At 42.5% G+C, this 68,313-nt stretch overlaps 8 protein-coding genes across 11 annotated transcripts in view; 5 read left to right on the top strand and 3 right to left on the bottom strand.

The window, feature by feature from the left end:
- tm4sf5 (transmembrane 4 L six family member 5) overlaps positions 1-1,199 on the top strand; it is an 8,203-nt gene extending 7,004 nt beyond the window's left edge. The window contains exon 5 of the mRNA XM_086280921.1: positions 823-1,199. Within this exon, the coding sequence (XP_086137047.1) occupies positions 823-840 (18 nt within the window). The 3' untranslated portion in view covers positions 841-1,199. The remainder of the gene's footprint in view (positions 1-822) is intronic.
- Positions 1,200-10,680: 9,481 nt separating this feature from the next.
- Positions 10,681-17,283, top strand: LOC147335680 (uncharacterized protein C17orf114). The gene is made up of 3 exons (XM_086280910.1): positions 10,681-10,856; positions 15,807-15,902; positions 15,990-17,283. Exons 2-3 carry the CDS (start codon positions 15,818-15,820, stop codon positions 16,160-16,162), a joined length of 258 nt encoding a protein of 85 aa, XP_086137036.1. The 5' UTR covers positions 10,681-10,856; positions 15,807-15,817; the 3' UTR covers positions 16,163-17,283.
- A 755-nt stretch (positions 17,284-18,038) lies between these two features.
- On the bottom strand, positions 18,039-24,008 carry mettl3 (methyltransferase like 3). The gene is made up of 11 exons (XM_086280886.1): positions 23,082-24,008; positions 21,729-21,919; positions 21,172-21,636; positions 20,884-21,059; positions 20,061-20,274; positions 19,758-19,945; positions 18,947-18,985; positions 18,756-18,864; positions 18,525-18,590; positions 18,330-18,442; positions 18,039-18,248 (listed from the first exon to the last, which is right to left on the bottom strand). Exons 1-11 carry the CDS (start codon positions 23,182-23,184, stop codon positions 18,128-18,130), a joined length of 1,785 nt encoding a protein of 594 aa, XP_086137012.1. The 5' UTR covers positions 23,185-24,008; the 3' UTR covers positions 18,039-18,127.
- ttc5 (tetratricopeptide repeat domain 5) lies at positions 23,502-31,631 on the top strand. 2 transcript variants are annotated; one of them, XM_086280906.1, is made up of 10 exons: positions 23,502-23,601; positions 23,685-23,790; positions 25,571-25,703; positions 25,801-26,012; positions 28,555-28,705; positions 28,798-28,889; positions 29,010-29,213; positions 29,846-30,060; positions 30,175-30,319; positions 30,406-31,631. In XM_086280906.1, the coding sequence occupies exons 2-10, from the start codon at positions 23,728-23,730 to the stop codon at positions 30,523-30,525; spliced, it is 1,335 nt and encodes a 444-aa protein (XP_086137032.1). In that variant the 5' UTR covers positions 23,502-23,601; positions 23,685-23,727; the 3' UTR covers positions 30,526-31,631. The 2 variants fall into 2 exon arrangements, with proteins under 2 accessions (XP_086137032.1, XP_086137024.1); XM_086280898.1 differs by having other exon boundaries at positions 23,544-23,790.
- A 248-nt stretch (positions 31,632-31,879) lies between these two features.
- ccnb1ip1 (cyclin B1 interacting protein 1) lies at positions 31,880-36,778 on the bottom strand. The gene is made up of 5 exons (XM_086287525.1): positions 36,699-36,778; positions 35,569-35,867; positions 35,000-35,146; positions 34,636-34,822; positions 31,880-32,249 (listed from the first exon to the last, which is right to left on the bottom strand). The coding sequence occupies exons 2-5, from the start codon at positions 35,863-35,865 to the stop codon at positions 32,083-32,085; spliced, it is 798 nt and encodes a 265-aa protein (XP_086143651.1). The 5' UTR covers positions 35,866-35,867; positions 36,699-36,778; the 3' UTR covers positions 31,880-32,082.
- Positions 36,779-39,155: 2,377 nt separating this feature from the next.
- On the top strand, positions 39,156-45,253 carry LOC147335676 (uncharacterized). The gene is made up of 3 exons (XM_086280836.1): positions 39,156-39,528; positions 41,189-44,490; positions 44,582-45,253. Exons 1-3 carry the CDS (start codon positions 39,453-39,455, stop codon positions 44,792-44,794), a joined length of 3,591 nt encoding a protein of 1,196 aa, XP_086136962.1. The 5' UTR covers positions 39,156-39,452; the 3' UTR covers positions 44,795-45,253.
- Positions 45,254-48,392: 3,139 nt separating this feature from the next.
- Positions 48,393-57,452, top strand: slc7a7 (solute carrier family 7 member 7). Of its 2 annotated transcripts, XM_086280846.1 has the most exons (11): positions 48,393-48,764; positions 49,188-49,241; positions 50,117-50,741; positions 53,286-53,411; positions 53,678-53,822; positions 54,962-55,085; positions 55,169-55,272; positions 55,367-55,463; positions 55,563-55,712; positions 56,349-56,532; positions 56,638-57,452. In XM_086280846.1, the coding sequence occupies exons 3-11, from the start codon at positions 50,249-50,251 to the stop codon at positions 56,709-56,711; spliced, it is 1,497 nt and encodes a 498-aa protein (XP_086136972.1). In that variant the 5' UTR covers positions 48,393-48,764; positions 49,188-49,241; positions 50,117-50,248; the 3' UTR covers positions 56,712-57,452. The 2 variants fall into 2 exon arrangements, with proteins under 2 accessions (XP_086136972.1, XP_086136981.1); XM_086280855.1 differs by lacking the exon at positions 49,188-49,241.
- On the bottom strand, positions 57,329-63,413 carry oxa1l (OXA1L mitochondrial inner membrane protein). Of its 2 annotated transcripts, none has more exons than XM_086280869.1 (11): positions 63,286-63,413; positions 62,097-62,231; positions 61,494-61,589; positions 61,126-61,402; positions 60,824-60,967; positions 60,642-60,727; positions 59,916-60,080; positions 59,710-59,814; positions 59,461-59,623; positions 59,251-59,331; positions 57,329-57,566 (listed from the first exon to the last, which is right to left on the bottom strand). In XM_086280869.1, the coding sequence occupies exons 1-11, from the start codon at positions 63,394-63,396 to the stop codon at positions 57,442-57,444; spliced, it is 1,488 nt and encodes a 495-aa protein (XP_086136995.1). In that variant the 5' UTR covers positions 63,397-63,413; the 3' UTR covers positions 57,329-57,441. The 2 variants fall into 2 exon arrangements, with proteins under 2 accessions (XP_086136995.1, XP_086137003.1); XM_086280877.1 differs by having other exon boundaries at positions 57,335-57,566; positions 62,097-62,290; positions 63,286-63,404.
- Between the last annotated feature and the right edge of the window lie 4,900 nt (positions 63,414-68,313).

Raw genomic sequence — 68,313 nt, 5'->3', positions numbered from 1 at the left:
TCTTTTTACAGAGCAGTTTATGGCTGATGTACAAATTGAATGACTGATCGATTGATATGAGACATAATGTGCCATTTGTAGTTTTCAGTTGCTGTGAACAGGATCTTCATACTTTTGCGCAGAGCCGAGCTAATTTTATCTCTTGTTTGTCTTTAGTCGTTATGCAATCTGAAACCTCTGCTTGTTTGTGTTTGTAGTGCAAATTCACAAATAAGCACATTTTTCCAAAAGTGCAATGAGTGCATGTAACATAAAAATCCAAACTTGCACAAAGAAATCTAAAGCTAAAACACCAAACTCAACAATAAAAGGTTAGTTTAAACAAAAACCTTTAAGGTCATAAAAACATTCCCATGTCTCAGATATTTCAGATAACATTTTCCAATACCTTCCTCTTGATGCAGCAGCTAAAAGAATTACTAAAAATATACATGATGTAAAAGCAGTGACAGATTTCTTTCCATGAAGGTGCAATAAGTAAACCAGCAGCTTGACAGAAAACAAGGTCAAAATTCATAAACACCAACATGAACTGTACGAACGACAAGACAAATCCACACGCTAAAGATTAAGCTCACATTTAGCGCATGGTTAAACATCTACTGATGACCTGCGTCCTTCTACTTATCTTTAGACATTATATCCAAAGTATGCAGCAATGTGGAAACTTGTCCACAACGTCCACATTCACATGTGAACTGTATCATCAGATGTCTACATATTAACACGGTTCTCCAGTTTATTAACACCCCTGTTAGTCATTTGAGAGCCGGCGTCCTGTCCGATATGTCAACTGAACATGTGATGTTTGTCCTGCTGCAGGATGAAAGCGGACTGTAAGGGCGAAGAAGACAATCCTGCTGTGACCGGCCTCCAAAAGGGCCCCCACGCTTTTCTCCATTGGTGCCACTTCTGTGAAGAAGCTCATCGACTCGCTTTTCTTTCCTCTTTCCTGAATGTGTCAGAACCGAACTCCATTATTTTGTGAATTGCAATCTTCTTGTTTGTATCTCCCAACTTAATTCCTTTAACTGAAATAATTTATGAAATAAGGAGTAATTCCTGTGCTGAGGACTCAACGCAGGACGGATATGAATAAATAGTAAATAACTGTTTGATGTGGGCTTACACTGTATACCAGGCAAATGTGAAAATGTGATCAAAGCTTTAAAAAATAAAGGCAGCATATTTTTAAATTACGCTGGATTTGCTCTTCGTTACGCAGCAGCGCTCAACACTTCATCTAGAGGAGTGCTGCTTTACTAAGCCTCATTATCAGTAAGAGATTGTTTCAGAAAGGTGTCAGACCCCATGGTTGAGTACTTTTAAACCACGCCATCGCTATTACAAAGACTTTAAGACATTTCGTCTAACAACAACTTGTGCACGAGCCTATGGCACTACATTTATCACCAATCTGGTGGCTGTTGCCAATCTGAACTGTAATAATGGTTCCCTGCTATGATTATAACCCACAACCAAATTATGAGCTATTACACAGAACATACACAAGCCTTTAGACACCCTGTGTGTGGGGCATTGCTACAGCAGATACAGCTCTCACAGCAGCATTAACACATATTTCAGGACGCAAACATCTATATACGCACAGTAATATAAAGATGTTACTTGGACGTGCTGGTTGTGAATTCTGTGCCTGAGATGACCGTATCAGTAACATCCATCATCTGCAACATCATGCGGATCCAAATGAAGAATAAAAGGTGGATCAACCTCAACCTCAACCATCAACCTGTGTGTGAAATGGGCATCCACAGCAGCATCACATATAGATCACAGATCCACTGTAACCTGTTACTCATCATCTGACTCCAGCTCTGTGTCCATGACCGTGTGTTTGTTTTTTATACAAGTGTCAGTGGAAGTGTTGCTGTACCTGCATGTCCAACACCACAGCAGCTGTTGCCTTTGCCTGTCTCTACTGTATCCTCTGCACTTTTGTTACTATGAGCTATTTGTGCCAGATGTTTTCTTTAATCTCTTTGGCCTTTAAAATGTGCATCTAACCCCCCCCCCCCCCCCCCCAAAAAAAAACAACAACAACTACTTAAATGTGTTAAAGGTGCATATGTTTTTTCCCTCCAGAGTCAAATTCAGAGGGTAGTTATTTTATAAAACTGGAGAGTATTAGTTATGTGGCATCCTTCCCACACAGTGGCATCTCCCTCGCTTTACAGGGCTGAACTGTGACTCTGTCGAACATAAGAATCAGTTGCCAAAGACTCAAGTCTGGTCCAAAGAATAACTTTGGAAAATGTGAACAAAGGATAAATTTTAACTGTATTTTCACAGGTTTTACAGCACTTCTACCTTCCCCCGATGGCCATTCATACCTCACCAAAATAAAATTAACAGATAAACATTTAGAAGAAAGTTTCTCCTATTTATGATTTTTACAGGGTTCCCCATAAAAAACAAAAACAAAAAGAGGAAATGCTTTTAACTATCAAACATTTCCTGTTGTCTAATTTCAGGACAGTCAGAGTTCTGAGCTAACATGACTTTTACACATTTATTTCTTACAGCTTAAGCCCAAAGCAGCAATCTTTACGCTGACAGAGGATTTTCACTGGTCTGACCTGCTTAAGATCAAACTTGGCTGCATGTGGCCAATAATGAAAAATGAATCTTAACCTGCAGCCGATTTTACCCCAGTATTAAACCCTACTATTTGCTACAGACTTCTTTCTTATCTCCAAAAACTCAGTCATGCCCTCACAATGTGACTGCGCAGTAAACACACACACAGAGCTGTAACAGAAGTCTCTGCACTGTGTCACCAGTTAACTCTGATTATCCAGAAGAACTTGAACACATCAGAGTTAGCAACTCTGTAAATTACTCATCCTGTTCCTGTGTAGTGAGAGAGCCAGTTGTAACGAGATTATTTTGATTAGACACAAGGCCAAAGGTCAGAACGCCCCCTGTGGACACTGGGAACACTGCAGATGTACACAGTCTGCAGAAGGAGCGCCTGTTAGTGTAGGTGCAGGTTAAGCTCGTAATCTTTTGCTGCCTGGAGCAGCTTCGCGGTAATTGTTACCTAACTTTCAAGGTAAAAGCCTGTTGGGAGACTGCACCCAGGTAAATATAGACACGCTCTCTTAGGACATGCCAACCCAAAGCTGTATCTGTAAGGTAGGCTGAGCCCCTTTGGCAGCAGAGATAAATGAATTTAAACTGCTTTAGTGGCCTGGTTTCCTCAGTAATGATGTCTCTTTTCTTAGTTCCATCTCTGGGGAGATTTAGGTCCATGTGTGCCACAGATTGAATCATGACCCTGCTCCTTTGTTGCAAAACTCAAGCACAAAATTATTCTCAACGTGTTTTTGTCTTCACAAACCCCCCAGGACACGGAGGAGGAGTTACGTTGATCTGGCCAACGCTTTGAGCCAAATCTTAGCCGACTGAGTGTCCGGTGCTGTGCTGCTCTCTTGCATAATGTCAGCGCACAAAGTGTGACCGATTTTGGGATAAAAGAATGAGGGGAAGGGGAGAAGAGAGGAAGGGGCCCCTGCTCTCTGCCAGTTTTCATACAAATCGGAGCCCCAGTGAAAGAATCCAGAGAAGCAAAGAAAGATCCATTTAATGGCGTACGTGCACACATCTCTGAGGGGAAAAGAGGCAGGCTGGTCATTTGAGCATAAAATTCTTTTGTTTTGTTCGCCTCAGCTTGAGCCAGGAGGGAAACGGGACATCGAGGCAGATCTGGCCGTTCCCAGAAACATTGAATTAACCTGCTGTTTGTGCAGCTGTGTACTCTTCTCTCCTGCTTCTCCCGCTTGTTTCTTGGTGGAGAGCTCTTCAACACACCCACACACCGCAGCCTAATCTGAAAGTAGCACTCATCCTGCAGTCACTGGCCAAACACAAATTTCAGCTCAGACGCACGTACCTGATAACTCAGCGCTGTCCACCACCCGGTCATTATGGCAACCACTAATAGCAGAAGCAGAGCCACAAAGCAGACAGTGAGGCACATTCAGCGGCTCGCTCAGCATCTCCAAAATCAACACGTCTTAAAATCCAAATTTGAACTGTTTATTAATCAGAACAAACTCACTTTGTCAAGAACAATCACAATAAAAACTCACCCGTCAGGTATCCACACACGAAGACTTTTTGTCTGAGTCATGTTAGTTTCAAAGTGTCTGCAGATGCTGACACCCGTGTTAGTGGGAAGTGTGTTATTATGAGATGTGATAATGTGCATTAGCAACAAGACACAGTGTCACTTTGCCTGTTTGCACCATTGCTTCAAGGCAAACCTGACAGTCTGTGCTCCACTCTGCATGGAGGAGCTGTGATATTAACACTTTCAGTGCCAGATTATTATTTTCAATCTACCTGTGACTCATGAATCTCCAATCACTCAACATATCCCACAATACTTTTGCTCTATGAAAATATACAGTGAAGTTCAAAAGTATTGAGTCGCCCCCTCATTTCTTAATATTTTCTTCCCAGGAGCCAGACTTTCTTGTAATTCTTAACGTGCTCTTGAGCAATACGTCTCCAGGTTTCTGAAGGACTGTCACAGATTTCCTTTGGCTACTTTTTCACTCATTTTCAGTCCAGTCCTTGAACCAGACCAGAGGAATGTTTGTTTGTTTGTTTAAACCACTTCACGTTAACTTTTGAGTCACTCGGGCATTCAAACAGCACTTAACTCATGTGTCTACACACAACACAATGAAAAATACCAAAGATAACACAAAGTAGGATTTCTATCACCATCGAGGTGATTCTCAGAGAGTTATTAGCTGAATATAATACTGAATATCTCTGCACGGTGTTCGCTGTAACCCTAAAAAGGAAGGAAGAGGCAGCAAATGCAAGTCTTACAAATCAGGAACATTTGAATGTCTTTAAAGAAGCCTGGAGAACTATTCCTGAAGATTACATAAAAAAATGACACGAATGTTTGGCTCTGAGTTCAGACTGTGTTGGAGAATAAAGGTCATCTCTGACTTTTAAACTCATTATAATTGTACAAACTCAGTTTTGCCTTATTTACTGTGTTTCCACGTCTGTTTGCTCTTGTTTCAATAAATCATTGCACCTATTTCTCATTTTCCTAACAAAATATAAGTAACCTGTGGCTTGAGACAGAGCAGATTTTTTAATGCTGTCGCATGCTGTGAGAACACTGATTGCTGGATTTCTCCATCACTGCTGGGACGGTGTTAAATCAGCACTGACCCGTTCGATGAAGTGTCTGCAATTCATTTAGTTAATGAAATGTGTCGGCTGAGAAATAATCAGCCCGGAAAACCCATCAAATCATTTCAGTTGCCGTTCATCCCATTTGGTGCAGTTTCGTATGCTCTCATCACATCTTTTATAAATGCTCTACAGAATTAATTAACAGTTGCGATCCCATAAAGTTGGTTCTGTTCAACTGGACGTTTTGTTTTCAGTGGGAGAAAAGTTTTGTCAGCCTTCCAGACTGAACAAATGCTTCCGGCATGTCACTGCCTGGACGACTGAGCGTGGATCACGACGTAACAACTGTGATCTGTGTTGAATCTAACCCATGAGAGCCCAAACCCATTTTTACTGTCAGGAAAACTATGGGAGAGTCAATGTTGAAACTTTAACAGGAACTTTTTCTATCTTCCTTTGCTTTTGTAATCATGTTGAACAGGGAATCATCAGCTTTCAGACCCTTTAAACCTATTTAATATCAAAGTACACGCTCTTTAAGAGGCTGCAGAAGACAGCATGGTGCTCTTTGCCCTGCAGGAGAATTATCTACTCATTTGCATGCTGTGCAGGATACGCCTCCTTTACGACGTGAATGAGCTCACTATGTGAAACATGTGTACGTCTTGTTTACGTAGAAACAACAGCAGGAGATAAATAACTCAATGTACAGACCACAGAGAGGGGAGGGTGGGGGGCAGGAACCAGCCGCGAGTGACCTCAGCTAGTCAGCACCGGTTCCACAGACACACACACCAAAATGCTAGAAAATTAAACTGTGGGTGTGTGTGTCTGAGGGAGGGGACAACAAGAGGGGGTGAGGGGTAAGGGGAGGGAAGAGACGACTAGACTGGTTTAAACCTGCGATGACAGCATTTTAGTTAGTGTTCAAAATTCTCACAACAATCAGTGATGAAAACAAACACAGTGGCTTTGCACATCTTATCTGCCCTGGATTTGTCTGCAGAAAGACATTATCCTAGATGCTAATGTCATTATAGACACACTGACACACACAGCCTGTCCTCCTCCTCCAACAACTCTATTAAACCCCCATTCTCTGCTCCATGACCTCCTCTAACAGTATAATAGAAGGAGAAGTAGGGTAATACAAATCAACAACACAACCTGAAGTGAGGGTCAAGAGTAACTGACGTATAAGTACATTTATAGGTAATTTTGCAGCGCTTGTCCATAGATTGCAGTGACTAATGACATAGATATTGATCCTTCTATTATAAGCATGAAATTAAAAAAATATCTGCTTGTATTTTAAAGTTTTTGCTTTTTCCATTTGATACTTTGAACAGTACCTTTGAGACAAGACAACGCTCTCTAAGCCTTTTAAATTAAATACTTATCCAGTCATGCACAATTATGTGAAAAACTCTGTGCAGTTCTGTAAAAAACTAAGTGCACCCTACGACTCAGTAGTTTCCCTTGAACCACCTTTAGCACCCATGACTTGCAATAATCATTTTCTGTGTCACTTTATCACATTAAATGTCCCGCTTTTCTTTGCAGCATTGCTTCAGTTCACTGAGCTTATCAAGCATTTATACACGCACAGCTCTCTTAAGTTCCCACCGCAGCATTTGAGTCTGGACTTTGAGGCCTTGCAGCACCTCGATTCTTTTCTTTTTCAGTCATTCTGTTCCGTTGTCCTTGTGATCATTCACCTGTTGCATGAGCCAATTTAGGTCGAGGCTTAGCTGTCGACCTCACGTTTGACTCTAGTGTCGATTCAATGACTCCTGTGTTCGGATTTTACCAAACATGGTGCTGTGCATTATGCTCCAACATCTCCACTTTGGTCCCATCTGTCCAAAGGACATTGCTGCAGCAGTCTGGTGATTTTTCAGACGCCTTTCTTTCCAAGCTCCTTAGACTACGATGACCTGGATGACTGAAAAGCTTCACAGACATAGAGAGAAGACGCTTTCTTCTGACGGCGTATCCAAACAAACCATCGTTGTTCAGTACTTTTCTAATTGCACTGTCACAAACATGTAACATGCTAACTGAGGGCTGTAGAGTTCTTTTGCAGTTTCTCAGAGGACTGCATGCTTTGACTTTGAGATGTAATTGCTGGGACTTTTGCGCTTTTGCATTAACGCAAAATGCTTCAAACAAGAAAACTCTCCAAACTTTAGCTTTTATGGAAATAGTCAAACTTCCTGATGATAAATAGCAACACCTAGCTTACAAGTACCGTCTTGATTCCTTTGGAAGCAGGTTGGACTTAGTTTTTCACCAAACTGCGCTGATTCATGTGAAAACTTTGGTCTTCACACGACTTTACACTCTGGGGCAAAAAAAAAGGATAAAAAAAAAACAGGACATAACTGTATAATTCAAGCAAGCATGAATGTTTTTCTTATATTTTCACTCAACTAGAGAAAATACTGAATGACACTCATTGTTTTCCAGTAACAACAGCTTTATGTTTGCCTACTGGTGGTGGTCAGAGGGCCCGGTGGCGCCTGTGTCCGGCAGCCTCGCCTCTGTCAGTGCGCCCCAGGGCAGCTGTGGCTACAATGTAGCTTGCCATCGCCAGTGTGTGAATGTGTGTGTGAATGGGTGAATGACTGAATGTAGTGTAAAGCGCTTTGGGGTCCTATGGACTAGAAAAGCGCTATACAAATGCAGGCCATTTACCATTTACCATTTACCGACACTAGGGGTGCAAAATTAGGTTGACCAATGACACTTCTTTCTGTGAATAAGCTTCTTGTCAGTCATATGGTGAGGCATAATCTTATTTATCCTTCTTTTTGACTCTAAGGAGATCACCATTTACAAAATCAACATCCTGTTGTATACAGTAACACTTGAAATGACCCATTTAGCCCAGGAAAAAGGTTGCGCATCAAGAGAGCTGAAGTGCTGTTTTCCATAGTCGCCTGCACAACAGGATGCATCTCTGCAGCGTGAGGACTTTCCCCTTTGCTGATTAGAAGGCTTTTACGCACACTTCTGTCGCCGCCCTTTCCATTCAAGTCCTCCTTTCAGCCACTGGTTGTGTCAATAGTACGACAGTGCTTCGTCTTGCTCCTCAGGTAACCCCCCCCTCTCAGCTGACAGGGCCTGATATCATAAATGTACTTGAGACCAGTGGGACAGTGGGTGTGGTTTAGCTCCTGACATCTGAAGCTGCTCGTGGACTCACAGGAAGTGACACACTGTTGCCTCGTAATCATATTCAGGCCACCAGCAGACTGGCAGGGACACTTGTCACCTTACAAGGATAGGAAAGAGTGTGTGAACGCACAGAGGTGACATTGCAGAGGGATCACTTCGGTGCAAGTTTAGAATCTGCTGAACAAAAAAAGAAAATGGAGTTTTTAAGCTATTAAAATGTCATTAACTCCACTAAGAACAGCAAATCAGAGCAAATACTTGCCTGGCTGATACATCTGTTTAAGCATGTCTGATTTAACATGATAGTTCTGGTCTGCTGACCTGCTGTTAATCATTCACAGGGCAGATTTAAAATTAGAGAGAATGTCCCACTGAGGCACGTCTGTCCTTCACCCACATCCACAGGTGTAAATCTGTAAGCGTGAGTGTGCAGCTGCCATTAAGACCACAACGCAGACTTTAACTCATGGAGACAGACTGTTAAAGAGCAGCTTCACTGTCAGCCCAAAATACAGATTTGGCTCATTTAAGTCTTCAATCCATTCCAGGTGTTTTTGACAATCAGTGCTCTAAAATAAGAGTAAGAAGACAATTGGAAAGTGTTGAAAACACTCAGATACTCAGAATCAATCAGCAAACGTCACCCACTTAACCATTAGAAACCTCTGGTGCTTTGAGCTCAATGTAGCAGATGATGTTAAGGTTGAAGTCCCACTAAGGTGACTGGTTTTATAAACCCTAAAGGTTTATATGAAAATAGAAATGCTCTTCAAAATAACTGCATGATTTCCAGTAAAAAACAACGTAATTTATAGTCCTCTAATGAACTATTAAGGCATTGTACTGAACAAAGTTGAATTATGTGTAATTCCTCATTCACAGTGGAAGAACAAGTTTTAGAAAGCATGCCTCTTGTTTCACTAACTACTTCCTGGGTGATTTCTGGGCAGCGGGCTCAGACTCACTCTAAGAACTCATCTGGGTAAATTTCCAAATCACTGCAGCCAGAGCACTGCCTTTGATAAGCCTTAAATAGAAGCCAGGAAAAAAAGCATGTAGCGAGATTCACGCTGTCCATTTGTTCCTACCTGATATACAGCTGGTCATTCTTGTTCAGGAGTGACAACAAAACTGTTTGCAAAGTTATATAAAAATCATTTTTAGCTGCTTGTGCTGGCACAGACTTTAAATGTGTGCAACAAAATCTGAGCTGGCTGCAACTGTTTCCACGTGACTCATTTGGACTGGTGACGAGGTATAAACATCTGGCCAAGCCTTTATTCCCTGAAATCACTATTTACCTGTATCTAAAGGGCAAAATCCACGGTCTTTATTACTGTGCAGACTCTCGGGAAGACCTTAACAATATATATTGTGAATGTTTTGGGGGCATGAACAAAGAGACGTGATTCCTGCCCTTAGATTATAGATTGTAGAAGGTACAGAAAGAAAAACCGACTGTAGGCGTGTGAAAAATGAGCCAATAGCAAAATGTGTTCTGAAGCTGAAGCTGACGTTTTGTTTTGGCATAAATAATCAGTTTCATCTTGAGTAGGAAACTAAGTGTGACTTAAGGTGAATCAATTTTTTTATGGTTTGCAATGATTTTAAGCCTTCTGGAGCCAGGTACCCCTTACACAAGGACCCCGACATAAGTGATTTCTCACTATCTGTTGGAAATTTTAGTTTTTCAATGATAACGCTGGTGCAAGCGATCGACATCATTTGTTGGCAATGTAAATATGCACAGAAGTCAACTAACAGTCCAGGACTTTTAGGATCCCCAGCCCCAATCAGAGAACCATAAATCTCATGCCTTGTTTACAGACCTAATATTAAAGGAAATGTCATTTTGTGCAACAACATGGGTTGGCTACAGTATGGTGATGGTAACAAAACATAACCGTACAAAATATAAATAAAGAAAGAAAAGCGGTGATGCTCTCTCTATGGATCAGTATAGAATAAATAGAAAAACCTGACTCCCGGATGTCAAACGATATCAAGGATCACATCATGATCATAGTTTGAGAGAGTCAAAATCATCTTAACTCACTTGTCATTTTGCAAGTTATTTGTTATTTCGTTTTTCCTACACAAGCGGCTATTTATGCTTTATCCACATCAACACGTGCAGATGGAGGCACAACAAGCAGGAAGCACTGCACAAGCCTACAGTACGTGCATTAAGGAGGGGTTAGCCGGGAGGGAGAGTGTACAGGAGGAACGCACAAGAAAGGAGGGAGGGTGAGAGAAAGCAGGCGTGTCCATTCAGCATGCTCCGGGGATTAGCTATTTAAAGTGCGGCGACTGCGCGCCACTGAAACCATTCCACGGTGCCAATAAGGACGCGGATCTCAGGACGTGCAGGACGAGGCAGCGCAGCAAGGACACAGAGTGAAGCACATTTTAATGAGGGGACGCAGATAAAGAGTGAACAGACGCGTAGACAGCGAGAAGAAAATCAGCAGTATCCAGTATTTCATCGGGTAAGTAATCAAACTAACCCTCAATTCAACCATGACTGAAAGGTTGTATCAAGTTGTATTGTAAAAACTTGCTTGAGTGCATCTCGGTTTTTTTTTAAATGTTCTGTTAAAGCTTCACGTAGGTCATGATTTATTGTTCGAATAAATAGATAACCTCGTATGTGATCTTCTCTTATCAAACAGCTTAAGTGTGAGAAGAGGAGGTGTGTGTTTGTGGGAGGGTGCCTGATTATGACACTGTCTGGCAACGCATGGAAGACACTATTACTGACAACAGCCTGCCACACTCGATTATTTACGCGTGAATAAGTCACCGATTCTTCTTCTTATCTTTCTTCTGCGTTAATTAGCAGCAAGATTTATGGTCCAATAATGCGATTTATAAGCATGTTTAACCTCATGCTACCAACTTTAACACATTTCAATAGCCTAGACAAGGAGGAAACGCCACCGCCCCTTTCGCACAGCTTAAAGTTGTTCAAGGAGACAGAGACACGAGTGATGCGCGCAGTGCTCCAGATGAAAGCTCAGATTAGCCCGTCTGGCGTAGTCCGAGCATTTCATTCAAACTTCCACCTGTACGCGCGCACAGGACTCCACCTCACACACTCTGTACCTGTAGCATAGGCGCAAGGAGATTTAACAATCCGGTTAGGGAACTTCTTTAAATAACAAGTTCAGGCACGGGAAAGCGTTAAGTGTCGTGAAAGTTGTTTATGATTCATAAAAAGCATAAACCAGTAATGAAAAGACGTTTCTCGTTGTACAAGTGCTAGCATGTAAGAGGAAGATTGTTTACAACACTGGATTTCTTACAAATTTCAACTTAACTTAGAGTACCAAGTTATTATCTTTATTTTTTTTTGTTATTTTCTTAGAAGTTTGAGTTACTAAGTCCAAAAAATTGAGATAACAATCCAACATTTTGGCTATTTTATTTATTTATTTATTTATTTATTGTAGTGGCAAAAATAAACAGCCATAAAACATGTTAGAGGAAATTAAAAACAGAAATCATCAAAGATTTCTTTTTTTTTTTTGTAAGAAAAAACCTCTTATTTGAAATATAGTTCAACAGTTACATAAATGTTACATCAAAAAGAGGACTTGTTTCATAAAGGTGCAGCATCAGCGTCTCATAGACACTGAAATAAAACATGTTGAGTTATTAGCTGGCTAGCATGTTGACGTGACATGAGATTTTCCATCTATTTGGTGTAATCATGCAAGTTAATTTTATGAAAAATATATTTTGCAGTGTTTAAGAATTAGTTCAAATATGACATTTAGATCGAGTACTAGGCCCACTGCACTTTTCAACAGGAGCCGCTCGGGCATAGAAACCCATGAAGCTCCCAGCTGATAGTTTAGTGCTGATGTTAATGCCAGAGAAAGTTTTGGAAGTTTATTGACCCCACTTTGTAACTTTACGTGGTTTGACACTCCCTGGCTGAGTTGCTGTGGCTCTAAAATGCTTCCACTTTGCAAAAACACAACATATGTTTTTAAATGTGGAATATCTAGAATGGAAGAAATTTCACAAATTGATATTTTATAGTGGTAACACCCATGCTCAAATCCATCTGGATGAGATTAATTTGAGCATCTTTACATTCCTTTGTTTGATTTATGAGCAGCTGAATAGCTGACAGATTTCTGTGGAGTTAAAAACAACTTGTCTCGTGAATACAGAGAGAAGTAGAGGTTTAAAATGAGCGGGCCTATCACTGCCTGATCCGTCTTTTCTTTGAATATTCAAGGGAAGATGTTCTAAAAGCTGTTTTATCCTCCATCTCTGATGAATATGAATAAAAGCTGACTGCATGCTGCTACGAATGCACACAGAGACATCTGCAGGTAGACGTGCACAGAGTGTGCGTCATCCAGTCTGGAAAGTCTGTATGGAGCTTTGTGGCAGGCAGACTGGCCTTTTTAACTTTTATTTTTATTTTTTTTTAAATAAAACTCCTGGGACTGACTGGAAAAGGTCAGGCCCAGTCCCAGCTGAGTGGAAGTGTGGGAAGATCGTTATCATGTTCCTGCATGAAAATGTGCTTTGAAGAGTGCAGACAGAGAGGATCGGTGGCATTTGTGGAGGGTACAAAATATATGAAGGGATCAGATTTAATTTAGCTTAAGTTTCATAATTATTCTGTTATGTTTCGTCAACGACACACACTCACACGCACATGCACAGACATGTGCTTTAAATGATGTGACACAATACTGGCATAGATTGTGAGCCAGAAGCCGCTCGCTAATGTTTCTCGGAGGGATTGCGCAACCTTCAGCTTCACCAGCAAAGCGGCGCTAATTGAACAAGTAAAACTGCATTATTTAGGAGCGGCATGTTAACCACATAAGCTGCCTGCAGGCTGAACTCTCCGCTGTGACAAACAGGCATGGGATCCTAACAGTCACAAACCCTTTCCCCACTTTTCCTCATCACTCCTATCCTCCTTTTGTGACTGTAAGCCTTTTTTTAAAAATAATTTATGATGATGTTTTTCTTAGTCGCCTTCCTTTTCTGCTCTTTCTCATCCCATCCTCAGCCTTCTTTATTTTGTCCTTTTCCTTAAGTGCTTTTCCTCTTGCCCCCTCCCTTCTTTGTGTGTGTGTCTGTGTGCCATCTGAGGTTGTTTTTCTTTTTCATGCTCCCAGGCCTACTGTGTGCTGCCAGACCCCCACAGCCAACCAAGATCTGTGCCCAAAATTCCTCACTACTGACCAGCCCTTCATATTGTGTGCGCATTTGTGTGTGTGTATGAAACTGGTTCAAACTCTGTACTGTCCCTGTTCCCGTGCTATACTGTGATTTCCCAGAACCTCTAAATTGACCTAAACATAATGGAGTCACTGTGCGTGTAGATGGCATAAGGTTTCAGAGCCACACCTGACTGAAATGCAGATGGGAGGAGTATCGGATGGTTGGAAATAGAGGAGGAAAAAACGCTTGTACTGTGAGAATTTGTCAAGAAACAGGGTGGCTGTGAAATTAGTGTCAGAGTTTCACACTTAGTGGACACATACCTCCCCCATTGGCTTGTCTGTGACGGGGTGTAGCAGCTCTGAGACCGTGGGTATGTGCGAGCTGTCACGTCTGCCTCACTGAGTCAGGCAGCACGACCAGTCAGCAGTAAATAGTTGTCGGGGCGGGGGTTTTGGGGGGTTGTATATTTACCCAGGATTGCCTTTCTTTATGTTGCAATCACAGTTTACAGTTTGCGATCAGATATCTAAACGTGCCTCTGGGATGAATAAACGGTGAATTATCAAACTAAAAGAGGTTTCCCCATCAGAGTGACGAGGTTTACTTCAGACAGAGGTGGGAGGATTAGGATCAAACCTGCTCTGATCATAAATATTGTGACTAACTGGCTGAAGGTTTAATTCCAATAAAAAAAAAACACACCCAAATGCAAATAAGGAGCTGATTATTACTGTATCCCTTTAAACGAATTGTGGGGTTGGGCACTCATGTCATAATGAGGATGTCAATGTACACTTTAAGCCCTGCATGACTGTTTAAAAAGGTGTACATCATATAAGAGATATCATATATAACCATATTTAATGAAAAAAAAGCTCAGCATTTAAAAAATAATATTGATAAATTCAGCTTTTCATCTTTAGCCAACCATGACAAAACAATTATACTGCAGGTCTCTGGACACTGAAGTCTGAAGCTCCCTGTCCATCCATCATCGATCCTACAAAGACATCACACCCGGAGAAAATCGTGCCTGCTTTGTGTCACATCTTGCATCCTTTTTGCTTCACTTTGTGGGTTTTTGTGTGCAAATATTTGCAGTTGTGCAACCCTTAAACATCAATTTTTCCCTTCTTCTGCTTTTGTCAATTTGTAAAGACCCCAAAGGGAAGTAAAACATCTACCAGTGCAGATGCCAGTTATTCATTCCATACTTCACTGTTGCCCTTCAATTGTACCTCAAAAGAATTACTGTAATCATTACTGATAGGAAATCTTGCTAAGTGGTTAGATGGTATTATTCCTTTATGTATTTTATCTGAAAGTGCAGTAAATATCTCCTCAGTTTCCAGTCTGTCTGGTAACAGTTAAATGTGAACATTTATTAGACTGGCATGTGAGGAATGAGCGCTTGCACTTCTCTGCACAGCTACAATAGAAACTGTCAACGTCCATCAGCTCCTTCTGCTCTATTTCACCTGACCTATTTCTTAACCTGATTAGCCTAAAATAAATACCTTTTTTCTTTCTAAGCAGCTACAGCTCTGTGCCGTCATGTGACCCTTTATCTCCCCACTGCAGAAAGGCGGACAGTCCGCAGGGAAATCATGAATTTGACAGACATGTCTGGGTCGAGCTCTGCAGATAGGTCGAGGTTGAGCAGCTGTTTTGTTTTTTTTTTTAAAGTTTGATTTTTGCTCTTCAATATCAGTTAAAACAACAGATTTAGAGGCAAATTTGAGAAACTGAAGTTTTTGCTGATATGAGATATGAGGCTGTCAGCTGTGACGTGCCTACATCAGACGACCTCTGTGTAAAATGTCTTTGCTTGTCAAAAGAGAGCTTATCATTCGCCCTGGCTGCTGTAGTGCACTGACGTCCTGTTCCAGGATTAGACGGCGTGGAGGGTGGTGGTGATGGAGTGGTAAATAGTGACTGAGTGGTTGGTTGCTGGGCCGCCGTGCCATTCGGTGATACTGTCAGCTTACATTAAGCGGTCGCGCTGGTGAAGCGCAGCATCATAATTCCATTAAACGGTGACCTGGTGAGGAGACGATGAACTGTCAGCAGAGCTGCTGTGGCTGTGATGAGGCGGCTTAAGTGCGGGCTGTGGAAGAAGTGTTGTCACGATGGTTTAACTCGGCTTACTTCATATTTGAGAGAAAGCTCGTGGAAGATTTGCGTACTTTCCAATCAGCTCACTTATATTTATGTCTTTCTTCACTTCTTTCTCTCCTCAGGCATCTCTATCATGGGTGTGAAGATGTTACAGTGCTTTCCCTTCTACAGACGCTGCAAAGAGCGCTGCAAGAGCAGGCAGTGCCCGCCCCCTCCAGGTGAGCACCACCTCCTGTATATTCCAACTGTATGAGAAAATCAAATGCAGAACAAACCGCTTGACTCTCTATCTGCCACCCATACAGTGCCTGTGGAGGAGATGAAGCCACGTCTGTCCTCTACGACATCCTGGGGCAGTGACAGCGAAGGAACAGGAAGCATCAATCGGGGTTCCCAGATCTATTTCTCCACCAAGGCCCGGCTTTCTTTCAGACACCAGCTGGACAGCAACATCAATGCAGTGGATGCCACCTACTGAGGAAGACCCAGGGCTTCATAGGACTTGAATGGACTCAGTTTTCCATCGCCGGTTTATGCTTGGAGCCCGATAGTAGAGCAAACACATTTTGACGCCACCTTTAAATGGGAATGGCGGTAGAGTTGCGGAACCACAGTTTGTCTTTTAACTGCTTGTTCCTCGCTGCTCGCACACAACTGCTAATGATTCGTCAGATTCAAAGGACAGAGGGAAAAGGACTGGGATGAGACGGCGCTCAGAAGTCAGACGAGTAGATCCGCTGCCCAATCGGGCATACTGATGAGGGCGAGGACAATGTAGAGAGTTGTTTACAGCGTTCACTACCAATAAGTGCATTACTTTGTCTTCTGTTTGGAAGGTGTTTTTTTTTTTTTTTTTTACTGTGTTTCTTTTATATTTCTTTTTTTTTTTTGACTACCTTTGTAGAAAAAGATCAATTTGCTGATTAGATCATGGCTGGAGTTAATTAAGGCTGTTTCACAAAGCAAGAGGAGGAAGATAGCATTGAGTGTGATGAAGTGTGTGACTATCTAAACCTCATCATTAAGTCATCATCGTGAAGTAACTTTCTAATCCTGCTCTGTGACACAGAACCCTGCTAGTTTAAAGTGAGATAATAAAACAGAAAATGGTTTGCTGTTTTATAAAAGACATTAACTGTAAAAACATGAGGTGGGACTGTGTGCAACATCTGCTGACCAGGTCTGAGCCTGTTTAACAGCAGTGTTGTTAATAGTTAATATTCATCTGTGAGATCTACGGTGGCCCTGATACTTCAGAAAGGCTTGCTGAAATCCAGTTGTGTTGTGCACCACAGGGCAACCGTATGAAATAAGCCGAGCTACACAGCAGCTTATTTCTGATAGGTATTTTCTTAGTCTTGCTTGATTCTGATCAATATTTTTAATTAGAAAAAAAGACGCTCTGGCTGTGTTTTTAAATTGCACGTTTTTGTTTTTTTTTTTGTAAGAAAACCTTTCTGTATTTGCCCAAATTGAAAAACTATGACTGTTAAATGCTGATCAAAAAAAAAAAGACTAATGATCACTTGTTCAAATCCAGAGTATGTCAAAAATATCTTCATTCTAAACTAAGCAAATATAAAATAAGTTGTAACAAAATGTCTCCGGTGTGGTTTTTTTTTGGGCTGGGGGATATATTGCTTGACAATGTTGTGAAGACACAAGGATACCAAATATTGGCATTTTCTAAAAACTAAATTCAAATACTCCAGGAATGCTACAAACAAGAGGGCTCCTCTCGTGCACGACCATCTGCAAAAAACATCACCCAAGAAAACTCGCGGTTCAACACTGGACACTGACCTTAACAAAGCTGCTTCCTAACTCAGAATAAGCTCAGGCGCATGAGCTCAACTCGACTGGCTGCCTATTGTTTGTTTTCTGGTTATATTACTATGGAACAGGAAGTTTACTGAGTGCAAGTCTAATAGTTAAATGTGAATTTCTGTTTGTGTAGACAGCAGCAGATGTGATTTTTGATGATTTATCACAGTTAATTGGAGTGTTATCAGAAACAAATTGCAAATAACTTCCAACTTGTGGACTGATATCAGACGTGCTCGCTCTTATAGCAACATTTATGGCAGGTTTTAGTGACGGTCTGCTTGACAGTCTCATTTTGCAGGAAAAAAAATAAAGTGAGATAACTTTATGTTACTGGATGAAACAGATGACAAACTTTTAGCTTTGAGGACACAATTTGTTGTTGAAAAAATGTGATAAGTTGCATGTTTTATCGCAAAATACTAAAAATAGCAATAATATGGTATCGTGTGGAGGCCCGGCGATGCGATCATTATGGATAATGTGCAGAGAAGCCGTGAAAAGTACACAGGCAAGATGGAGACGGGGCATCTAGTGGACAATATTTATTAAAAAAATGTTTACAGGTATAAAAAAAATAAAACAGTTTGAAAACAAACTTCTTCAGAGTTGTGAGCAGTTACGATGACTGGATGTTTTTGGGTTTGGAGATGACGCCGTCTGGATAACGTTTCTTAAACCGAGCCACGACCTCGGGATCCAACAGATGAATGCCGTCAAGCTGGTTCCCGAGAGTTATCCTGGACAGGAAATGACACAGACATTGTGAGGTGTGTAGAGCAGCTCGCTGGTCTCTAAATTAAAGCATGATGGTATGTTACCAGTTAGGCTGGACATTGTGGGGTCGACCAAAGAGCTCAATCTTCCTGGTGCCGGGTGAGAGTCTCTCTATCATGCCGTAGATCTCGTCTGGCTTGTGACTCGTGGAGCGGACCTGAGAGCGCACAGACATGACTCAGGCTGAAGGAATTATGGGTAATGACACCACGTATAACAGAGGATTTACAGCTGTTTACCTCTGCCACGATGACATCACAGTCCAAACCCCTGTTGAACCCCTGCGGGTTTCCTTTTACACCAACCTGAAGGCAAACACGTTTAGAATGAGACAACACAGGTTCAGCTATTTCAGCTACTGGACGGTTAAGAACGACAAAAGCAAAAAGTTGCTGAAGGTTAAATTCCTCGAGCCCGAACCCCAACGGGACCGTCCTCACAGTATAACACTGAGATTGGTTCAAACCTACCAGGCAGTGCTCCTTCCCGTGGTTCAGCCAATGACCCGTCCTGCCGGTGCGGATGATTCTCTGGAGCTGGTTGGTTTTCACCCAAATGATTTCATCCACACGCTCATAACTGAGAGAGGAGGATAAAGACTGAATGATTAAAAAATAAGGGGAAAAATATGACACGATGTTGACAGAAAGGCAAAACTTACCCCCAAAGGCTGAGGCACTCTCTGCCCAGCTCCATAGCCCTGAAACAGGAAGAGAACGTTGAGTCTGAATACCATTTCTAAGAATAATGTTTAGGATTGGGGGAAATATCAGTTGTCAGACATGTAGTTACCTTCTTTGGGTAAATAATTAACCTGAATAGCAGCACAAAGTAGTGCCAGCTTCCTGTCGTGCTGAAGCTGAGTGAAGAGCTGTACGCAAACACTGACCGGGCTTCTCATCATTTATGACGAGTGAATGTAAAACTGTAGAGATCTGGCACCGTGCGGCCGATGTCATATTAACGAGAACAGAGAAGCATTGTGCAAGTTCCCTGTTCGATAGATTTATTTGCTAAGCCAATGCAAACTAAGCCACCAGGTTTTCCCCATCACCGTCACATGTTAATGTTGGGCATATGTGCACTGCTCACTTAAACACCTTGTTCCCAGCTAAAAGTCTACTTCTTTAGAGCCTTGCTGAATGACGACATGCCCCATTTCTTTACCCAGTCTTTCATTCTGTCAATGACTGTCTGTTGCCCAAGCTTCTATCTATCTATCGATCTATTTATCTAATCTAGACTTTAAAACGTTTATATTAAATTGTAGTGAACTAGGTGAAGTCTCATCTTAAGGGAAAGTGTTTCATAGGAAAAAAAGCAGCCATTATTCTCTAGAAGTTTAACTTAAACAGGCTGAGGGGTGTTAATTTGTAGATCAAATGAAACATTCAGCTATGAGTTAAATGTTGACATAAAGTGGTCAGCTGTCCTGCTAACTGAGCCAGATTTCTGGACTTCTTTTTAGTTACCTGCCAGTGACCCAGAGGAAGAGGAACCCGTCATCCTGCAGGATGGGGATGTTCAGTTTTCTCATCTCGTCATCAGTCAGAGTACCGTAGGGCAGCTCCATGTGGATGTCCCAGGGAGGGTCAGCCATCACTACGGCGAACTTACCCAGGATGGACACGTCCAGGTAGCGGATATCACAGCAGATCCACTGAGTACCAAAGCACATAAAATCACACTATTTTACGATTTTAAAAGACATTATGACACACGAATGCGTCCAGTCTCATAGGCTTCTTTTAAATCATCCCCATCCTCCTCCTCACCTGTGAAGGGAAGAGTTTGCCCACATTGCTGTCGGCGTCCCCTGCGTGGAGACCAAGCTCTGTGGTCCCCGCCTGGGGCCCCAGCAGGTTCCCCTCGGTCTCCGGGGGGCTGTCGATCTCATAGTGGACGTACTTACAGGTGTCCATGTGGAAACAGGTGTTGAGGAAGGAGCAGTCGCCGAGGCTCTCGTCTGTGTGCTTGTTGATGATGCGACTGTATGACAAAACATAAAGTTAACATCACAAAGTAAAAAAAAATTGACACCTAAATTGCATTTAGGTGTCAGACCTTGTGAAGCAAATACAGACCGAAAGTGTAACTTGGTGCATGGCTGGTTAATGCAAGGTTTAAGCTGTTAAATGCTCACATGAACATAATAGTGGGCAGAGAATCCCTTTTTATGTAGGACAGTTTTCCAAACTTTATGCATTAGAAAACTTAAAATGATGCAAAATAAAACTTCTGGTGCAGCACATTAGACGCATGTATGAGCAGGACACTCTCAAAACGTGGTGTGTCTCATATTTATATCAAACAGTATTTAGCATAATCACAGTGCCACCTGGAGGCCAAAGAGAGTATTACTCAAACACTTATGGATGTTTGCTATACTTGAAAAACAAAGCAATTAATGGGTAAATGTACTTAGCAGGTCAGCTAGAATTTCCCATATTTATGATACGCTCTTTTCTAGCTGTAGCACAGCAGCCTGTATTCTCGTGATTTGGACAATCCAGGACTGTCAGGGAAATAAACTTTCAGTCTTGTTAGTTACAGTTACTTGTCTGTAACAGTGTCAGACTTTGTGAAGCAAATACAGACCGAAAGTGTAACTTGGTGCATGGCTGAGGCGTGTCTCCAGCGCGAACACATTCTTCTTTGGTCCCGTGATCGCAGAACTCTTGGACCTGAGCTCGGCCGCGGGATCTGAACTTTTCCACGATGGACTGCTCCTTGGCTGTGCTGGCGTTCAGCAGCTCCAGAATCTCTCGGCTTAACTGGATGCGAAAGAGAGTCACGTGATAACTGCAGCAGTAACGAAACGCCGATTTTTAATCAGTTACAAAAGAAACAAAAACAGCAACAACAACAATAAAAACTCTCTGTTACCTTCTTGCTCTGCTGCTCCTTGGTGGACTGTTGGTTCAGGAGGCTTTCGATCTCCATGTCCAAATGAGACGACTGGCTTTTACTGCTCCTGCCCTTCTTCTCCGTCCCGCTCCCTGACGCCGAAGGCCCCGGCTCTGAGGAGGAGGCTGGCGTCAGCGATGTGGTTGACGAGTGAGGAGGAGAAGCAGAGCTCTGAAGCAAGGGCGAGAAGCCTGCAGCCCTTTTGCTGTGCATTTGGTCTTCTGCTTTTCTCTTGACTCCAGTTCTCTGGGCTCCAGCTACAGATCCAATCATAGCCCAAAGTTTTGTGTGGTCCACAGCTATGACCACCGTGGGGGTTGATGTGGAGGAGGAAGTTGTAGAAGAAGAAGGAGCCGAGGTGGGCTCTCGGACCTCGATGAGCTCCTGAGCAGAGAATTTAAGCAGCAGGCTCTGGATGCAGCCGTGACTAACGGCTGTTTCTGACTGTGACGAGAAGCAAACAAAACAGAGATGTCAAAAATAAACCCACATCACTGAGTTCAAGGATAACACGAGCACCGGAGACAAAAACTCACACTGTTGAGTTCATTTGTGATGGAAAGGGAGTCTGTTGGCAGTGTGAGACTCAGATCAGACAGATATCCCAGCAGCCTCTTCTCCAGTTCAGGGTCTGGTGGTTTTTCTGTTTCCTCCTGCGAGGTGGACGGAGCTGCTGGGGCAGGGCTGTCACTCCTGACTGTGGTACCGTCTGTGCTGCCACCACCATCTGAGGGGACAACAAAGGATGAAGCATCAAGTTCAGAGAAAATTGTCAATATTTCCCATTTTAAATTCCTGAAACGTTTCATAACTTTCAGATAAAAAGGTTAAGTAATTATAAAAATAGTTGTTTAATTTAATGGTACAAGAATCATCCTTTGTTGTTGTTTGTTACTCCTTTTTGTTTTGAGGAATTAGGGAAATCTTCATAGTGAAACAGCAGAACTGCTTTAAAGTTTTTCAGCTTATATCAATTACTGCCATCGGTAAATGTCCAGCGCTTGTACTGTTGATATACACTGCTACATCCCCAGCATGGCATCAAAGCAAATGAGCTTAGGCAGCTTTATAGCAAATTACTACAACTGCTGGATACTCTGAGCTAAATTTACTGGTTATCTGTAACAAAATACCTGACTGATCAATAATATAGATAGTAATGTCTTTGTTGCATCACATTTAGCAAGAATGAACACAGTATTTTGTTAGTTTCCAACAACAACCGAGTAAAACCCCACCTTCATTTGATAAAACTCAGGTCCCCTTTTGCCAGCGAAGGCAAATTCGCTCAATTGAATCAGCTACTAAATGAATGGACTGGAGCGCATTTCTGTGCTTTTCAAGATTTACCGAACACTTCAATCACATCTAAACACAATCATTTTATCCTATACACGTTAAGCGCTTCGAATCCGATTTAAAACCCCCAATTAACTTAATACACCATCAAAGCAAAAGACAAGAGACAAGAGTGCAGACAGGATGGAGAGGCTGGCGTGTGTGCAGTGAACTAACTTTGATCTCAGCTGAGAGGGGACCCACTGATGTTTATTTACATCTTGCCACACCGTCAGTGACACCAGTGATATGGTTGAAAGGTGTATTTCAGACATAGTAATAACTATATTACGTTCTTTAATTAAACCAATCACAGAATTAACCCCCCCCCCCCCTTCTTTCCTTGTTTCTAGTAAGCTTTTCTAATTGTAATTTGGCGCTTAGAGCACCAGAGGGAAACGATATCGCCATAACACGGCAGCTTACACAGTCTAGATGGCTGCAAAGCGCTGCAGACCTGAGTTAAGATACGTAAAGTTAAATATATGGGGGGAACTACCCCTTTGGTATCAATACCAGCGTTAGCTTGGCACTGCCCGGCCTGAACCTACCGGCGGACATCTGAGCCGGGTCTTTCCGCCGTCGCTGCAGCCTCTCCCGCAGAGAGTCCAGCTGCTTCTTGTGCGCCTGGATGTTGCTCCATGTGTCCGACATGACGAGCTGGACTCAGCTGCAGGAAAAACACCAATACTGGCCTCACCGAGCACCGAGTGTCCGGGAAACTAAACAAAAGTTGAATCCAGTCCACCCTTGGAGGGAAGCGGGTACGGTGCAACACAAAAACGTGTGTCGGGTAGCACACGGGTTGATTGGGATTAAACGTTCCGCTTTCGTAGTGATTTGTCGTGGTTTTAGGATTGAGGGTATATGATGTAAAATATAATACATATATATCTCAGTCTACGAAAGTGGCATGTTGGTAGCTAAATCAGTCATCACGTTAAACTTCATCTGTTAATTTTCCAGGCGGATTCGTTTTCAGTACGGACTACTTCAATTTCCGGCGTCGCCGAAATTAAAAGCCCGTTTCCTCTGTGCTGAAACAGACTACACTCGCGATGCTTCCTTAAAGTAATTACCTTTCTGTGGCAGCAGACATACCGTATAGACTAATATCTAATAGTTATTAAGTAACTTGGCGCATTTTGTTCCAGCTCGCTGTCAGATTTTGCTGCTGTTCCATGGTCTAACGCAAAGATGGCGGAAGAGGAGAAGAGTGGTGAGGCTGTGGAAAACAAAGACGAGCTGCAGATTATGAAGGTAACTCTTCTCAGCGGAATCACACATTTATTCAAATGCTCCGACTGTCTCCAGCCTTTGTGCCCGGCTAGCTTCCCGTGAGGACGGTGTCATGTGTTGCTTCCTTGGAGTATCCAGAAACAACAGCTGGCTGCAGCTGTCACGCCGAAGAACAGATTTTTTTTGTAGTAGCTTTAAGGTTTTCTGCTATGTCAGGTGCAGGAGTGCCACACTTACCCTTCTGTAGCTAGATTGGCCACAGATGTTTCAAACCACCAGATAACGGGCTGATATTCGCGCTTTGCTTTGATCTGTGCGCTTCTTGCTGAGTCACCACATTGTCAGGGTGCCTCTGGTTTAGTGCACCAAGGATGAGGAGTGCAGCTGTACTGATTTGTTCTCTGCAGGCCCTTCGATGGTTCGTGCCTTTTATAATGTTACAAAAACGAACTATTTCAATACCAATATTTCACTCTGGGAGTACTGTGTAGCAGACGTTCACTTAGGAGCGAAGTATGGTTAACTTAGAAAACGAGAAAAAACTAACAGTGAACATGCAGTAACACAATACCGCACAAAAGTCTTGTACTAATATTTTCAGTGGTCTTGAGCAATAGTTTTCCAGGTTTTATGGAGGTCTTTTGATATTGGCTCCTTTTTCACCCCTTTCCAGTCCAGATCTTATACCTGACCATTTTCATAGGAATGCTTTTGTTTGTTTGTTTAAATGACTGCAAAGTGAAATGTGAATCATCCAAGCCTGAAAATGCTGTCATGTCTACACATAACAAACATGTTGACAAAGAACCAATTTTTAATTGTATCTTTAGGGACTTTTTTTTTATCAGCAGCTTGTCACAAAAATGCATAATTTCTTCCAACTTCTTTAGTCGTATCTATGGAAAACGCGAAAGATAACAGCTTGACAGACAGAAAACGGTATTTTTGCACAAATGGGCGATTCCCAAAGAGGTATTAGCATAAAACTATGCTATATCTCATGCATGGTGTGCAGTGTGTCCTTAAGAAAAATAAGGAAACTGAACAAGTGGTGGACAAAACAAGAAAAGACAGGCTTAAAAAAATAACTATAGTAGATGGAACAGTAACTGAAAGTCATGTACTTAAGAAATAGGAAAAATGCGGTATGCCCACATACGTAACAACTGGACTGAAAATCAGTGGCAAAAGGTCTGATGGAGTGATGAACCCAAATTTTACATATGACAGTGTTTTTTGGTCCAAATCATTGTTAGTATGTACTGATGAGAGCCAGTGATGTTGACGATCTTATCAAAATTAGTGAAATTCTGAACACTGATAATACCGTCATATTTTGATCCATGTGGAAAAAGTCTGATGGGCAGTGGCTCCATTGTTTTTCTTCAGGGGTTTAGGATCATCTTCACAGAGAACAGAACAAAAGGCAGCCAGCATCCAAAGAAGAGCTTTGAATGTCATTAAAGAAGCCACAAGAACTATTCCCAAAGACTCCTTTTTTTTGCCTTTGTATACTGTATTTCCATATATGTTTATTAATTTTAATAAATCGCTGTACACCTGTTTTCTAACGTGGTGTAAAGAAATCTGCAGTGGCTACAGACTTTTGCACAGAACATTCGCAAGTGTAGTATAAACTGTTAGTACTAGTTAAATTATTAGTTACTCGGGTAGTTTCACTCCTCAGCAGTATTTGTTGATGTGTTGTTGTGTCTCAGTGTTGTACTACAGGCAGATGTGGTTAAGAGAAATGTGTTTTTGATCTATTTTTATGTCTGTTTCTTGTCTTCTCTCCCGACAGGAGCTGGTGGATGAGCTGTATAAGTTCAGAGATTGTTATTTTGAGACTCACAGTGTGGAGGATGCAGGACGGAAGCACAGCGACGTAGCAGAGGAGATGGCACAAACGCTGAAGAAGCTGGAGGAAAAAGAAGGTAAGGGTCTCTTTAAATTAAAAAAAAAAAAAAAAAAAAAAAGTGAGTTAATTTGCAGGCTTTCATTCACAACTGCTCCGTTTACAACTTCCAACAGACGCCTTTAAACACAAAGCCGAGTTCTTGCTGCAAAAGGGACGATGTCTGAACGTGGCTCCAGACTTCAGTGCTGCAGCAGAGGAGTGTCTGTCCCGCGCGGTGAAGCTGCAGCCTGGCCTGGTGGAGGGCTGGAACACGTTAGGGGAGCAGTACTGGAAAAAAGGAGACCTGATCGGTGCCAAAAACTGCTTCACTGGTGCCTTACAGCAGGTAATGATGGAGAAAGGAAGGTTTGTCCTCTTTGGTTTATTGTCTTCTCACATTCCATACCTGCAAACATTCCTGCTTTTACCAGGTTACTCCATTTTTTTTTTTCCCCCACAATTTATCCCAGGAATCTCTTGTAATTCAAACTTTATTATGAATAATTGTTATACACATATTAATACATTTTCAGTTTATGTGATGTGACCCAAGTTTCCAGTTACTGGTGAAACAATCTCCACATTTCTAATCATTGAACCCAAACCAGGAAACACAAAATCCACTTCAAATTGGTTTGTGTGCAGCTGATCTCTGCTCAGGCAGACAGATCTGTTAGATTATTATATTATATTAGCTCATTATCTCCATAGTTGTTTATATAGTGCCAAATCACTCAAGGCGCTTTATATTAAAGACCCTGCAATAATACAGAGAAAACTCCCAGTCAGACGCTCCCCCTTTGAGCAAGCACTTGGTGACTGAAGGAAACTGTTTCCAGGGCCTAATCCGTGGATCGACTTCCTTCGAGGCGTGGACGTCTATCAGCAGAGAATGTCCCTTAGTCTGTAACACAGTCAAATATATTCTCAAGCAATATTCAAGCATGCCATTCAGCGTGTTAGTACGAGCTCGGGAGCAGCTTGGGAGAACAAGAAAACAGAGACTGCTTCAGATTGTCTTCCCAAATTGACTCAACTTTATTCACAAGTACAACAGTTTATATAGAGGGTAAAATTCATGAGACAGCAGATTATCAGTTTAAACCAGTACAGACCAAGATAAGGGAGCGTCTTCCTGCCCTTGGGTGAAGAAGCATCCTTTGTGTAGTTTATCAGTTCAGCTACAATTGTGATTATCTCAGCGACATATTTTCAAGGCACAAAACAAAGAGTTCTTACATTAGTGAAATCTGAAACAAACCATTTGGCCTTCAACAGGCGTCTAAGGCTACGTTCACACTGCAGGTCTTAATGCTCAATTCCGATTTTTTGATCAAATCCGATTTTTTTTTTGTCTCCTCGTTCACACTACAAATAAAATGCGACAGCAAACGCGCTCTAGTGTGAACGCTCAAAGCGGCCCGCATGCGCAAAAGAAGATGTCACACACAACGCGCTCTGTTTAGACCAAGAACAAACAGTATTGTTTGACTGATGGCCGTTAATATAAAGACTTCGGACTTTACGTTTCCCAATTTTTGCTTTAAGTTATTTTGTTATTTACATAATAATGTAAATTTACATAATAATGTAAATAACCTAATAATGATCCTTATTGCTGTTTAAGAGAGGAGCGGTGCTTCAAAGGATAGCTGCAGATTTCTGTCAGAATCTGCAGATTATACAGTACAAATAAAATGTTTACGTTGTCTTCCCAACAGTTTCACTGACATCTACACTGGATGGCCAGGAAGCGTTCGCGATGTCTTCTCGGGCGCTGATAATTGGCTTCAGTCTTGTGTCGGTGACGTAAAAGGCGGATTTAATGCGACTTGACCGTTCAAACAGCAGTCGCTTTCTAAAACATCGGATATGTATCGGATTCAGTACCACATACGAAAGTGACCCAGATCGGATTTGAAAATATCGGATTTGCGCCGTTCACACTGTCATAGCATGATCGGATATGGGTCGCATAGGGTCAAAAAGATCGGATTTGATGCGCTTTCGCCTGCAGTGTGAACGTAGCCTAAAAGATTAAGAAACTAATGTAGCTGAGGGAGTGATCTCTGTGGTATTTCAACCTTGTACCAGCCTGTGATTCTCACACATCAATTCTTGGGTCAAAGAGAAAAATAACTAAAACAAAGGGGCCTTATTGAATGACAGAGTTTTCCTGTATAATGTCACTATAAAACAATATCCAGTAAATGCTACCATGGTACTAAAATACCTAACAGTGACAGTGGGAAGAAAAAAACTCCCTTTTAACAGGAAGAAACCCCTGGCAGGTCCAGACTGAGGCAGGAGCAGCCATCTGCTGTGACCTGTGGGGGATGAGGGGAGGGAAACTGGATAAAAGTGACACAGTGGAAGAGAGCCAGAGATTAATAATGAAAATTGACTGATACAATAGTGGTGTATAAGCACATTGTGAGTGAAAAGCAGGGATTGAAGAAGAAATGCTCAGTGAATCATGGGAAGTTTAAGCCTAAGCTTATTTCAGCATAACTAAGGGATTGTTCAGGGTCACCTGATCCAGCTATGCTTAACTATAAGCTAATAAACAACAAGTAAGCCAGCAGTCTGTGAGCAAAGAGCTCTAACGGGGCGATGCTGTACTATGAGGTCTTTAAGACGAGAGCCTGATTATTCAAGACTTTGTTTGTGAGGAGCAGGATTTTTAATTCAATTCTGGATAAAACAGACAGCCAATGTGGGAGAAATATGCCTGCTTTCCCAATCCCTATCAGTACTTCCACTGAAGTATTCTGCAACAACATCTGGTGAATTTAAAAGCTATTTCTGAGCATTAATCCAGATAACCTCTCCTATCCTTTCTGTTAGGATTCATTCATGTTAGTATGTTTTGTTTTCCACCTCTGTAGAGCAAGAACAAAGTGTCTCTTCGTAACTTGTCCATGGTGCTGAGGCAGCTGCCCGCGGCTGACAACGACGCTCACGGCAAGCAGGTGCTGGAAAGCGTGGACATGGCCCGGCAGGCCGTGCAGCTGGACGTGAAGGATGGGACGTCCTGGTGTGAGTAGAGTGAAGACAGACTGTGCTCTTTGTTAGAGATGCTAAAGACTGTTGGGGCATTAATTCATGTCGTTCTGCCTTTGTTTTTACAGATATCCTGGGAAATGCCTACGTGTCGCTGTTTTTCACTTGTGGACAGAATCCCCAGCTATCTCAACAAGCTCTAAGTGCCTACACACAATCTGTGAGTACAGACTTAAACGGATACACACCAGAGGGAATACCGATAAATAATAAAATGAATACCGTAAATAAATAATCAACATGCGCATCTGTATTTTATTCCCGTTTTCCTCCTGTGTAGGAGACGGTGGATCGAGCTGCCTCTTGTTACCCAGAGCTGCATTTCAACAGATCCACACTGTTCCAGTACGAGGAGATGTACGGGTCTGCGCTCGCCGGCTACAGTCGAGCCGCCGAGCTCGACCCCGGCTGGAAGGAGCCACCAGAGAGAGAGAAGCAGCTGCTGGAATATTTGGAGAAAGTGACCGAACTCCTACAGAACAAGGTAGGAGACTCTTTACAAAAGTACCGGCATACTGTTTATGTCCTGTTACAAAAACGTACAGAAAAGAAGTCGGTGAAAATCATGCTGTGATTTGGTCGTGCTAAGAGTCTCCAAGGTGGTTTATCAGCCACCACCAGATTTAATATTATCAATGACTAAGTATGCTCTGACATGCTGATGCTGTAAAATACTCGGTAATACTCCAAAATGTTAATGATTGACATGTAATCAGTGGCAGCAAAGCGATATCTGTCTAGAGTAAAAGGGTAATCTAAATGATGTAGCTCTCTACTCCTGACACAAAATAATGGCTACAGAAATCATGTCATTGAGTCAAGTATGGATTTAAAAAAAGAAAAGAAGAGTAGAGTTAACTGAAGTGGTTAAACGTAATTCAAGTATTTTAAGATCACATAATTTCTTTAATGTCATCTTTGTATTACACACGTTGTCTTTATTGTTAGTCGTAGTTATGTGTATGAGTAGCACATGACCTTTGAGCCTGTTTGCTTCCACTGTTATAAATGCTTATCAGAGTGACATACAAGTCAGTTTTTTACCACATGATGGCAGCAAAGAGCACATTTGACTCTAGTTTTTCCCTTAAGCTTCAGTCTGCCTTGTGTGTTCAGGGGAAGGTGAAAGCCCGCCGGTTACGGACGATGCTGTCGAACCTCAACACGTCTGCTTTGGGCCCCTGCTCGTCTCCTCAGTTTCGCTCCCCGGCAGGCCGTGTGGGCAGCCTAGAACCCCGGACACTTTCCTCCCTGACACATGGCCACAATGCTGGGGTGGCCGCTCTGGGGAAGGTGGTGTTCAGCCTGGCCTCTGAGGGTCGCATGGCCTTGTAAGAGAATCTTATTTAACAGTAATGGTCCTTTAATGCACGTGCAGCTTGACTCTGGCTGTAAAAGTGAAGTAATGTAAAATCTTACAATCTTCTTTTTTATTTTTCCTCCAGTACGTTTGGCATGGTGGACAGTGAGGAGACTTGTATAGTGGTGATGGTTTACAACACAGCAGATAGCTGGGGCGTCCTAATAGGAGATTCTGTAGTCATTCCTGAACCTCAAGTTAAACGACACAGTATAACCCATAAAGATAAGGTAAGTGTTGCATTAATGAATGCTGTTTACAATCAACGCAATAATGTCTGACTGAGTATGTGACCTTCTCCTGTCCTCTCTACCAGTCACTTGATTTTAGAAGTATACGAGTGGACTCTCCTCTGCTGCTCATCGTCAACGGCAAGAAGCAAAACGTTAAAAGTCAGATCGCTGCCTCCGTCAGCTACAAGCCTCAGAGCGAGTGAAGCAGACTGAAAGCCCAAGGACCAAGCTTTCTCGTTTTCTCTCTTTGCTGGATTTTGAAGCATTTGTAGCAGTTTTATGCAGATCTGTAAATAGGACACCGTGTTACATTTCTTTGTATTTATAAACCTTTTTTATACTCTGTGGGTGTGGGGCCGAACGTGGGTTATCTGTAAAGGAAAGAACCTGTGACGTGACAGTTGTGACCTCAGTTTAAAAAAAAATAAATAAAAAAAAAAAAAGGGAGAGAGAAAAAATATGTATCTTGTTTTAAGTGTATTTCTTTTTCTTGTATGTTAAAACTAAAGTTCTCAAAAACAAGACATTTTGAGTTGTCCCATAAGTAGTACTTTTTTTTTTGTTTTTTTTTGTTAAAAGTAGTAATGTAACAAAGCCCTTGGTGAAACTGATGCAACTGAATTAAATTCAGCTGTCATTATGATTTTTTTTTTTTTTTTTTTTTAAATTTAAAGTTGTGACATGGCCTGATGATCAACTTTCAGCATGCTGTCTATCCACTGTAACTCATGTCTCCACAAACCAGTTTTTATGGCCTGGCTTGCACTGCTTTGGTTTTGCAGTGAAAAACTCATTCACATCACATCTTGGATCCCAATAAAGAACTGATCACAGCTCAGGTTTAAGGCTTCCTGCTTTGTATAACAGGATGCATACAGTGATGTGAAAATGAAGGTTTTCTACAGGACTACACGATTATGCAGTGACCCAGTCAAAGTCCAGACCTCAATGAACTGAAGCATGGCTATAAAGAAGAGTGGGCCAAAATTTCTCTACTACAACAGGAAAGGCTGATAAAGTCATACAGGAAATGATTACTTCAGATTATTGCTATTAAATTTCCACAGCACTGCATGAAGTGTTTCCAGAAGCAAATCTTTTGTAGCATTATGTAAATTAATAGATACATTTAAATGGTCATGCTGCATGTAGTGGAAAACAGCAGAATCTGATAAACCTGAAAAATCCCATAAAATCTTTGTTCCAAAATAAAGTTTTAAAAATCTCTTCCCCTAAAGTTTTTCTTCTCCCTCATCTCTGATGTTATGAAACTTTGAGGATCCAGTGGTGTTGTGCCTCTTTCTCTAATAAATCCTCTGACTGGCCACCTATACTGTTTCTTAATGATTATTGCAAATCATCAATATTCATTATGTGAATCTGATGACACAGAAATGTGAAATGATCCATTTGTACTTTCTCTTTTAAAGCTTTACAACTCTTCATTACTTTATAATCCTATATTTAAATACAGAAATGAGGAAAAAGTGATTGCACCTGAAAGCTTTTTGTTAAGCGACAGATAAGTGTTAGGTGTAAGACATAACTCTGTGAAAATATGCTTGAGATTTTTATTATTTACTTAGGAATAACATGTAACAAAATATAAAATGAAATCCCATATTTGTTAATACTGTTAAATACATATTTATGGTTTGAACAGGAAATAAACAGTGCACAAAATAAGAGCAAACGTCTCCTGCTAAAGTGAGTACAGCAGAACAGAGGAGAGTAACATGGATAACTGCAGACTGCTGCTCTCAGTGCCTCCTGATGAAGGGCCGGCATTTATCCCTGCCAGGGGAGCTGAACTGGAAGAAGGTCTTTCCTCCATCAGCCTCCAGGGCGGACAAGAATCGACTGTCCCCTTCAGGGCCGAGGGACAGGAACGGAGGGCTCCTCTGAGGAGTCGCATGCCGAGCCACCCCTGAGTGACACACAGGAGGTTGATGGATGTCTTTCATTGTTATTCTCACTAAAAATTCCCTTACATAGACATTCAGCTCATTACTCCTGCTGTTCTTTCCTGATGACAAAGTCTTTTTGATAAAAGCCCTGTCTTCTTTCGTTGCCATTAAGCATTATTCTTTTACCCTGATTCCTTCCTCTTCTCATTCATCAACGTGAGCACAATGTGAAAGCTGATTTTATGAAAGCAGAGTCCTTATTTATCTTTGTTTTCTGAACATAAGTGATATTTTACTATGGACTTTAGTAGTTTTTCTGCCAAAAAGCAAACAGCTTTAGTTAAGTGCAGGTAATAGAGGCCATAATGACATCTTCACATTGTTTGTGTACTCAGCCAACAACAAAAACTTACTGCTTCTTACCTAACAACATTTACTAATAATGCCTTTAACATTTAGGCATCATTAGTAAATGTTGTTAGGTAACACTTTTAAAAGGCATATATTATATATATTATTATATCATTATTGTAACTGTCCCTGAGACAGTTAAAATAATGTTGGTTATTTCATGTTTCTGTGATAGATTCATGCTTAATTTAGTTCATTTATTTACAAGATAAGATGATAAAAGTGTAACATTAATTAAAAAAATATGTGATTACAAAATATGGGTTTGTTAAATATGTAAAGTGCTGTAAAGTTTGTATGAGGCAAAGTTTGTAATTGTCACATGACCAGAGTTTGGTTGAGAGCACAACCATGGCATTGTGTAGCTAGCATGGATACATGGCTACAGATGCATCTACAGCCTCAGCGTTAATGTTATTCTGCATGTGGTCCAAGAGGCGCACACGGTATCGTTTCATGTATATTGTTTGTATAATGTTGCATACGTGTTCTACACTGGTAATGAGAGGACATTTTTGTGATATCCATTATTGTGCATTTTTCTGTTCTGCTTGCACAAGACTGTTTATGGACACTGATATGAGAGACTGATAAGCTCAAAACATTTATGTTGTAAACTTTGTGTTTCTTCAGTTTTCACGGTGTCTGAAGACAATAAGAGTGAGAGAGAGAGAGAAATAAATTTCCGAAGACATCAGTATGATGCGTGGCCATTCTTTGTTGGACCCCTGTAGTTACAATTATTATTAACAGAAGTTATGTATTGTATCATATATTATTAGCCTCGTGAAAAACTGACCTTTGATTGCACAGACCACTACTGTGCAATGATGTGTTTTAACTTGTTATGGTCAAAGTCTGTAAAATCAAGTTAAAACTGAGGGTTATCTTCCAATTTACACACAGTTTAACACTTCAGCAAGGGTTTGGAGATGGATATACAAAGCTACTGCAGTGTTTCCGAACCAGAGTGAGAAACACATCAAGAAATTCAAAGAGAGCCACACAGAGCAAGCCTGGCAGAGATAGGAAACAAAATGTTTAATATAAGTCTCTGGAAAGAAAACTGGTACGAGATGTGGCTAAAGACCTCAGAACAACTCTGAAGACACAAGGGAATGACTTTGCTAAGTCTGGAAATTGAATTTGTTAGTTTAGTTTAGTGCCTGCACAGGAACGGACTGCAAGGTTGCAGACCAAGAAAAACTGAATTTTTGCAGAAGAGACACTTTCAAGACAGAATGAAGTGAGGACAACCTGGAGAATAATTATGGAGACTGGAGGCACTTTCTTTAGCCACAGAGATGCTGCTTATGTTTGGAGAAAGCAGGGAGAGGCATATAACCCAAAGAACACGGTCTACACAATGAAATACGGTTTAGGAAGCATTATGCTTTATGCACGCTTTAGTACGTCCGGAACTGGGAATCTCATCAATGTGGTAGGAATCATGAAGAAAGGACACGTGACGATTCTGAAAGAAAACCTGAAGCAATCAGCAGCAAAACTGGATCTGTATCGCCGATTTGTCTTACAACACGACAACGACCCAAAACATAGTTTGCTCCTGGTCAAGAACGACCCCCAGATAACCAAAGTGAACGTCACTGACTTGCCTGCGCAAAGCATAAGACCAAGGTTCATGCCAGAAGACCAGCAAATCTGGAGAGGTTTTTGAGATGTACCAAAGAAGAATGGGCTGGGACAGCTCAGGACACGTGTGCGAGACTTAATAAAACTAGCACGGTTGGAAAAGCTGTGTTAAAAATTCCCTGCCCTTGGTTAATACTGATAGGGGGGCTAAAATTCTGTCATTTGTGATTAAGTATAAATGCTGCTGTTCATATTTGAAAACAATATTATGGTTTGACCTTTAAAAGTGAAAATAACTAGTCATGTCTGTGTCCATTATCATAAACTAGTTGCCAAGCCTTCATCTCTGTCCAACAATGCACCTTTAAAAACTACAAATGAACAACAATGTGCTGACATTACCGGCATTATTATCAGCGTTGTAGTCTTGATGTCCCATTTGTTGCTCTGTATGTCTTTCTCCAGCACCCACCACCATGCTACGCATCCTCAGAGAGTCGTACAGCCCCTGTAGTTTCTGGTACTGCCGGTTTCTCTGCATCAGCTTCTCAGACACCTCGCTGTAATTCCTCTTGTACTCGTCCATCATCTGGCCATCAGGATACAGAGAAATCTAGTTTTACTCTATGTATGTCTTCAAGATTCACAGTTAAGACGACCACGTGCTCCTTGTAATTTTACATCTTAGCCTTTGAAGCTATTTTACACCAGGTTACAAGTTTAGTGTATTAATGTCTTGTGTGGTGATGAGAGTTGTGTCATTTACTTTCTTCAGGGAGGCGATTTCTCCTTTCAAGGCGGTAAGCTCCAGTTCTCTGCTCTGGTTCTGCTGAGTAAGCACCTTCTCCATCTGCTTCAGCTGTGATTCGGCCCGTGACAGACTGTACTCTTGATAGATACGCTCTTGATGCACCTGCACACACCAACACTTACACGCTACACAAGATCTGACTGACATAAACGGACCATCAGGGTTTATATACGAGGAAGTACACGGCCAGCTGAGCACCTCGGAATCAGCTGATTGTTTACCAACTCACCTTTTTCATCATTTTAATTCTATAAATAAACAGAATCTCAAATTTAGCATTTAGCATGAGTTAAAAAATAATTAAAAAAGGGGAGGGATCACAGCTAGAAAATTATCCTGGTTTCAAGCGTAGATAAAAAGAGACAACTTACATTCTGTAACTTGTTTTGATCAGATGGGCATGGCATCATTACATATGCTAATGCTACTTTACGAATAAAAAATTAGATTTTTCTGGGATGATGTGGGAGCTTCTCTCACACTTGTCTGCTTTTGTATTGAATGTTCACATGGAGATACTTGACCTGATAGCTCCAGAAGGCCAGAGCACGGGAACTGATGTCCAGCACTATGTCTGGTCGCAGACCTGTCAGCACCATCGCTTTATACTCCTCAGAGGGCGACAGCTCCATCCTCACAATGTCCAGCTTTCCAGACAGTGCAGACGAGCATGCAGGGCAGATGACTGGAGAACAGCTGAACTTCTCAGATCCGTGCTGATCACAGAAAACATGTGAGCACGCTGTGACCCAAGCGAAGGCGCTCAGCTTAGCGCGACACTTTGGGAAATTACACAGGAGGGTGTCATCGCAGATGGACATGCCTTTGTAAAGGACAGTAAAAAGTCATTCAGAGAAAAAAACTACAAAGCAAAAACATGATGTCCAAAGACTAACAATCAAATTTCCATAACACAAGGCCCAATGCGATGCAGGAGTAATTTGGTCTTTGTTTGAACTATTTTAATCACAATCAGACATTATTTTAGAGGTCTACATTTTACTTTAATCTGAAACCTTTGTATTAAAAACAAGGTGGACAATAGTTTTTATTAATACAGCTGCAGCTGGCCTTAACCTACAACATTTTGGTAATTTATAGGAGCTTATTTATTACATGTTTAAATAATTTTGTTCACATATTCCCACAAATTGTTTTTATCAAGTTTTTTGTAGGTACATATTTCATGTACCTACAAAATGTTCATCAAAAGCTAAGCTACAGTAACTGTATGGGGGCTAAAATAACTCTATAGATCCCACGTTGGATAAATGTACTTTTTACAATGGAATAAAGCAAAGGTTATTATTTGTAAACACTGAAACCCTTTTTTATTTAATTTGTAGTGGCTTATAATATATATTTATGAAAAAATAAAACTGTTAAAATACAGTTTTGTTGTATAAAACGTAAAAGCTCCGCTACCCAAAATTGAGCAGCATTATCGACATTAGATGCTAGCACTAGAAGGTTAGCTAGTGAAAGCCTGAGGCACTCTGCACTTGCTAATAACAAGCTCGTTAAAGTGTCATTTCAACCTTTTTTTTCCTTTAGCAGACTATTAAAAAATATATACTTTCGACATTATACACACGGACCTTAACACAACCCTAAAACACTGGTAAAATGGCTAATTTCAAAGACCAAAACCTACCGTTAACTCTTTACTCTGAAGATGACCCCGCAAGTGACATCACTGCTGAAATCTGATTGGCTGATACAGCTCAAGCTCTACCAATCACGATGGCAAAACCTTTAGAATAACTCACAAAGTTAGGGCCAAACTTTTAATGTAAATCTCAAGCAAGATTTGTGTTATTATTATTATTATTATTATTATTATTATTATTATAACATAAATCCAGTGAAGCCCTACAAACTGTGGTGTGGAAAAATAAACAACAAAATAAATAAAAATTAGGCCTACATGACCACTGGTAGCTACCACACTAAGCTACAGTAAGTTCAATTCTGAATTTGCAGAAGAAGAGGATGACCCCACTCTACTTTCCGGATTCAAATTGTGTGCAGCAAGAATGTTGGAAGTGCCATCTACTTTGCTGTTGTGTGCTTGGAAGGCAGCATCAGTCCCAGAGATGGCAGCAGGATATACAAACTGATTCAGAAGGCAGGAACCATCGTTGGCAACAGGTGGTCACTGAATAAACTGCTCTCCATAGTGGCAAACCCATCTCACCCACTCCACTCCACAGTAGTGAGCTAGCAAAACTCATTCTCTCTCAGACTTGCTCAATCCGCCTGCCGTAAAGAACACTTCAAAGAATTCCTACCTCATTCCTGCCATTCTCTGTAAAACTGTACAAAAAAACTGTAGAAAAACTCTTCTTTCTGAGACAGGTGAGCACACCTGTCAGGCATAAGATTCCACACACATAATACATATTATGTATTATACCGTCTTGCAGGTGTCTCTATGTAATAAAGCAGTAATGGAAATAAATATAATATTTCAGTTACTGTACTTCACTGTCTAACGTTATGAAGCCACATAGCACATATATTGGCAAAAACGTATATGTTGTCTTTTTGAATTCATGTTTTTTTTTTTGTAGCTGCTTTTGCTGGCACAAGTATTTATGCTTCCAGGCTTCCTTACAAAAGGGACATAAATAAAACAACAACAACAATGAGAATGAGAATGTGATCTGGATATCAGTGAGGGAACCATTAATGCCAGAGATGATATATTATGTGCCATCTGTTGCTATCCTGGATTTCAGGAAGGACCATGCTTGTTTCAGCATAATAATAATAATAATAATAATAATAATAATAATAATAATAATAATAATAATAATAATAATAATAATAATGGTTTTACATGTTATAGTGTCCTAACTTTTCTTTCTTTCTTTCTTTTTCTTTCTTTTCGAAATAGTGCCGTATTTCAAAGTGACGTGAAAAAGCTTGACTAAAGTCCATCATTGTGAGCTTAAACTGTTAAACTCTGAATGGCAGGCATTTCCTCAAAATCAAATACTGCCCATTTTCCCTACACAGCCTCTGAGCGGCCAGTCTATATGCTTTATGTGAGACACCTACTTAAATATGGCCCCCTTCCTCCTCCGCCACCACTTTTTTTTCTCCCCCTCTCCTGCTTTTATCCATTTCTCCACGTGGTACAGGAGTAAAGGCAGGGGGTGAAAGAGGGGCATTGTGTTGTGCAGCAGCGGGTCCGGGGGTTCATAGTGAGAGAGGGGAGATGCTCACTCAACTGTGTCCAGCACGCCATTGTCAAAGATTCCCATCTATTCTCTGCCTTTTAAATAGAGCTCCAGTGTAAGATGCTTTTTTTGGGTGGTGGTGGTGCTGGGGGTGGGTATTATGCGCTCGGTGATAACACACACGAATTACATGCATGCATGTGGAATGGATGTGTGGCCCCACTTGCAAACATTAGCCGCTCGCTGCACTGTTGTTGATAATTGGCCCCGAGGAAATCAAAGGCTACATCTCGCCTTCTCAGCTCAATGCTGGGAAGGCAGATTTTTGACTCACGCTGACGGAAACCACCTGCCAGCTTGACTTCATTATTATGACTATAGGATCAAAGTATAGGTGCAGAGCGCACAGGATGATCGAGGCATGGCACCTGATTGCTAAGTTACCTGTTGGATTAGTTTTACGCGTGTTACTGCATCTTAATCAGAGCCATCATCGTCTCTCTCTCTCTCTCTCTCTCTCTCTCTCGCACTCACTCTCTTGCTATAATGATTGAAACATTTATCTCGAACAAAAAGGCCACATCTTACGCCCGTTTTAATTTGTTTTTTAGACATCCAACGGGCTTTGACGCCATTGTCGGTTTTTTATTGAAAGTTTATGGCTGCAGCGTGAGAGTGTTAAGAAAAATAAAGCTGGGGGGGGGGGGGGGGGGGGGGGGGCGAGATAGAGAGAAAAGGAGAACCGGGGAGGCTGTGTGTTGCACGCCATTCAAATGCAAATATCATAGAACAAGGAGTGGTTCTGTGTGCGTGTGTGTATATAGTGTGTATGTGTGACTGTGTGTGCGCTCCCTGTATGTGCATGCAGTGGGGCAGCAGTGGGAGAGGAGGGGCGCAAATTGGACAAGTTTTTTGGGGGGGTAGAAGAGACTTTAGAAAACAGCCACACACACGGCAAGCTTCATGTGACACGGTGCAGCCCGGCGGATTTCCAAACATCACTTTTTCTTTTTGGAACTTTGTTCCATGAAAGACCCGCTCTTTCAAAACTCCCCCTTTCTTCTTCTTCTTCTTCTTCTTCTTCTTCTTTTTTCTTTTTTAAAGCCAAGGACTTGCAGCTTCTTAAATTTGGATGCTCTCGGAAGCTCGTCCAAGTGCGCAAGAAAAAAAAACTGCCATTGAACCGACGGATGCCCCCCTCTCCGTCTGACTCGCCGTGAATCATGTCACGCCGGAAACAGAAGAGACCCCAGCATCTCGTTAACGCGGATCCAGGGGGCCCGAGGCTGCAGTCGCACGGTGAGAAAACATGTTTACGAGTGTTCGTGCGCTTTTTATTTTTGGATTTTTGTGTTTCTTTCTTTCTTTTTGTTAAATCAAAGCGGCATAAGATTGTTATAAACAACATTGCTCACAGGCTACTGGCTGCTTGTGAAATTCACTATAAGAACTTAAATCTTTAAATTCATTTACCAACGCAAAAGTTAGCATTTAAGTCATGAGCGGGTTTTCTTTGATTTCTTTTCTCGAACTTTTGCAAGTTCATGTTTGCATTTGCATTCCGACAAATGCACCTGATTTAACTGACTGAAAAAAAGTCTCACCTCACAATTCTGCTTACTAGTTTAGTGCAATAGATCCCACTTATAAATGAGACCTGGGGCACTTTGGACGGGGCCAATAAACTTGCTCTTGTGGGTAGGATTAACTAACATACATCTGTGGCCATTTTCGTGTGCTGTTCATCCTCTTGGAGACCAACAGGCTGCTCAGCGCTGACTGCTGGAGGGCTTTGATTAGTATGGAGCACTCTCTTACTTCTTCACAATAAGGTGCAATAGGGTGGGGGCGGGGGGCAGTGGTTTTTTGGGGGGGTAAAGATTAATCTTCCACCCTTTCTGTTCTGATCTTCTTTTGCTCTTCATCCATGCTTTTCTTCCTTATGTGCCCCTCTCCCCCTCATTTTTCCACCTTTCTTAATACAGCCCCCCTCCCCTTTCTTTGCTCCTTCTTTCTCACCCTTTAGCCCTATTGACTGTATACTCCTAACACAGGCGGGGGGATTGAAAACATTTCAGAGAATATGGAGGTTTTTGTCACATTATTAGTGGGATATAGCTTCTGATGCATGCACCAGCTCCCCTGGGGCAAACTCTCACAATTAATAGTGGAAGTTTTAGTTTGAGGCTTATCTGCTTGCAGGTTTGCAGGGAAGGAGTTTCGCTTGAGGTACAGTCTTTCATTCCATCACTGTCTCTCCAGGAGGGAGTAGTTAGTTTGTCTCTCCATTGTTGTTACCCTCCCCCTCATTTCTTTTTCTTTTTTACTCTTTCTCACTCCGTGCTCAAGATTTCTGAAAGAATTTGACCCCTGAGTGCCAGAGGTCAGATTAGTTGACCAATCAGAGTGTGTGGACAGTGCCCAGAACCCTTAGCTTGGCCTGACCCCTGACCTCCACTGTGACGTAAGGCGGGGGAGGGTGAATAGGGAGATGAAAGACGTAACCGCTGTAGGGAGTGGGTTAAGAGGGGCTATGGGTTGTCTTGGTGATGCCCATTGTCCTCTAAAATGTGTTGCTATAGCAGCAAGGTGGTCTGTGAGCTTTTTTTTTTTGTATGTGTGTGCACAAGATGTTTGAGGAGTTTTACTCTGGAGAGCACAGATTGAGACAAGATATCACAAAGACTCGTGGACGGTTGAGTTTCTTGTTTATTTGCATGTTCAAAGCCACTTTCCAGCAGGAATTTCTTTTGATGTTGTAACTGTATCTTTTGGTATGCACACAGAATTTTTTAAAACTAAATTCATAAACAATAATAGAGGCAAAGGAAAAAACAGAGTTCAGATAAATTCACAAAGCTGTATATTTGGGTTGATATCGGAGCTTTGTCAAATAAACATGCAGGTTTAAAAAAAAAAAAACCCCCTCATCATTCTTCTTTTTCTTCTAAATCCTCAGATGACCATCTGGGCTTAAAGTCACCATCCACATCTCTCGGCTCAGAAGTGACCTCATCAGGATCCTCCTCCTCCTCATCCCCCACATCTCTTCAAGACTGCCAGCCGCCTCTGGCCCCTCGCCCATCCCCTGGAGGGCTCCACGCGCCCTCCTTACCCAGCGAGAGCTCACCTCCTCCCCACTGGCCCAGCCACATCGCCCCCTTCACAACATCTCTTCCCAACACCCACTCCTCCCTCTCCCCGGACTTCCCTCACCCGTCGCTGTCTTCCCAAACTCACTCACCTCCCCCCCTGGGTCAGACCTCTGGTTCCCACAGCCAAGGGAACTCTCACTCCACCATGACCTCCCCGCAGACTGGAAGTTCAGCCACCACCACTACCTCCACCTCCTCTTCCTCCTCCTCTTCTCAATGTGTTCCACCTCACCGTGAAAGCTCAAGTCCAGGTCAACAGCAGGCCACCAGCTCACCAGGGGAGCAGGGACAGAGCCAGGTCCCTCCCACACTGGCGGTGCTCTTAGAGGAGCTGAGGGTTTTACAACAGCGCCAAATCCACCAGATGCAGATAACAGAAGAGATCTGCAGGCACGTTCTGAGGCTTGGAGGAGCTGTCTTTGGCCAGGACAACAATGCACAAGCCAGCGGAACGGAAAGCAACCTGAAACCTAACGGAGCAGCATCTTCATCCCCAACGCATCCTTCCACTGCCACTCCAGTCACCACAGCCTCGTCACTTTTGACTGGCCTTCCATCAGCTCTCTTCCCCCAACCGGCTGTCTCCAAGTCAGGCGCTTCACACAACAACAGCAGCAGAGCTGCATCTTCCTCTACCTCGTCCTCATTATTATCTTCTTCTTCCTCATCTCTTTCATCCACTATTAGCTCCTCTGTTGCCTCCCTACACCCCTTGTCCCTGTCGCTGGGCCTGCCACCGCGCTACCTCCATGAAAAATCGTCTAACACCTCTTCATTCGCTCACAGTAATGGCGTCAGCTTCCCAACTCCTTCACTTCCTCCCACCAGCCATCCCCAGGACCTCCAGTCCAGCTCCTCTCTTACCTCTGCCTCCTCATCAGGACGCCCTCAGCACATCTGCCGCTTTTGTGGGAAGGTGCTGAGCAGCGACTCGTCCCTGCAGATCCACCTGAGGTCCCACACAGGGGAAAGGCCCTACCAGTGTCCAGTCTGCCTGAGCCGTTTTACAACCAGGGGGAACCTTAAAGCTCATTTCCTGCGACACAGAGAGCAGAACCCAGAGCTGTCGCTCTCCCTGCTGCCTCCAGCGCTGTCAGAGCAAACGCAGGGCGGATCGGCCACAGGGAGCATCCAGAGGAGGCGCAAACGGCGAGCTGATGATGATGAAACATTTAACGCGGTGAAAGGAAGCGTTCCCGGCATCACAGAGAGCATGGCTTTAGGATTCCTGTCCAGTGGCTCGGCTCGGGCCTCGCCTTCCTCCCTACCTCTGCCCCCCTCTGTGGACATGGCTCTGCTGTCCACAGCTCATTCGCTGCTACAGCTGAACAGAGCTTCAGCGGCAGCCGCTGCAAGCGCATCCAGCAGTGTGCTCCCGTCTTCCTCTTCGTCATCTTCGTCCTCTGTGGGCAGCCAGTTTAAAGGAGCAAAGCAGCAGCGCTTCGACGAAAACACTCCTCCTCACTCGAGCCTCCATTCAGCCTCGCCGTACTCCCAGCTGGCTCACCTGCCTAAGATTCTCTTCCCTGGAGGTACCTCCCCTCACCACCTCGCGCTTCTCCGACCACCGGGACACCCATCCACCTCCCACCTCACTTCGCCTCATCAGCTACCTTTCCCTTTCCCACCTTTCCCCAAACCATCTGCCTCCTCCCCCTCCTCATCCTCTCCCACTACCTCTACCTCTGATACTTCCAAGTTGCAGCGGCTGGTACAGAAGCTTGAAAAGCAGCCTCACCCAGGTGTCTCCTCCTCTTCTTCTGCCTCTTCGCCCTCCACCTCCTCACACACCACTACTGAAGCCAACGGAGACACCCATGGCCACGACCTGACCACCACCTCCAGTGCCTACCGCAGGGAAATGTTGGCGGCTCTTGGACTGAGTCCTAGTGCTAATGCTGCAGGATCAGAGACAAGCCAGGGTTCGGGCGCTACTAGAACTACCCCATCTCTCCCCGCCGTCCAGGCTGCTAATCAGTGTGGTGTGTGTTTGCGTGTTCTTAGCTGCCCCAGAGCTCTTCGCTTGCACCAGGCCACACATTTGGGAGAGCGCCCGTTCCCTTGTAAGCTTTGTGGTCGTTCCTTCTCAACAAAGGGCAGCCTTAGGGCCCACCTGGCCACTCACCGTGCGAGGCCGCCCAATAGCCGTGCCCTGAACTCCTGCCCGCTGTGCCCACGCAAGTTCACCAATGCCCTGGTTCTTCAGCACCACATCCGCTTGCACCTCGGAGGACAGATTCCACCCGATGAAGATGTTCCCCCCGAAGATGCTGCAGAAATGGACAGTGGCGTCTTTGATGATGGTGAGAATGACTCCATTAGCTCCCAATCTAAAACACAGCTCCTTCCTTTGGCCTTAACAACAGGCACCAAGTCTCAAATTGATGCTCTAAGCTCAGGGTCCACTTTTAAGCAATCTGCAGCTAATGACACCACATCTGTGAAGACAGAGGAATCAGAGCGCTCCACGTCCAGTGTTAGCCCACCTCTGACCCATAACCTCACTTCAGCAGGGCCAGAGGACAGCATCCCAGCTGACAGTAGCCTGGTGAATGGCTCCATGTCCTCTGAGGAGGAGACCCACACTGACCTGGGCAGCCCTTTCAAAGCACCCCCAGCTTTGGCAAATGGAGATTCAGAGGGTGACGACGTCCCCCTTTCTCTCTGCATTTCAAAGCCTGGTGCAGAAAATGATCTGCCACACAGAGGCGTTAATCATGATGAAGAGTCCTCGACAGATAAACCCACAATAACTCCTGATAGTAACCCCACTGCAAATCCCGTACCTTCACTCCCCCCTCCTGTCAGCCCCAGAGCTATCCCAGAAGCAGATGAGGCCTGTGGCAGTGCACCACATGAGTCACAGGAACGAGATGCTGCCCACAGTAAAGGGAAAAGTGAAACACTCAGAGAGTCTTTGTCTGGGTTGGACACAGAGCTGGAGAAGGACACTCCAGAAAAGCCTTCTGCGGATGCTGAGCCCTCGGTCCCAGCAGCATCAGCACCAACACCAGCACCAACACCACACACACAGCCTCATCGCCCAGAGAAACCCTACAGCTGCTCCCACTGTGGAAAGGCTTACGCTAGCCGGAGCGGACTTAAGGTGAGAGAAGAGATAATAGATAGTGTGATGTAAAAGTTTTTAATTTGAGATTTTGTATCTGTAAATAAATATCATTGTGTCCTGTCAACAGGGTCATATGAAGACCCACCCCGGCGTGCTGACCAGTACCCCCTCCAAGGCTCAAACCAATGACAATGACTTTGCGGAGGATCGTAAAAACGCCGCACAGCAGGATGAAAAGCAGGGATTGCTTAAATCCCCCGAGAAAGGCGACAGCACAGATCCTCTGCCGAACAGCGTCGGCTGTGACGCGGCAGACGAGGCTATGGACACCACCGCGTAGAAAGTTAGTGCTGTTGAATGTCAGTTTTTAAGGGTCCTGACAAGGGAATGTATTTTTCTTTTACTTAATAGAACGAGATTTGTTTCCTAGCGTAATAATAATTCAAATTCATATTTACCTTTTTGTTAGGCAGATAGGTCTGCTGTAGTTTATACTGTAGTATGATTCCAGTGATTTTGTGAATGTAGTGTTTTAGCTATGTATTTTTCTATTTTGGAGACCACGGTGAGGCCTTATTTACACACTTCACAGCATTACCATGAGCTGAATTACTTGTTCTTTTTTTGTTATCGTGGTGCTTGTTCAGCACAGACTCTATGATAGCTGATTTTTGTGGTTTTTTTGTTTGTTTTTTTTAAAAAGAAGAGTGTCCAGAATTTTACAAAATGAAGTCAATACCAAAACAGGCCAGATTAGGAATGGCCAGAGTTTGTAAATACAGCTGCAGTTACATTTTAAGACTTCTTACTGTTTCCTACTTTGTTCCTTTTTTTTTTAATGTGATGCTGCTGAATGCATGTGCCGAGCTACACTGTGAGCTGCACTTTGCCTTGTGCTGCCGAAAAACCTGCTGAAATGATTGAATCCGTGATGCTGTTTGGTCGTAATGCTGCCGGTGACTGTGTGAGTCCCGTACTTAAAACTGTAAGCTACCCCGGCCCTCACAGGGCCCTGTTTGCGTTGTTGTATTGATGGTTGCTGTTATCTGCATTGTGAAACCCGCAACAAGTATGAGCCCCGTCCGTTATAACCGCCCTCCCGCCTCCTCCTTCATCCTCCCTTCTCTCTCAGAGCACTTGAGGGTGTCCTGCTCCTGCACCAACTGTCTGCACTCACTGCATTCCTGCTTTAGCTCAGTTTAGCTTTTTGTATGCTTTGCTCCCCCCTTTGTAAACCCTTTTTTCTTTTTTTTTGTAGCAAAGACAAAAATATGTTCCCATGAGATGTATAAAAGATAAATAAAACAAAAGGCAATGTGAAGAGGAGACCTGTTTGTTGCTCGTCTGGTGGGTTTCGTTTTGTGTGTGTGTGTTGGGGGGGGGGGGGGGGGGGGGGGCATTTTCTTGTCTGGGTTTAATCCCGTGTCTCTGTGAAGTCATCTATCTGTTTAAGTATTCTGCTTGCATGACTCTTATTCTGTGTGCACACTGTTGGTCAGTTTTCTCTTGTTTGTTCCAGTTTCTCTGTGTGTCTGGATTGGAGGAGGAGGAGGAGGAGGAGGAAGGTGGGGTCCTTTGTCTGAGACTCTGGGCTAGCTGTCTCCAGATTCTGCTTTTTCTTTTCTTTTTCTTTTTTTGCTCTCGGTGTCTTTTAATATGTTTCAGTTCCCCTGCGCTGTTCATGTGTGTGTGAGTGTGTGTGAAAAGGATAATCGGAGCCTGTATGAGTGTGATTGAGGGTGCAGCTGTAGAGGCTGCCACCTCCCTCCCTATACCCCCCCTCTCCTGCCTTTCGCTCCCCTTCTCTGTGTCATACTCTCTTTCATACTCACTCCTTTTTTCTTTTAAAATTTCTCTTTCATTTCGCTCCCTCACTCTTTTTGCTCCACCCGTCACCCCTACACTCCCCCGTGTAATGAGCTGACACACAGGAAGCTCTAATCCTCACACAATGCCGGCCCTCGTCCCCCCTCGCACAGTGACTGGGAGCGGGACAGGGGGCAACAGGGACCAACCTGGTCCAGCTGTCCCCAAAATGGCCGCCTTTAATCCCTCTAGTTTTTCTTTTTTTTTTTTTTTTTTAGCCTGCAGGGGCTCCCTGAAACCATGACAACTGGTAACCAATGAAAAGAATGCCCAGGGCAGGGAGCGGGACAAAGGGGGAGAAAGGAGCCATGTGTGAGAAGTTTGTCCACATGCGTTCATGAGTGACAACGGATGTGTCTCAATCAAAAAAAAAAAAAAAGACAAAAAGAGAGAGAGCGGGAGCGAGAGACAGAAAAGAAGCCATTTAGATAGAAGTGAATATAAAATCCAACAGGTGTGATGCTGGATGTGTTTACAGGCTTTAATCACGCCTCATCACACTCATCAGTGAGCTTTAATCAACCCTCTGTGGGCATCAATCATCTCCAGGGAAAAAGGACAAAAGTTTCTCAAGGGGTCAAAGGTCAGCGTTTAAACCTGTTTAGCCTTGGAGCAATGAGGAATTAGCATCGTTTTAAAAGACAAAGAAACTGATTACTTCACAGTCGCCAGTAATTAATTTGATCTGATTAATTAAAGCTGCCATTCAAGCGAAACATCCTCGAATAAATCCTTAAAAAAAGGCTTATGATAAATTAGTGATTTGATTTTTGAATCGGGACAATAATAGCTGTAAAAATGTGCAACATGAGTCACGTATTTTTAACTTTTTAAATCATTTTTTTGTTCCCCAGGTTGTATTAGTGGGGCAGGAGTTTTGTTTGTTTTGTCTCTTTTTCGCTCAAAATGTTCTCGTTACGCTCTGTAAGTATTCGCCGATGGCCACATCAGACATTTCCTCACAAACAGAGCCGCACAGTTTTACATCATAACTGTGACCGACACACAGGAACAAAGATGAAGTATTTGGATCTTCTGTGAGTTCATTTTGAGCATCTGGTGATTTGATTGTTGAGGCTGATTCTTAATTAACGGTTTGTCTGCAGGGACCTGGCTCTTACATCTCCAGGTTAAGTGTTTGCCTGTTAATTAGACATAACAGAGATCAGAAAACGGGTCAGACAAAAGACAAAATGGAAAAAACAAAAATGCATTATGAAAATAAAAACACAAAATTTATGTTGTTTTTACTTTATACATTTGTTTTTATGTTCAATGCAAACCCTTTTACTTTAGAGACTTTATTTCTTGTAACTGACCTGTAGCAGCCTACCTGTAGTACCTTCACAGCCCACCAGGCGGACCCAACGCACACTTTGGGGAGAATCAAGAGTAAGCAAACAAAGCAAACAACAAAGAAAGAAAGATAAAAATGACCTACTGGTTTTTCTACTTTTCCATAATATCTGCATTATTGAAGGTTCACGTGCGCTTGATGTTTTTTCTCTCGGATCTTTCTCTTTTAAATCATCTTCATTTCAGTCAGAATCAAACCGAGATCACTAGAAACTGATAATTTATCACCATTCAGTTTATTTCATATCCACAAGAGGGCGCAATAGCTTGTGTTTGGTCATCCATCAAACAGCAGAAACACAGAAACGTATGAATTACTTGTTGCTATCAGCAACACTGACGCGACTCTTAATTAAATGTGCATTTAAGCCTCACACAGACACGCATCAGCTAAGTTACGCTATTTCCCTCAGTTTTATAAACCAGTATAACTGTTTTATTACAATATTGCCTGTGTTATAAACAACACTGTAATGGGATGTACTTAAAGTGAAGGAGAAAACGCAGGCTAGTCTTACATGAGTGGATAATTACGACCATTGTTCGGATGAGCCTTAAAGTGAACATTTCTAACAGCATTATATCATCAAATTGTCTCCAGATGCATTTGCATAATAGTAATCGTGGAAAAACCCTCAGTCCTCCTTTTATTTCCACTGTCACACTGATCAGAGAAGAGCAGGTAAGCTGCAGATAACACCTGTGTGATGGGCGAGATAATTGAATCACACACCCGTAGGAAAACAATGCTGAGGTGAACTAAAGCCCTCCCACTCTCGCCTTGAACTCGTTTCCTTGGTCGATTAAAAGCGTCGTTGGGAACCAGAAGTGCACAACACCTCAAACGCATCAGCCGAGGAAGGTCGGAGCAAAGCAGAACAAGAGGAAACCGAGCAGCAGCACAGCAGAGAGAGAAGAGGAAGGCGCATGAAGTGGTTTATTTACGACTGTGACGGGGAGGCAGGACAATGAAATAACAGAACAGAGAGTGGATTTTGAAATAATACAGTATTTGCGATCAGACTGTGCTGCAGTGATTTAGAGGACCCCAAGAGGAGCAGAGAGGAGCTGAGGAGCCTCTGGAGAGGGTGAGTGTGTCGTCCCCCCCCCCCCAAACTGCTGCTTGTGTTTCATAATGATTTAAGTAGAAGTGTTAATTCAGGAGAGTTGTTTTATCATGCCTGGCTGCTTTTACGAGTGAATAATCTGAGATCTTTTACATGAAGAAATAACTAATTAGAAACCCTCTGATGTGTTTCAGATGTTTCCACAGCTGCCTTGAAAACATAATGATACTTTTTATTATCGCTGCTTCATTAATCTGAACTGTTACTTGTGTCCCGTTGCGTAAACAACAGGACTTCCTGTATCCAGGATGTGACCTTAAGTAGCTCAAAAAGAAGCCTACTTATCAGCAGCTTTTGAACTTTGCACTTTCTGTCTGCAAGAGCTTCGCCTCTGAGCTTCTCCGGCATGCTTCACGTCCAATCTGCTGTCCTCCTTCTTTGCAGTGACTCCTTCATCAAGACACTTGCTGCTGCTCCTACTGCTGCTGTTGCCACGAGGTATCTGAACTTCACAGCCTCTCTTACATTCTCCTCACAAAAGCTTCATGCTTCTGTGAGTCTGTGTCTGTGTGTGTTCATATCAGGCTTTCCATGCTTGAGTCTCTCCTGTATCTGAGTTCCTTATTACTTACGAGCTGTATCCAGTTTACGATCTTTGGATCGATATCTTGCATTTATGCTTCTCCGTGTAGCTCTACACCTGACGTATACTTATTTATATGCGCTGACTTTATGAAAGAGCCAGAAGCCTGAATGATCAAAGTGTAAATACTGTAAATAACTACACTTTAAATTGGCATTAATGTAGTGAAAACACTGTCATTCAAAACAACACTAGCAGTTCATGATATGTAAAGAGATTGTGTAAAGCCAGATTATTGAACCTGCTGCCTAACGTGTCTGCATCATCATCAAATTGCACACATGCTGACGATAATGAACTTTGGAAAACATGTGACCTGTGGCCGCTGTGCTGACACTGAAACTCTGCATATGCCGGCGTAGGTGGATCTGGGAGTCTAAGTGTGAGTCTTAGTCAGTGATTCTTTCTCTGCTTGTGGTTACCAGCGAGAAGCCGGTGTCTGAGGCACGCAACGTGTTTGCTCCCCTCCCCGTCTCTCTGTAAATACACTCAACCTTAAAAGGCCATTTGGTGTGCGGCCTAATGGCCCTCCAATCCCAAAATCCCGCTCTCGAATCCAACCGTGTCCACACTCGTTGTGCGTTGTCTTTTCTGCATGTTTGTTCTGACATTAGTGCCTCTGGCATGCGAGTGTGTTTTTGTGTGATCGGATCGGGACAACGCGAGTATTTGCTGTGTGTCTGAGTTGTGACAACATCGCTGATATGACCCCTGCGTGTTGCCTTCACAGATGGCGGGAGATAAACGAAGATAGCTCGAGGAGGAATTTTCCAATCTTCATCACACAGCAAGGCCAAACAAACCCTCTTATTTTGTGACTGTTTTCCTTTTTAAAATAAATTAAAACCACCAAACTCGAACAATGGCTTCTCACAGCCTCATCCCGACAGAAGAGCCGTCCAACGGCGGCCCCCCGTCAGAGAAGTCAGATGACTCGCAGGAGTCCATGAAGCTCAAGAAGGAGATCTCCCTCGTGAACGGAGTATGCTTGATCGTGGGGAACATGATCGGCTCGGGGATCTTCGTCTCGCCCAAGGGCGTCCTCATCCACAGCGCTTCTTATGGTCTTTCCCTGGTGGTGTGGACCATCGGCGGGATCTTCTCCGTGTTCGGCGCCCTGTGCTACGCCGAACTGGGGACCACCATCACCAAGTCCGGGGCCTCCTACGCCTACATCCTGGAGGCCTTCGGGGGTTTCATGGCCTTCATCCGCTTGTGGACTTCGCTGCTGATCATCGAGCCCACCAGCCAGGCCGTTATTGCCATCACGTTCTCCAACTACATGGTGCAGCCCATCTTCCCCACCTGCATAGCCCCGTACCTGGCCAACAGGCTGCTGGCTGCTGCTTGCATATGTAAGTACACATCTGGAGACTGAAGATGAGTCAGTGCGTGAGTGCGTGAGTGATATCCAGTGTCAATAATGCCTAATAATCTGTGTTACAGCCGTGGTTTCACATCTATGACAGATCACGTGAGCTGCAGAGACTAGAGAAGTGAAAAATGGTGGCAGTCGGTTAGAGTCAGCAGGTCTACAGCAGAAACACTCACTAACATCTGATTAAAGAGGAACCGATCCACCCTAAAATCATCCATTTGGTAGATTAAGTGGGAGGAAAAGCCACTTTTTACTCAATCTCAGAGCAGTGGCTTTGGAAAACCTGGTATGGGCTCATCACACAAGGACATGAATCACAGCTTTTCCTTTTTCTTCCTGTAAATGTAGAAAGATCAAATCTACCACGAGATAAAGACTACGCAACTGCACACTGAGTCAAAGGTGCAGAGAGAACTTGTTAATATCTTCCAGATAAGCCCTGATAACAAATATATGTCCTCCTTTAAATCCATTGACCCACCTAAAAGGTGGGCGCGCAACACACACACACACACGCTTAAATGCGTGCACACACACACACACACACACACTTTTGTGCCACGCACCAGTAAGCAGAGGACGACAGAGAGGCTGGTAGCTATGAGGTAAAGTCCTCCCTGCAGGGGCACTCTGACCTGACAAGCCTCTCCTCTGATAGCTCAGTCAGCACATGAGTGAAGCGCTTAAACAGCACCACTTCCTTTTAAGTGAAGGCAGTGCAGTAAATGTAAGTGCAGCTGCTGTAATGAAGTCCCTCTGTTTCATATTCACCTTCACCCTATTTCACTCAAGACTAGAAAAGAAAGGTTTTAGACATGGCAGTGCCGAAACTGCTCTGACAAGACAACATGTAAGTTCTGTTTTATAATAATTATGATAAAACACAAGAACAAACAGCTTGTAGTGCAATGAGGTCATGTGTAGACAGAGAACTGGGATGGGGGTGAATGAGGTCCTGGGTTTGAATCCACCGGCCACCCGGGGCCTTTCTGTGTGGAGTTTGCATGTACCTGTGTGGGGTACAGCATGCTTCCTCCCGTAACCCAAAGATTAGTTTAATTAAACTAACAGACCACATGTACAGATGTGAGTGTGAGCGGTTCCCCGTTTCAGGGCGTACTCCACGGCAGCCGAGGTAGGAGCCATCGTGACCTTGAACTGATTAGCAGAATAAGATAGACAGTTGTGATTTCAGTACCTTAACATGACAGATAAAAACATTCAGATTATAATAAGTGAAAGTTTACATCCTGTGTAATAATTTACTATCGAATGATTTGAGTTGGACTGAGTATTTAAAAGTCTGGTTGGGTCAAAGTGTTTTGCAGTGGAAGAATTTTGACTGATTATCTCAGATGTCGTGTAACTGTATAACTTTATTAATATGCGCAGGCCATGCTTCTATAAAACGTCCAAATTTTGAGTAATTAGGTCATTGTGTGTGCAGTTTTTATCTATTCTTGTCTCTGTGATGTCAAAGTGAGAGGAGACATCTTTAATATGGTCATTTCAGATACATTCAGCTCAGTCCACATCCACGTACTGTTCAAACGTTTTGTTTGTGAGGGGCGGTTATCAGAAGCACGTGAACTCAGGTGTAAAGTCCGCCCAACCCGTACTCAAGGTCATCGTCTGCTAACAGCTACGCAGTCTTCAGCATCTCTGTATCACTGGCCTGCCTGTCTCTCACACCTGATCTCAAACCTCCACCTCTGGGTGGCACAGCCTCCTCCTCCATCACTCATCCTTGATCGCCTCCATCTGAGGCATTGTGCTCTGCTGTGTTTGAACAGGCATCCTGTTATTACCCTCTAGCTGTCAGTGTGGTGGAAGATGATGCATTCCTGTTTTGGTCTGAACTACAGCAATTAATTTACATTCATTAATAAAAAGATTCGCTTTCGCAAAACTGAGTATTACACGCTATCAATGGAGATAGTAATTTTTACGATGTCCCGTGAACTAGGCGGTCCCTTACTGATAAGGTGCCAGAGTCAGAGAGCGTGCGTGAGAGAGATAAGTGACAGAGAGGAGCAGAAAAACATGTTTTCCAACACCATTAATGCTGATCAAGGTGAAGGAGGGCAATAAGGAAGAATGCAGCAGGGACCACTTTACTTATCAGGACCAGAGGCTGTAGGTCAATAAGTGCCAATCGTGACAAATCTCCAACCTCAGGCCGAAACATACAAGCTCATCAGAACAGATCGGTGCTTGTTTAATTATTTCTTCTTTCAAGCTTTTAAACTTGGTCTCACTTCCATGACCGTACATGTGTGTATTTCAGTATGTGTGTGTTATGTGCTGCACTCAGCTGTTTCCTTGTCTGACAAACAACTATCCGGTCTGCTTGAGTCAGCAGCAGTGCTTCCTTAAATCAGCCGCTCTCTCACATGGAAACACGCTGGCACAGACACAAACACACAAACACACACAGTTTAAAGAGCAAATGTCTGTTGCTGTGCGAGTCTGTGTTTGAATGATACGTGTGTGTTCATGTGTTTCGCTCCCTCGCCTTCAGGTTTGCTGACCTTTGTCAACTGCGCTTATGTCAAGTGGGGAACCCGAGTCCAGGACTTCTTCACCTACGCCAAAGTTATTGCTCTCATCGCCGTCATCATCACCGGCCTGGTGAAGATCGGACAAGGTGCTCAAACACATCAGCAACTCACACACATTTTTTCTTTTTCTCGTTTTTCTTTTTCTTCTTCTTCTTTCGTCTTTTACCCTGTCTCTGTCACATCAACACTCTGCATGTCCTCCTTCACTAAATCCATAAAAAAATTATCTGCTGTTATAACTAATATAAAACTGTTAAAGAACAATCAGATAAGATTGTTATGTGGAGGGTAGGAGTTTAATTAGGTTAACTACATGACGCTCACACAGTGCCATGCTGTCACTTCCTTCTAGGTCACACCCAGAACTTCGAGGGGCTATTTGATGGCTCATCTCGAGATCCAGGAGCCATCGCTCTGGCTCTGTATTCGGCTCTGTTCTCCTACTCTGGATGGGACACCCTCAACTTTGTCACAGAGGAGATCAAGAACCCAGAGAGGTGAGTTAATACGCATGATGTCACATGAACCATTTGCCACTATGAGCATTAAATCATCCCATCATATGGGAATTAAATTACTTTGGTTTCAAATGTATAATTCCATTCCTAGACACCGGAGTATGGAAGCTCATTTCTGCCAATGAAAATTTTTTTTTTGTCATGCATAAGTCAAAATTTCAAGTTATTATCTCAAAAGTTGGACTTTGGACTCAAATTTCTGAATAAGCTGAAAATTTTATATAACATGAATTTTTGACTCACGGATGATAGAAAACATTTTCAGTGATGGTAATGGGCTTTTTAGACTTGAGACATTAACAAACAGGTTCAAATGTGACAGGTTTTTCTCTTTACACCCAATGGCCTTTTTGACAGAACCCCAAAGTGGTTTGTGTCACTTTGTCCCAAAGATATAGCCGTTAATGACCAGCAGGGGGCGACTCATGTGTTTTTGCAAAGAAGAGAAAACTACACTTTTGGCTTCGCTGCTCTGTTACCTTATTATAAATATTTAACTCATGAGTTAATGCTTTTAATGGCTAGTTTAAGTCTTATCCCAAAAAATTAACATCTTTATTTTATAAACCGTGTTCCCCCTTTAGAGCCAATGGCCAGAATAGCAGACTAGCTTACACTTAATTTTACATTTGCAGCTATTATATTCACAATTACATCTTTAAACATACAACAAGCAGTCTATGAGCAGTCTACTTTTCCTGAAGCATCTGGATAAAGTTCAGAGTTAAGGCTATAAAACTGAAATGATCAGTGCATGACAAAAAGTAGCGGTAGCTTGGACTTCTACGGCCTCCTCTTGTCTGAGTACCAAACAAAACACAGAGGTGAAAAGCAAAGGGAGGGAAAATGGGAGGAGAGGCTCTGAAGTATTCTCGTGTGTGTTTCAGGCTTATTCTTTGATTCACACAGCCAAACGCTGATCAGCAAGGCCACACATGTGATTAGATCAAAAGCCTTTCTCAGAGTTCACAGACAGAATAAGTGACAAACACCCACTCCTTATCACTTAATATCCTCTTGACTCAGAGACTTCAGACAAAACTCTGGATCTTTTCTCTCTATAAGAATCTCTCTGATCTCTTTTGCTGCCCTCTGCTGTTTCTCTCTCTAAACTACAGAAACCTGCCTCTGGCCATCGCTATTTCCATGCCCATCGTGACTGTGATCTATATTCTCACCAACGTGGCCTACTACACTATCCTCCCAATTCCTGCAATCTTAGACAGTGATGCTGTGGCTGTGGTAAGTTCCTCCGATCCACACTGAATGATGTAGGCTTGACATGTACGAGGTGTAGCTTTTGTTGAAGAGTTTTCCCTCTGCAGACATTTGCAGATCAGGTGTTTGGTGTGATGAACTGGACCATTCCTCTGGCTGTGGCTCTGTCCTGCTTTGGAGGACTCAATGCCTCCATCCTTGCTGCCTCCAGGTATCTCTATCGTTCTTTAGGCTACTTTGCGAGGTCATTAAAACCAGTCAAAATAAACCAATCCTCATCATCGCTTTATTTTGTGTCTCGAAAGGCTGTTCTTCGTGGGCTCCAGAGAAGGCCACCTGCCCGACTTCTTGTGCATGATCCACGTCAACCGCTACACTCCCGTCCCCGCCCTGCTCTTCAACGTCAGTTGTTTTTTTCTTTGTTGTCTAATTGTTTCAATTTAGTGCCATGCTTTTTTGGCCCTCACCCTTACTCACCATGATTCCCGTACTTTCCTGCAGGGCGTCATGGCTCTCATATACCTGTGTGTAGAAGATGTCTTCAGGCTGATCAACTACTACAGCTTCAGCTACTGGTTCTTCGTTGGTTTGTCCATCCTGGGCCAACTATATCTGCGATGGAAGCAGCCGGACAGAAAGAGGCCTTTAAAGGTATTTAAATGAAATGTTTCAGATGTATGTGCAGTGTTACCTGTAAACAGACAATAGTAGACTGATGCTGCTGCTGAGATAGAAAAGTGAAGCCAGTGTGAAAATATAAAATCTCCACTTTTTATTGCAAAATCTTTACTGCAGCTCAGGAAATAACCGCCGGAGTGAAACAATCAGGAAAATAACTCCTGAACACATTTAATTTTTGAACTGCACACATGCTCAGACTGGTCACTGTGTACTCACAGGCTGTATAACAAAAAGGAGGCAGCCTTCAGGTTAGAAAAGCATCTAATTCTAATAAAGTTCTAATTCTTCAACCTGCATTCTTTCTACTGGCCAGCAGGGGGTGACTCCATTGGTTGGGCTGATTATAATGATTCCTCTCTCTCAATTTATGACCTACGTAAACTCTTTCGTGATGGGTCTACGACCTTTATCGCTTGGTTTAAGTCCTATTAAAAACAACATGTGCATTTCGTAATCGATGACCCCGTATTGAGTACAGCAGTCGATAAACTGGAAAAGGCTTTAAGATCCAGCATGTTTCACTTAATCACGTTGGCGAAAAGAATTTTTGAGGCAGTAATTCATCCCATCGTCTCACCCGGCTCTCTCTCTCTTTTCCTTCCACAGCTCAGTTTGTTCTACCCCATTGTTTTCTGCATCCTCACCATCTTCCTGGTGGTGGTGCCTCTGTACAGTGACACCATCAACTCCCTGATCGGCATCGGCATCGCCCTGTCGGGAGTGCCCGTCTACTTCCTCTGCTGCTACACCCCGGCTCACAAAAGACCGCTGTGGCTGCGAAGGTTCATCGGTAAGATTGGGAAGAATCCAGATGTTTTTCTGCATTATTCTGATCATCAAAGTGTAAATGCTTGACCTAAATCCTGCATTCTAACCTCCTTCATGTCTCTTTTAGCCAAATGTGGCATGGGGATTCAGAAAGTGTGCTTCTCTGTCCTGACCGAGATGGACATCGACAAACTCGAGTAGAGACGCTCGTTTTAACGCCCTGCTGGCGGCCGGTGACGCACAAACAACAGACTCTCAGCTCAGCCTGGATCTTTGCCAGCCGCCGCTGTTGCGAGACCGCAGTGGACCAAACATTTGGGCTTAAAGCGGGATCCAGTTCTCAGACCCGTCAGCCACCACCCTGTGATGATGTTAAAGAATGTGTTAATGATGCTGCTCATAGGCGGCACTTCCCTGAAGCCAAGCGTGACTTCGGACTGTATTTAATTATGTCAACACAAGTAGTTTGTTTGAAATGATCTAAATGCAAAACCTTTTTTGATTTCACTTGAAGGTGGCCGGTTGTTGTTGAAATCGGTCCAGCAGGCTGCATCTTTGGAACCGAGAGCGCTGCTGATCGTGTTTTTATCATCATTTGCTCACAGAAACAGAACAGATGAGACTGACTCCACGCTCACTCAGGTGGATGAACATTCATGAAGTTTTATAATGTCAGAGACTACTGAAGGGCTATTTTTAAACAAGTGTGAAACAGCTTGAAAAAGTTGAGCTGCAAACATGTATTTATAATAAAATTACTCGTTGACAACATGAAGACAGCCGTTTGTTTTGTTGAAATAAGCAGACATACAATAAGGTTGTGTTGAGGCAGTTTACATTTTTATTAGAACACATATTCATACCCCTAACTCTTCTATCCATAAATATGTACACAATTCATCATTACTGCCACGCTGACAGCTGGTTGGATTTATCCAATAGTGTCCTTCCATGGTCTCGTCTTGCTTCCAGCAGACTTGTCTTTAGCTGATGCTGCTGCTGCAATGGGAGGTTTCTGCTCTAGAGGATTGTGGGTAAAAGTCTGTCTCAGTGGACCTGCAGGGAGAAATGAAATGAGACAACTCTTAGATAAACCACGGTGGCATCAAGTGATAAAAGTCCGGCAGCAGAACAGCAACAAATCAAACAGCTCCACCGAGTGTTTAGGAGGTGTAAAGACAAACACGTGTGGAGTCTCCCCCTACCTGTGACCTAGAAATTAATCTCAGTAGCCATCATGAGGAATGTTTCAATTCCTAAAATATATCTGGAAGATAGAGGTGGTTTGCAGGAACAGCCATAAACACGGACACACAGGTGTATCCTGTCCTTAGAGTGTTTTTAATCTTGGTGTGTGCAAGAGACAGGATGCTACAATGATGATCAACTGCCTGATCAACCTCTGTCCTTCTCACCTGTGCGTGGTGAATAAAAATAGTTCCCGTGCACTGCTGTCATTGTGACTCCTGACATTTAAGTTGTCATGAACACTTAAGTTCACCTGGACACTCCCCCCACATTAAATAAAGCACTACATTGTTGCCTTCTTCATGTCTCTTCATCGCCTCCTCCAGTCATATCTCTGATGAAAGGAAGTAAGATGTAAGGAGAGGTGATAAGGAATGAACTGAGGATGCACAGAGAAATGAGACGAGGTGCAAACATGTGAAATGTCTGCTGTGAAATATAAGCTCCAAACATCTAGAAATCAGAAAACGGTTGCTAAAAAGCCTTTTTTTCACAACAAGCTAAACTTTGATCTTTAGAATATAAAATGTCCATATTAGTATTTATTAATATATATATATATATATATATATATATATATATATATATATATATATATATATATATATATATATATATATATATTAACATTACTTGAAATATCACTTTCCTGCTAAATTTACAACCATCCAGCAGTAAGTCTGATCAGGTTTCACACTCAAGAATCTGTATTTATCTCTTTAAACGCTAATTTATTTAACACTACTGATTACAAGAGTTTAAAAAAAAAAGTTAATTTTTATACTTCCCAATCCTTTATTAAAACCTGTCGTTTTTAAGGATCTTAAATCTTTCTTTTAAGCTTTTAAAATGCAGTAAATTCCTTATAAAGCAGGTAGTACTGAAGTAGCCACTGAATAACTGCCCGGATAAATCCCCCAGAAATAAATTGTATATGTCGCACTGTTCGGTAGGTTAAGGGCACATGCTCTTGGCTGTCTGTGTGTGCATCAAAGGTCAAAGCCATTTTTAAAAATTTTTTTTTTTTAAACAGTTTTTAAATAATAACACATGTTCTTCCACAACTACAATGGGGCTACTTAGGAACAAATACACACAACAATCAGCTCTAACCCTGCAGCTTTTCAGCACATGAATCCGTTCTCCACCTGCTCCATAACAGAACAGGGACTACAGCAGACAGGCCGACCGCCTGACAGGGTAGCTGACTGACAGGAAGGATCAGGAAGCGGGTCAGCAGTGAATAAACCTTCAAAATAAAAGCGAGTGAATTCTACTCCGATAAATTGACTGTGTCTGGTGTCAGTCTGTAAGGTGGAGGGCAAGACGACAAATGTACTTGGGTCAGAGTTTATATAAATGAGCAACCATTTCAAATAAAGTTTTTTTTCTCCCTCCCTCTAAATAAAGTGAGTCATTTTTCTGCAAGGAGGAAAAAACCCCTGACAGAGACCAAAAGGTCTCTGTGGATGAGCTGAAGACTGGGACTGACCTTTGGCAGCGAGGTCCAGATGATTTTTTATTCTTCGCTCACGCTCTTCCAGCTGGTGGGCCAGCTGAGCGTTCTTCCAACCTGCAGACCAAACCAGTTCCAACACAGACAAACACAAAAACAATCAGAGTGGAAACAAAGTGCTACAAACTACAACTAGATTTATAGTCCTACTCTGTTTATCGACAGATTTATGCTCACAACACCAACCCTTTTTCATGCTTTCGATCAATCCGTCGCTCTGTGGCAGAGCGGAGGCCGGGTGCTTGATCCTTTCAGGGATCTTCAACTTTTTTCTGATTAAGGGGTGTCTGAGCAGAGCCACTTGGCACAGAGAGAAGCAGTTTGAGGTCAGCCAGTAGGTAAAGACTGCCTGAAGTTTGTACAAAGAAAAATAAAGATGTTTCAGCGATGTTTTTTATGAGAACAATAACAGATGTGAGCGAAAGAGTCACTAACCGTGGGGAAGTTGATGGTGAGAGGGAAGATGACTAAAGGCATGATCCTGAACACCGTCTTCATGGCTCGCAGGTTGGGGTTGTCAATCCCAGACTCTGCACCCAGCTGAGGAAAAAAAGATGGTGATGAAGTGGGTCAGTAATTTTTTACCATCACTCTCTTTTTGTTGCCGTGTTTCTTTTGGGAAATAAGAGATCTGAGTTCACCTCCAGGATGAAAAACATCGTTCCAGTGACGGCCAAAGGCAGAATATAAAAAGGATCTGATGCCGTCAGGTCTGCAAACCACAGCATGCCTCCTGTCTGCATGCTGGGCACGGGCAGATAGGCCATCTTTCTCAGGGCGATGAAGAAGGAGATGAAGACGGGTGTCTGAGGGTTGTGGGCAGATGAGTGAGGCCAGAGAGAAAAATGGGAAAAACAAAGCTCCAGCAAAAACAATCTCAAACACGTTGAAGCAACAAAGCAAAGTCAATGATAATAACTAGCATATCTGCAAAGGTACACATACATTCATCACTAATTTAACAGCCATGAATAGTTTCTCTGTTTTATGATGATGAATCCATGAAGCTGCTCCCCTGCACCAAACACACGCCTTTATTTTGAAGGAAGGGACATATATTTGACATATGGCTGTGTTTGTGATGTCTAAATAAAACCCTTTCAACAAAACCCGCCATGGCAAAAAGCTAGACACCAAAATCTTACTTACAAACTGCATTTTTAGTGTTTCTGTCTTACAGTCAAGATGAACTAAAAAGAACTTCTTGTTAATCATAAATGCACCTAAAAATCTAAATTCCACCTTTGCTTACACTGTAATAGCTGGGAGCTCCACATAAGCAAGTACTAAGCTGAAGTGTAAAATTTGTTTAATTAGTCTGCCTGAAACATTCATGCCAATAACACAGAAAGCTGAGAATAACTGACCTGCACCAAAGGGATCAGGAAGCCACGAAGAGGATTCACATCATGTTTCTTCTGGAACAGGTTCAGGTCAGAGTACGCTTTGGAAACTGTGACAGAACCAGAGACAGCAGCAGCAGCTCAGGATCAGCTGAATGTCTAAAGAGTGAGTATAAGGCCATGAAGAAAGAGGAGAGAACATTTACATTCAAACTTGTTTCCGCTCTGCTTGGCCTCATTCATCCTGTTGGTCAGTTTGGTCATCTCGGGCAGCACGTTGTTCAGCTTCGCCGCCTCTCGCTGGCCCTTCACTATGACGGGAAACACAGCCAAGCGAGCCAACACGGTCGCTGGAGGAAGGAAAGCAGAGGATGAGAATAGACGCAGGAAATCAAAAACAAGGCGCTTCTTAAAGAAAACTTGAGGAAAATATAAACCCAGCCTGTGTTTGGGTGGCCTAAAGTGACGCACTGATACTGACAGAGAAGAAGTGTTAAAGCATGCTTACCCACAACAATGGCTCCCCACCAGGGCAAACCCAGATCCATGTGAATGAACTCTAACATATTCTGGACCAGCCCCACTGGTGTGTGACCAGCTAGTCCAAGCTCTGCTAAACGAGGCTCTCCAGCAACGGCCTGCAGGACCTCCACTGCAGTCGGTGCCACATCAGCGACCTGCTCAGAGACCGGTTGTGTTAAAACAGGAGCAGGGTCAGCAGACACGAGAGGAAGAACAGAGCTCTCTGCTGCTGGTAACACACTGGAAACTGTCCCACCTAGGATCTAAAATGATTAAAAATGACAAAAGCACCAAATGATTGAAGTGATCACGTAGCTGAGGGATGTGGAAGATTTACTTTGGATGCAGACTCACCTGCTCAGTGACAGGCTGTGTGACAGACTCCAGGACTGGAGGACTGTTTAAAGTTTCTGTTACTGGAACTGCAATGGATCCACCATCAGGCGGGATCTGTGAATGTCAAGATAAACTCTACACATCAGTTAAGTAGAAATGTAATAGTGTAACCTCACAGGAGTTCAATTTGTTTAATTTCAGTGTTTCTATAAACTGGATCCAGTTGTTAAGATTACATCAACTTGTAATGTGTTACTGGATCCTACGCGACTCATTTCACTCTACAGTCCACCTGTGGTTGTGATAGAGGATTTAAATCCTACAGGCCACTCCCAATCCTGTTACATGAAGAGGCTAAAACATTTGAAACACTTTAGTTTGACACACGACAAACACAAACCTTTCCAGGTCTTCAGGCTGGCCACTGCACTCCAGTAAAAACTCACAGACACTTTTTTTTAAACCAACATTTAAATAATACCGTGACTACTATCAGTTTACACCAGTAAGTGAGGAGGCTCAAGAAAACAGTATAAGTCAGATTAACTTTAATGTGTGAAAAAGGTTAAAGAATGGCATAGATCTAACTGTAGTGACTACATAACCTGTGTGGCGACCCACCTGTGAGCTGTTGTGTCTGATGGCCACGGCATTCACCCAGAGGAACTTGTCATGGTGTCTGCGGCCCAGCAGAGCCCTGGTGGCAGGGCTGCGGCACTCAAACACTGTGTGGAGATGTGACCTCTGGATTAACCGCTGTGTGGACAGAAGGAGGACAAAGACCTGTCGGTCTGATACACTAACTGCAGAATAACCTTTTTTTTTTCTTTTTTTTTTTTTTAAATAAAGACAAGAAGCAACAGGAAAGTAAAAAATAAAGCTTGTATAATTAATGATTATATTTCAAATTGAATCCTTAGAATAATTTACTAAGCTACAAGTCTCCTGCTTCTGAACCAGTTCAGTAACAGAAAACAATATAAGATGTTAATGTTTTACAGCTGCGTCTTTTCTACATTGTGTAATAACTAAAACCAGCGCACTGAATGAACAATGGGCTGTGAGGGTGACTTGCATTGAAAACGCTACGTACAGATAAACAGAATCAACCTTTTGGGATTTACTTACCTGTATGATTGGGCATGCATCAAGACTTTACTGCAGTAAAGTGCTGCTTGAATTAAACAATGTGACTTATATAACTCTTTGGCCACATAAACTAATGCAATGTGATCCTTTTTAAATATGATCGTCAATCTTTGCATTTGTTTAACAATTACTATAATACATCCTTAATAGATACATTGACGTTTGGGAAAACATTACATGTAGTTCAAGTTAAACCTATACTGACCTCTAGAGGTTTGCAGGTGACTCCTGCAGGACATGGGTTATTAAACTTTGGCATAGTTTAAATGAGGTTAATCTATTTTCATAAAAACTCTCATTATTATACATCGGAGAGAAAAGCTGTAATGGTTCTTTATAAACTGGTAGACTGTGCAGTCACACTGATGTAGCATTACGGATTTTCAATAACATCAAACAAACTCCTACTAATTCCGTATTTCAGTGTTTTTAGCTGACCTGTCCGCGCTTTCTGGTTTAAATCCAGCTGGTTTTACAGTTACCCTGAACAGCAGAGAGTCCTGTCTTTCTTGTCTTTGCTGGAGAGCCTGTTACTGTCAAAGTCACACAGGAGGCATGATGCTAGCCGGCGAGCTAGTTAGCCGTGGAGAAAAAGCTATTTGTATCTTTGCTTCGGAAGCACAGACAAAGTACCGAACATGAAACTGTGAAGAAGACCTACGTGGCTCCAGATGTCTGAGAGAGGATGGCCGCCTCGGCTTGGTTTGCCTGTCTGTCTTAGAAAACATCTTGTTAAGCAGACCGGAGTCAAACCGCTCCTGACGGCAGCCATGTTGACATGACAGACAACCTGCTACGGAAAGCGCAAATAGTCAATTTCAATTTCAACAAGTTGCGCACATATATAAAAACACGATGTTGGTTATTTCTACCAAGGAAGTTTGTTTATTTGCATAATTACATTTAAAAAAAAGTCACTGCCTGAAAATCATAGCAAATTTACCAAGTGGTTTTGGTTTGGTCCACTTTGGAGTCCAGGATCCAGGATTATTTGGAAAGATGACCTTTTAACCTTTTAAAAACTGAGACTCAAAGATACAAAAAACAATCAATAAACAAGCCTAAGTCACATATAATCACAGTCTGGAGTGTTACAGCAATGGGTGAGACATGTTTTCACTTTGTGTTACTGATGGTCACGTTATTACTAAAGGTTGTTTAACATTTGAAATGGTCTGTGTGCTTTCTGTGGTTCCTTTACCCAGTTTAAATATTACATTAAAAATGTAATGGAGACTTTCATGCAAGAAATTGTCTGTCTCGTCTTTTACACCTCTATTTCTTGTTTAAACCATACTGAACAATCTAGATGAAGAAACGTGAAGATGAAGGATTTTCATATCAAGGAAACTGAAACACGAATGAAAATCACTTAGTGTTATTCCCATAAAGCAGAAAGTTGCTCTTTCATCGTAAAAATCGCATGACATAAAATGTAAGGTAATAAATATAATGAAACAATGATGAACAAATGAAACAAGTGACAATAACCAAAAACCAAAACAAACAATTAAAATCCTCAAACTTTATATGTAAATAACTTTCATTTTTAAGTTGATACCAGGTGGCACAATTGACTCCGTTTTAATGTACAGTTAATCATCAACACTTTAGACACTTTAAATAAAACCAAAACAAAACAAAATAAACATCCCTCAAAATATTCCTTGGAAACTGTGTCTCTGTGTCTCTTAAAATGATATTTAATGTTAATGTTAATGTCAGTAAGTGTGAACACTTCTATAAAAGCAAAAGCTCTGTCAGTTTGCTGGTCTGGAGTTTTCAGGCATGTGTTAACGCAATGCCTACACTGTAAAAAAAAATTGTATTATAAAAGTATTTTACAGTTTATTTTACAGTTTTGTACCGTTCTTCTAGAACATAATTAAATTCACATAAATAGACTGTGATTTTACATTTCAAATGTAAATTAACGTAAAATCACTGTAAATGTAATAAAACATCATTTTCTTGTTTTTTAAATGTATCTGTCTGTACATATGCATATTTAGATTGTTAAAATACATTCACAAATGCATCACAATTTCACAAATATTTGTCCGTTATTTGAAAGATTGAACTGTTAAATTCAAATGTAATGCTATGGAAAAATATATATAAAATGATTTTTATAAACTTTTTCTTTTTACATCAAATAATAATAATAATTATTGTTATTTAGGGCGATCGTGGCTCAAGAGTTGGCAGTTCGCCTTGAAGGTTGCCGGTTCGAGCCCCAGCTCAGACACTCTCGGTCGTTGTGTCCTTGGGCAAGACATTTCACCTACGACCTACTGGTGATGGCCAGAGGGGAATTATAAAGTGGAATTGTAAAGCACTTTAAGGGTCTCAAAAAGCGCTATATGAATGCAATCCATTATTATTTAAACCAACTGTTAACTGTATATTTCTGTACATTTAAATATTATTATTCATATTGCTGCATTCATTGACCTTGTTTATAGGTAATTTCATTTTCATTATTTAATCACGTTAAATTGTTCCTAATTCAATGTTTAAAAGCACTTGAAAAAGGCAGAATCCCATGTAAAATTATGGCAACAAACTGTATTGTCATTACTGAAAATAACTGTATTTTCATGAGAAAGTTATTTTCTGGTATTTTCTGGTAGTATTTTGGTGCCCCAGCTGCCAGAATATTACGTTTTTTTAGGATTTTCTTTTTTACGGTGTAGGAGGAAAGACATGAGCTGTGATCTTAAAAAAGCAATTGTTTCTGCCCATCGGTCTGGGAACGGCATATCCAAAAATTTGAGGTCCATATAAACTTCCAAGAACTACGTCTCTAAAGGCCTCAGTTAGCATGTAAAATGTTAATTTGATGACAGTAAAATTAGAAAATGAATGAAGAAGTTTGGCTTGTTTATCAGAATCAGAATCAGAATACTTTATCAATCCTGAAGGAAATTAGGGTTACAGCAGGCAGCACGCTAATGGCGCATGCGCACTTACAAAGGAACCTTCTGACCAACTTTACACAAACATCACATTGGGGAGACATGTCAGAAAGGTAGGCTGATAGGAAAAAACAACGAAAATACAAAACATGAGGTAAGAGGAGGAGAAAAAAAAACTCCACTCAGACTGAGCTCCTAGTGGGAGAACAGTTTGATAACAGAAAAAACACCTCAGCACAAAAGCACATGACTATCAATACACCATAGAAACACAAGACAAGCAACAGGGGCGGGTAAAGGGTAAGAGAGAGCCGGTGTAGACAGCGCATCCGGTTCTGCAGCATGTCTGCGCTGGTCCAGTCGACTGCCATCTTCCCAGGTAAGGCACAAGCATCGAAGGTGTTTGGAAAGGGAGGGAGGATCAGTGTGTGCATATCAGTGTATGTGTGTGTTTGTGCGTGTCCATAGTTTAGCTGAGACAGTGTCCTTCGCCCCGCCAGGCTAAGTAAACAGTCTTCCAGCCAACCCAGGTGGCCTTGCATGGAATGGGGGGAACAGTCTAAACACAGTTGTTATCAGGGTGTTTTGTTCAGCTCCAGCCTTGAGGCCGCAGCTGGCGCTGAAGGGGTCTCCGCATGAAGTGATGATGGTTTTTACTTTAGTGCGAACAGCTCATATGAATTTCAAAGCTGTTCTAACAGTCCAACACTGGTCTCTCAATCTCCCGTTGGAGAGCCGCGAGCTTTCTATGGTGTTATCCAAACTTACGTTCCGTGATGTTGTCGTTCTTTTTGCTCAAAGAGCAGGTTCTGAGAACTCACGACCGCAGTGCACTTGCCCAAGATGTGATCGAATTTGCGCTCAAAGGTGTTATTCGAGCTAGCCCCTCCAGATGTAATCCAGTTTTTCACTCAGAGGTCTTGTTCTGAGTATTCACGGCAGCCGTGCGTTCTCCAAGATCTTCTCCGTGCTGCACTCAATGAGCCCATTTTGAGAAACTCACGCCTCGTCCCATCATTTCAATCCCAGCGGGCAGCCTTGTGGGGGTTTGAACAGCCGGTTCCACTTCCTTAATTCTTCGGTAAGCCAGGGCCAAGCCTGCTCCGATCAGCAAGAACCCTGTTACCATGGTTCCGAATAGGTAGATATCTTCAGCACTCAGGCTCACCCGAGCCCAGACTTCTCGTTGAGAAGGGGTGTCAATTGCATTCAGAGACCAGTTGATCAAATCCATAATTCCTCTTTTAGGTTTTAGAGAACAGACTGTGAGAGAGTGTTCCAGGGAAAAGTAAGTAAAAACACAAGACAAGACAAGGACATAAGAAGCTAAGCAGGGAAGATAAGGGCAGGAGAGGAGAAAGTGCGACCGCCTTCGCTGAGAGCCTAATCTGGCCTCATGTTTAGAGGGGCTTTCAGGGGAAACTCGTGTCTCTTTAAGAAGAACCTGGCAGCACGGCATATGTTTGTAAAGTTGTATCTGAACAAGTCTTCTGGAACAACAACCTTTCAACAGGTGAGACAAAAGTGCAAATGTTTGACTGTAACACACAGCTCCATGTTTCAAGAAAGTGTAACACAGCATCTCAGCACAAACACCTCATAACATAAGTTCCAAAGGTAGTGCAATAAAAGCACATATTTTCAAAATAAAGCAATAAATCTGTGAGCAGCACTGATAACCTAAATAAAACAATTCAGCCTTCCATTATTGCAACTGGTGGAAAGCAACAGCAAGTAAAAAAAAAAAAAAAAGTTAATGTTTACGTATAATTCCCAAAACTTATCTCAACCAAAAACTGGCGCATGACCAGGTCCAAAACAGACTTGATGCCAGAGATATGACTCAGAAATCTGCTGATGACCTGGCTTCATTATTAAACCAATAAACCATTGAAGTATACAGCATCCATATCCTAATCACACATTAGAAACTGTGCTTGTGTTGCTTTTTCTACTGGCTGACGAAAAACATAAAATATTTTTTCACATTTATTTGGGAGTTGGGAACACCTTGCTTGCTGACCCACATCTTGCCCATAGTTAGAACTGAATCGTCACTTACAGTGTGCCGAAGCACTCCACAGGAGGAAGTTGTTTACCTGAATACCCAAATGGGCGGCGACTGCTGGGATTTTGTCTCTCGGACAAGATAGTTGAAGTTAAAAGCCTTGATAAAAGTCTTATTGAAGTGGAGACAGATCCAGCTCTTAGTGCTAAAATGTCCGTCCAGCTGAAAGTAAACGGACCGAGGGGAGAGGAGAAGATAGTCGATATTTGTGACAATATGGACCAGATGAAGGCCCTCACTGTGATGGAGCTGAAAAGCAAAATCGCCAAAGCGCTGGTGATAAGTAAGCATGACTTTTCTTATCGTCTGCTTTTACATTTTTATTGAAATGCAAATGTCATACTTTTATTGAACAGCAGATTCTGTTTACAGAACTCTCTATTTAAATGCAGTGCAAGTGCAGTGTCTATTTATGTTGTCTTCAGCCAATCAGACAACACACACAATAACCACAAACATGACTTTTAGTGGTCTACAGCAGATATAATGATTTAATAATGAAAATTGTCTTCTAAGTGGAAACTTTCTTTGAAAAAATACAAATCAAATCATCTTTTGCTAGTATCACTAACTCATCAGATCACATACATTAAACAATCCAAATATTAGCTTTGCTGATCTACTCTAAAAGGCCTGAAGCAAGCCCAGCTCTTTAAAGCTCTTCTCTCTGCTTCTGCTCAGTTGGTGAAATGCGGGTGGTGTT

The sequence above is a fragment of the Aulonocara sp. 'chitande type north' Nkhata Bay genome, linkage group LG3 (genome assembly GCF_057382095.1).
Source record: "Aulonocara sp. 'chitande type north' Nkhata Bay isolate Kocher_YH1m ecotype deep benthic linkage group LG3, A_spYH_male_GT1.1, whole genome shotgun sequence".
NCBI classification, from domain to species: domain Eukaryota; kingdom Metazoa; phylum Chordata; class Actinopteri; order Cichliformes; family Cichlidae; genus Aulonocara; species Aulonocara sp. 'chitande type north' Nkhata Bay.
The sequence above is the reverse complement of the archived record's forward strand: the minus strand, read 5'-3'. Positions and strand labels throughout refer to the sequence as shown.

Excerpts from the sequence above, each read along its gene's own strand:
- LOC147335680 (XM_086280910.1), top strand. The coding sequence starts at position 15,818 with ATGGGTGTGAAGATGTTACAGTGCTTTCCCTTCTACAGACGCTGCAAA. Across the intron at positions 15,903-15,989 it reads GCAGTGCCCGCCCCCTCCAG|TGCCTGTGGAGGAGATGAAG; the intron begins GTGAGCACCACC and ends CCACCCATACAG.
- mettl3 (XM_086280886.1), bottom strand. The coding sequence starts at position 23,184 with ATGTCGGACACATGGAGCAACATCCAGGCGCACAAGAAGCAGCTGGAC. Across the intron at positions 21,637-21,728 it reads TCACAAATGAACTCAACAGT|TCAGAAACAGCCGTTAGTCA; the intron begins GTGAGTTTTTGT and ends TTCTCGTCACAG. Across the intron at positions 20,275-20,883 it reads TGCACCAAGTTACACTTTCG|TCGCATCATCAACAAGCACA; the intron begins GTCTGTATTTGC and ends TTTGTCATACAG.
- ttc5 (XM_086280906.1), top strand. The coding sequence starts at position 23,728 with ATGGCGGAAGAGGAGAAGAGTGGTGAGGCTGTGGAAAACAAAGACGAG. Across the intron at positions 28,890-29,009 it reads TAAGTGCCTACACACAATCT|GAGACGGTGGATCGAGCTGC; the intron begins GTGAGTACAGAC and ends CCTCCTGTGTAG. Across the intron at positions 29,214-29,845 it reads CCGAACTCCTACAGAACAAG|GGGAAGGTGAAAGCCCGCCG; the intron begins GTAGGAGACTCT and ends TTGTGTGTTCAG.
- ccnb1ip1 (XM_086287525.1), bottom strand. The coding sequence starts at position 35,865 with ATGTCCATCTGCGATGACACCCTCCTGTGTAATTTCCCAAAGTGTCGC. Across the intron at positions 34,823-34,999 it reads AAATCGCCTCCCTGAAGAAA|ATGATGGACGAGTACAAGAG; the intron begins GTAAATGACACA and ends CCTGATGGCCAG. Across the intron at positions 32,250-34,635 it reads CAACGCTGATAATAATGCCG|GGGTGGCTCGGCATGCGACT; the intron begins GTAATGTCAGCA and ends TGTGTCACTCAG.
- LOC147335676 (XM_086280836.1), top strand. The coding sequence starts at position 39,453 with ATGTCACGCCGGAAACAGAAGAGACCCCAGCATCTCGTTAACGCGGAT. Across the intron at positions 39,529-41,188 it reads CCCGAGGCTGCAGTCGCACG|ATGACCATCTGGGCTTAAAG; the intron begins GTGAGAAAACAT and ends CTAAATCCTCAG. Across the intron at positions 44,491-44,581 it reads CTAGCCGGAGCGGACTTAAG|GGTCATATGAAGACCCACCC; the intron begins GTGAGAGAAGAG and ends TCCTGTCAACAG.
- slc7a7 (XM_086280855.1), top strand. The coding sequence starts at position 50,249 with ATGGCTTCTCACAGCCTCATCCCGACAGAAGAGCCGTCCAACGGCGGC. Across the intron at positions 55,086-55,168 it reads ACAGTGATGCTGTGGCTGTG|ACATTTGCAGATCAGGTGTT; the intron begins GTAAGTTCCTCC and ends TTCCCTCTGCAG. Across the intron at positions 56,533-56,637 it reads GTGGCTGCGAAGGTTCATCG|CCAAATGTGGCATGGGGATT; the intron begins GTAAGATTGGGA and ends TGTCTCTTTTAG.
- oxa1l (XM_086280877.1), bottom strand. The coding sequence starts at position 63,352 with ATGTTTTCTAAGACAGACAGGCAAACCAAGCCGAGGCGGCCATCCTCT. Across the intron at positions 62,291-63,285 it reads TCTCAGACATCTGGAGCCAC|GTTATTCTGCAGTTAGTGTA; the intron begins GTAGGTCTTCTT and ends GAAAAAAAAAAG. Across the intron at positions 59,332-59,460 it reads GATCGAAAGCATGAAAAAGG|GTTGGAAGAACGCTCAGCTG; the intron begins GTTGGTGTTGTG and ends TTTGGTCTGCAG.